The 72089-nt window shown below is 33.4% G+C and overlaps 3 protein-coding genes across 3 annotated transcripts; 2 read left to right on the top strand and 1 right to left on the bottom strand.

The window, feature by feature from the left end:
• Positions 1 to 33693: 33693 nt before the first annotated feature.
• LOC139842865 (probable LRR receptor-like serine/threonine-protein kinase At1g53440) lies at positions 33694 to 47279 on the bottom strand. The gene is made up of 25 exons (XM_071832966.1): positions 47192 to 47279; positions 47003 to 47059; positions 41904 to 41935; positions 39530 to 39708; positions 39283 to 39354; positions 38959 to 39027; positions 38792 to 38863; positions 38642 to 38713; positions 38488 to 38559; positions 37843 to 37914; positions 37678 to 37749; positions 37509 to 37580; positions 37349 to 37420; positions 37181 to 37249; positions 37008 to 37073; positions 36866 to 36925; positions 36747 to 36788; positions 36619 to 36668; positions 36172 to 36527; positions 35282 to 35480; positions 35063 to 35197; positions 34837 to 34958; positions 34537 to 34747; positions 34212 to 34449; positions 33694 to 33772 (listed from the first exon to the last, which is right to left on the bottom strand). The coding sequence occupies exons 1-25, from the start codon at positions 47277 to 47279 to the stop codon at positions 33694 to 33696; spliced, it is 2628 nt and encodes an 875-aa protein (XP_071689067.1).
• Positions 47280 to 52766: 5487 nt separating this feature from the next.
• Positions 52767 to 55766, top strand: LOC139845536 (probable sodium/metabolite cotransporter BASS1, chloroplastic). Its single transcript, XM_071835789.1, has 7 exons — positions 52767 to 53417; positions 53847 to 53940; positions 54056 to 54089; positions 54173 to 54227; positions 54401 to 54484; positions 54650 to 54937; positions 55381 to 55766. The coding sequence occupies exons 1-7, from the start codon at positions 52893 to 52895 to the stop codon at positions 55543 to 55545; spliced, it is 1245 nt and encodes a 414-aa protein (XP_071691890.1). The 5' UTR covers positions 52767 to 52892; the 3' UTR covers positions 55546 to 55766.
• Positions 55767 to 57793: 2027 nt separating this feature from the next.
• LOC139845535 (SH2 domain-containing protein A-like) lies at positions 57794 to 63813 on the top strand. The gene is made up of 12 exons (XM_071835788.1): positions 57794 to 58123; positions 58590 to 58754; positions 58868 to 59050; positions 59140 to 59229; positions 59791 to 59868; positions 59954 to 60118; positions 60690 to 61028; positions 61574 to 61836; positions 61977 to 62139; positions 62700 to 63043; positions 63301 to 63378; positions 63478 to 63813. Exons 1-12 carry the CDS (start codon positions 57962 to 57964, stop codon positions 63506 to 63508), a joined length of 2061 nt encoding a protein of 686 aa, XP_071691889.1. The 5' UTR covers positions 57794 to 57961; the 3' UTR covers positions 63509 to 63813.
• The last annotated feature ends 8276 nt before the right edge of the window (positions 63814 to 72089 follow it).

The following is a 72089-nucleotide window of genomic DNA, read 5'->3' as shown; positions in this document are numbered from 1 at the left end:
CATTTACACTTTTGTAGGGGGAGCTGTTTCATGGCAGTCAAGACTACAGAGGTGTGTTGCATTATCCACAACTGAAGCAGAGTATATTGCTGCCGCAGAAGCTGGAAAAGAAATGTTGTGGTTAAAGCGTTATCTCCAAGAATTTGGAATCAAGCAAAAGGAGTACAAGGTACATTGTGACAGTCAGAGTGCTCTAGATTTGAGCAAGAACTCCATGTACCATTCCCGTACAAAACATATTGATATTCGCTATCATTGGATACGCGAGGTAATTAATCGACAACTGTTGAGACTAGTGAAGATCCATACAAAGGAGAATCCTGCGGATATGTTAACAAAGGTGGTGACTCGAGAGAAGTTGGAGTTATGCAGAGACATAACTGGAATGTTCGTGGATTCAGCTGGAGGGGGAGAATTGAAAGTTTCCAGCCTACAATCTAGAAGCTCACCTTCTAGATGTTCAAAGTAGCCTTCTTTGAACACCATGTAGAAGAAGCAAAGATGAACACGATGACGGCCGCCCACCATCTCCGTTCACACCCTTCCACCGCCATAGAATTTTTACTATAAATAGAGGTGCAAACCTCAATTGTAAATCATCCTAAATCACTCAGAGAAGTGTAATCACAACCTAGAGAGTGTGTGTGAGTTTTGAGAGTTTTTTTGTAAGAGTTTTGTAATACTCTGTAAATCTATTCTTGTGAGTAATAGAGTTGTTTTTCTCTCAAATTTATATCTCCCAACGTCCAGGCGATCCCCTCTTCCTAACAGAAACCTGCTTGTCAATCGTGTTTTTCCATGTAGTCACTTTGTCACATCTAGTTTAGAAGTGGAGATGATTATTGTAAAAATACATATCAGATACGTACTCATCCTCCTGAAACTCTTAACAAGTTATATGTATTTACAACAACTAATAAAAAAGAAAGTAGCACGTTACATGCTAAAAGAAATGTTACAACAAACATGTTGTGATATAAAATAGACTCGATTCTCAAATCATTTAAGTATTCATAGTAGTTGGAAAGTTCATCGTTCACCATATTCTTCATAATTTCGCCGAATTTGATCATTTCTTCTTTGTACTTCAACTTTCTCCCCTCGACAAGTTGGCCATTGATTTTAGCTTTTTTGAGAGTAAAAGTTTGACCAACTACGTGATGTATTCCACTAGTGGTATCAAACATATCGAAAATATTTGGCACCTCATCTACCCAATGGTTTGTATTGGCCTTAGAATACTTCTTGTGTGACGATCGCTCCAAATCCATATGGACGAACACGTCATTCATCGATTTCATTGTGAGGTATTTGATCTCTATATGATACGTTTTATAAACATTGCATTCTTTTGAAAAGACACACCATAAATGAATACTTAAATCAGAGGTTTTCGACATCTGATGATTTCTACATATAGACAATCACCGTAAATAATAGTTTATAATAGTACTTCCGTTGACAATGCAGTCAAAATAAGATACATGGTGATGATTTGGTGAATGCAACGTTTCCTTGAAAATATGTCATGTAAGACTCCATGCACATAGCTTGTCTAATATATAAGCAAACAGCGGAAGGCTTCTAGGGAACCTGAGAATAAAACATGCTAAAAAGTGTCAACACAAAGGTTGCCGAGTTCATAGTTTTAATGTTTCGTATAGTCTGTATATAAAAGTGGATCACAAGATTTCAGTTGTTTCATCCAGAAACGTTTATCAATAGATTCTACATAACAGAGCACCCTGGTAACTAAGCTTTAACGTTATAATGATAAATACCCCATTCGTTTTAATACACGCAAACCAACGTGTCCTAAACTCAAATAACACACGTCCGTTAAAAGGCTAGCGTTCTAGCTCGGACGGGGATGTCAAGCCCTATGGATCCATATACTATTATTCGTGCCCACCAGTTCATATCCTATGTACTGGCAGTTACTAGTTACCAAAGCTAAGGGTTTTTCAGTTCAAACTCAGTGTAGAATTAAGTATGTACTTGTATCCATTACGTTTAAAATAAAGTGCATGTATTCTCAGCCCAAAAATATATATTGCAAAAGCAATTAAAAAGGGAGCAAATGAAACTCACGCATATAAATATTGTAAAACAGTTAATAAAGCATTTGCATGTATTCTCAGCCCAAAAACGTAAAGAGTAAAAAGTCGTTCACCAAAATGTGACTGAAACTCGGATTACCAAATAATCGTAGATCTCAACCTAGAGAACATATGTTGGTCAATAAATGTCTATCAAGCTAGGTCTGGTCATAGTGTATCACAATCCTAATGCTCGAGATTGACATACAAAAGTTATCCAAAGTCGTTTCAAAAAGTCAATTTTGACAATAGTTCAACAAAACGAGACATACCTTATATAAGGAGTTATTTACTCGGTTGGTAATATTCAAAAATCCATTTTATCAATCTCGTAAACAAGTTGTTTAAATCTTAATTGTAGATTCAAAAGCAATTTCAATTAACGTTAATCATAATTCAATTGATCATATCTTTTAATCCGTTCATCGAAAGTATTCGATATCTAAATGAAAAGTCATTGATTTTTCGCCAGCTTTCCAAAAACATGCATATCATATACCTTTTACCAGTAATATATGTATTTAATTCGTGATTCATCATAAACTGTTTAATGACGAAATTTAGCATACAAGCATGTATAAATATATATACTCAAGCACTAGACATTGATACACAATTAATATATAAAAGATAAAATATGAGTGCTTACGTATCAATATTGAGATTCAATATTGTAGGAAAGTACGTAGACGCAACGGAGATGATAAACACTAGGTTTGATTTACAAATATACCCCCGAACATTACCCATAACCTCCTTGGCAATAACCCATAATTTTCTTAGCTCTATCCCGCTTGAAAACCATTTTGAAAGTGACACACTCATAACCTCATCGTAGTATTTTATGTATAATACTACTAATAAAAATAATAAGATTAATAATAATAATATTAATCTTAATAATTATAATTATAATAATAATAATAATAATAATAATAATAATAATAATAATAATAATAATAATAATAATAATAATAATATAAATAATAATTATAAACGAAGTATAGATAAATATATGTGTGTAATTGAACTGAAATCGTGTAATTTATAGAACCTTTTCTGAAAAAACACCCCATGCGATCGCATGGGATTTGTGCTTCAAGGTCATGCGATCGCATGGCCCTCTGATCCAGCTCACAAACTTTTGTTTTCTTGTTTGTCGACATATTTATTTATTGATATATAATATATATAATTTATATTAATTAATTATATATTGTATTATATTCTCGTGCATAGTTGACTTGTAATTTTCGTTCCGATGACTCGTACGTTGTCACCCGACTTATGTCCCAGTTCCGGTTTCTCGAACGCATTTTTGTACGTTTAGAAAACTCGCAATTTACGTTTTGTGACTCGTACCTTTGTCAAAATATAGTCTTAAATTATCAATAAACTATATCATTCAAAGTGTATCTTAAACTTTCGAGTGTTTTGGTCATTTACTTCTATAAATCATTGTCTTGCTATTTGTTAATATATATATATATATATATATATATATATATATATATATATATATATATATATATATATATATATATATATATATATATAATAACAAATCGTTTTATGACCAAGTTAATATATATTCAACATTCATAAACACGTTTTAAATATACGTCGCAAGTTATTCATATAATTGATATTCCAACTTATCATATATATTCAAATAAATATTTAAACCAATAAGTTTAATGTACGGTATCAAACAATTAATACATTGTTACGTTTTCAAGTTATAGTATATATATATGTATCTATATACATATAATTGTTCGCGAATCGTCAAGAACAACCGAAAGGTATTTGAATATATGAAAGTAGTTCAAAAATTTTGAGATTTAGTTTTACAGACTTTGCTTATCGTATCGGAAATGTTAATCATACAAAGATTAAGTTTAAATTTGGTCAGAAATTTTCGGGTCATCACAGTACCTACCCGTTAAAGAAATTTCGTCCCGAAATTTGAGTGAGGTCGTCATGACTAACAATAAAAATGTTTTCATGATGTATATGTGTTGATAAATAGAGTTTTATCACCGTTGAATAATATGGATAAAACAATCCGATTATTCGAAGCGTATGAGAGAAGTTATCGTAAAAGAGTGAAATGAAAGAATAGAGATTCGTCTTAACTTTTGACGTAGTTACGATTGATTTTCGGATTTTAAGGAATAGAAAATCTTCATAATCTAAATAAGATTTGATTCTTCGAAATTTAAGGAAATTAAGATTTCCTTTAAATGCGTAATCTTCCTCGATTGCTATGCCTGATATTTTGCTATAAATTAACCACTTCCGTTTCATTATTTTCACCACTCCTATAATCTTCTTCCTCATTTCATACTTCCAAAAGATTGTAAAATGCTTCATCCAGTTCTGATTCTTGATATACTCATAACTTTTATATCTGTCATTCTTCTTTTTCATCTACCACCAGAGGAAGTTATTTTCTTCTACTATTACCTTGGGGTTATATTGTTTTTCATTCTCCCGTGTCTTTATATTGCTATACGCATTGATATACACGGTTTGTAATTTCGGGGTTGTTTTCGGGCTTTATATTTTCCATTATATTTCGGAGCTTCATGCTTTCGTTTTCTCTTCCCGACTTTAAGTCAAGCGAATAATGGTCCAGAATTCGTGGGTATGAATTTCGGAATGAACATAATTAATATTCTAAGAAAGAAACGGTAATGGCACAATCTGACTTGTCAAATTACCAGAATACCTCGAAAAAGACCGAATCATCAAGAAAAATATTTTCTTGATATGTTTAGAGTTTAAATAGAATGAAAGAGTTATGTAACATGGTTCATGATGAGGGTGGGATCTGTGAACCTTTATCACGTTCCATTAGAAACTCAGCATGACTTACTGTAATATAATCACGTTGATCAAGTGTCATTATATTATACTAACTCATGCTTCAATTCCCAACACTACTTCAAAAACATCCATTTTTCGAAATTTTCAGAAATTAGAAACTAAAATAGTTTCTTTTATGATGTAACACAGATAGCGTGAAGAGATAAATAATTTCGGATGATAATAGTTATGAAGATATCTTCAAAAATATCGAAGATATTTATAATGAAAGATATGATAATATCTTAGAATTTCTAATATCGAAGGATGATGAAGAAGATTTGTTCGTAACATATTTTGAGTCAGGAGCAAGGTATTCGTTAATGACTTCAGCAGATACTGAATCATTTGTATTCTTTGAAGGCAGGTTTAGTGATAAGGCTAAAAAGGAACATATATTTCATAGCATTATTCCCCAAGAAAGACAAGATTTTAGTTGCAATTGTTCCATTTTCAAGTAATATTCGTTTATATTTAATAAGTGCGAAGACAAAAGGCGAAAACGACGAATTGAAGACGCAAAGGTCCAAAAAGCTAAAAAGTACAAGATACAATCAAAAAGGTTCAAATTATTGATGAGGAACGTCTCAAAATAACAAGAGTACAAGTTACAAGACGTAAAGTACACGATATAAAATAGTACGCGAGGACGTCCGAAAATCCGGAACCGGGACCCGAGCCAAGAAGAAACGCCCGACGCAACGGACCAAAAATATCTAGTCTACTATGCACAAGAATAAAATATAATATATAAATAATTATATTAATTATTTATATATTTATATTTATTTTAAATTATGTCGACGAACAAGAAAACAAAAATGATTGAGCTGGATTCTGGTGGCCATGCGAGTCGCATGGCCAGAAGGCTATTTCCCATGCGAGTCGCATGAGGATCAGAATCAGGCCTGGTCTATAAATTTGCCATTTTTCGTCCGAGTTTAAAAAACACACCACACACATATACATAATAATACTCCGTAAGAATAATGTAATAATAATAATAAATTTATAATATATAAATAAATATAGTATAGATTAGTGTTATATTAGATTAGTTTGGGTTATGTAAAAGTTATTTTTACGGGTTTTGAAGTCGAAATTCTGTCCGTGTACCACTACGCGATAAATAATCAATGTAAGCTATGTTCTCCTTTTTAAATTAATGTCTCGTACTTAAGTTATTATTATGCTTATTTAATCCGAAGTAATCATGATGTTGGGCTAATTACTAAAATGGGTAATTGGGCTTTGTACCATAATTGGGGTTTGGACAAAAGAACGACACTTGTGGAAATTAGACTATGAGCTATTAATGGGCTTTATATTTGTTTAACTAAATGATAGTTTGTTAATGTTAATATAAAGATTTACAATTGGGCGTCCCTATAAATTACCATATACACTCGATCGGACACGATGGGCGGGGTATTTATATGTACGAATAATCGTTCATTTAACCGGACACGGGAATGGATTAATAGCCACTAGAATAATTAAAACAGGGGTGAAATTACATTCAAGGGTAATTGGTGTAATTGTTAACAAAGTAGTAAAACCTTGGTTTACACGCAGTCGATAACCTGGTGTATTCATTAAACAAAGTATTAAAACCTTGTTACAATTCGAATCCCCAATTAGTTGGAATATTTAACTTCGGGTATAATAATAATTTGACGAGGGCACTCGCATTTTATATTTATGACTGATGGACTGTTATGGACAAAAACCAGACGGACATATTAAATAATCCAGGACAAAGGACAATTAACCCATGGGCATAAAATTAAAATCAAAACGTCGAACATCATGGTTACGGAAGTTTAAATAAGCATAATATATTTTATTTCATTTTTTCTCGTACTTTTATTTATTGTCATTTCAATTATTGTTATTTATTTTATATTGTTATTTAAATATCGTCATTTACTATACGCTTCGCTTAAAATATAAATCGACAAACCGGTCATTAAACGGTAAAACCCCCACTTTTATATATTATTATATATATATTTATATATTTTTGTACAAATATAATTATATAAAAATAAGTGTTTCATAAGCCTGTCTCCCTGTGGAACGAACCGGACTTACTAAAAACTATACTACTCCGCGACTAGGTACACTGCCTATTGTGTTGTAGCAAGGTTTTGGTATATCCATTTTGTAAATATTTAATTAAAACTTGTTAAATTTTGTAGCATTCCGTATTAAAAATATAGTATATTTCGTAACCCCACGCTACGACATCAAGTTTTTGGCGCCGCTGCCGGGGAGTCGGCGAAACTATCTATTTTTTATTTTTGTATATATATATTTATTATTTTTAGAAAAACAATATAAAATCCTAAAAATTAAAAAATTTAAAAAATCTAAAAATTTAAAAAATTAAAACCGAAAAGAAAAAAAAAATATATATTTTTATTTATAAAATTATCAAATATTTCTATTTTTAGTTTTATAAAAATATTAAGTTTTTATTTAAATTATATATATATTTTATTTAATATTTAAAACAGAAAATATAATATAAATAATACGGTTGAGCCTGTCATTTGACCCCCCTCATTTGAACCGGCTCTGGAGGTCATGCGACTCGCATGACCCTTAGCCTGAACCCCATGCGAGTCGCATGAGGGGTCTGACAGGGCCACATACAACCCTACTTTCGCATTAAATACGGTAATTTATTTATTATTATTAATATAAACCCTAATTAGTTTATTAATTTAATATTAATTAGTTTTAATTCTTAATTAATTTGTATTTTACTTTTAATTAGTTTTATTAATATATAAATTAATATCTTTAATAAATAATAATATAAAAATAATATTTTTTTTTTTATAAAAATTATTCTTTTTCTCAACTTTTTATATATTTTTATATTTTGTATCTTTTAGTCGTTTAGCGTAATATTTGTATTTTGTCGTTCGTACTTAGTTTTAAATATAGATTTTGCCGTAGTTTATTTTTATATTTCTAGATTTTTAGGTTTGCCGTAAAATCCCTTAAGTACTTATTCCTTAGACTAAGATTTAGGTGCTTTAGAATTTTGCGACGCCATTTTTCGTACGACTTTCTTACTTTTATTTTTCGACGTCTATTTTTCTATATTTTTATTTTTCGACACTTTTCGACGCGCAATCTATTTCTTTCTATTTTCTCGACACTCTAGTTTTTAGGACCTAGAATTTTCTCTATTTCTTATCTAATATCTCAAACAGAAAGAAAAATTATTTAAGTGGTTAAATTAATGGACGTTGACAATTTTCTGCTTCGTAGTAATAGTTGGATTTGTTAGTGGCTGAGTTGTGAGCTTCCGATTTAAAGGGTTCTGGCTCCCTGCTGCATCTTTTGGCTATTCGAAACGTGGGCAAAAGCAGAAAAGTCTATTAATTGGACAACTTATATAAGTTTTTCTATTTTTATAGCTAATAGGATAATTAGTAAATGCACCACATTGTAGCTAAAATTTGGCCATCGCAATAAAATGGAAAATTTTGAAAACAAGGCTATGGAAACCCTTTTTGATATCCAAAATCAATTAAATCAATACTCTCAAACGAGTGTTGATGACAATTCGTTCGGTCAATCTTGGATCACGAATGATGAAACAATAGCTGGTTGTGAAATCTGTGGAGATTATCACTCAACATGGGAATGTTACTATTACGTTCCTATGGAAAAATACGCACCCACAGAACCTGCATGGAACGATTATGAAGAACGCAATTCAAACTGGGATTATTCCCAAGAATATATCCAAACTCAACAACCAGAAGACGAGGAAAATTACGTGTCCGAAAATTCTTTAGATCATATGAAAATCAAACTCGAAGAACTCGATGATCAAAATGAACAAATGAGCGAGTTTGTAAACTGGCAAGCTGAAACTCTATCAGACTACACACCTGTTGATCTGAGGAGTATTGTTCAAGAAAATCTCAAATCATCGAATTTTGATGAATTCGAGAGCTCCGAAATCACCAACTATCCCGATGATACTTTTTATTCAGTTTTACCAATTTCACAACATATCGACACATTAGCCTCTACCGACGAAATCATCGATCCACCAATGGATGAAGAAGAAGTAAGGGTGACAAATTGGTACTCTTGGGAAAACGATAACGTTGAAAATTTTACCCCCGAGACCAAAGTGGTGGGACCGATAAGTACCATTAATGAAGAAGAATCTACTTCGATCCCGAAATTCACCATTCCACAACCTTCCAACCCAATATTCTCAATAGACAAATCATCTACCGAAGATGAACTAAGAACTGTAATAGATAATGACACCTCAAATTTTACCCAAATGGGTAATAGAGGTGAAAACTTTGATCCCGAGAATGAACGGAAGGAAATGTTAGGAATTGACCACCCTATAGGAATATGTATGTCAGTGTATAACGATCCATTTGACCAAGAACCAGAAAAGAGACATATCCATTTACTAAAAGCTACACTTAAAAAAGAATTAAGTAGTGACGATCAAAGGGTGAGTCTAAACTTTAAACCCATTGATATATTATACACCACCCGAGATATAAATAACTGGCTCACTATTTTAATTCGAGGAACTTATTCCACCGACTTCACATATCGTCAGCTAAAGTGTAGGGAAGTCTAACCCCACTTAACGTTAAATTAGGGGTTCGGGTTAGTGCATAACTCGTTAATAAACATGCATGATAAGTTAGGGTAAAAGACGCATTTTCAAAGATTAGCAAACTGTTCAAAAAAAGCAACCATTTTTGAAGAAAAACATGTGTGATAAAATAAGAAGGAATGAACAATGAGGCGCGCCATCTATCATTCGACGAGCTTTGTAAGTACAAACTAGGTATTCTTAATCACTTTTCTACACTAATCACCCTCATGAATTTATAATTATAGTCTGATTTCATGCAAATGAGGGCATTGCATGATCTCAAGTGTGGGGAAGGGTTATAAATTCTCTCGGATTTACACTTAGTTTATTTGCCAAATTTTGTGAAAATTTAAAAAATTTTCAATTAAATGAAGTCAAAATCATGTTTATATATATTTATGAACGATGAAAACTAGGTGTTAATACCGAAATTATCGTTACCTCGAAAAGGACATAAATTGAGAAACAACCCAAAATGCTTGAATTCATTTAAGAATGGAATAAAGGAGAATAAAAAGGCAAAGAAAGAAACTAAGTGTGGGGAGAATATACCAAGTCATTCAATTAAGAACTATCTATCACATGTTTCTGTAAATTATTGCAGGTGTTTTGTTTTGGACTAAATTAACTGTTTTACCCGATTTACTGTAATGAGAGATGGATCTACACGATGAATCAATTCCATCATTAAAAGGAAGTAAAGTCTTCCGAAAAAGACACGCGCTTCTTGATTTAGGTCATGAAGTTGTCGTCCAGACCAGCTGTAGGTTGACGAAAAATCTAGAAAAGTCATCTCTAAAATCAGCAGGAAATCCACGGACCTCAGCATCAAACAGGGTCGCCAAGTGGTCAGATTTATCCTAACCATGAGAAGGATTTATCTCGTACAATGGGGAGGCACCGTGCAAATTAGCTTGATAAGACTAATGAATCAGATCCCCAGAAAGGATAATCTCCTTAAAAGATTAAAAATCAGCTTTTAAGCCTGATATTACTCAATCCTTGAGATTGACCTTAAAGATTGAGAATTACAAACTCATGGAATTCGATGATATCTAAACTCGAGCTTGAACGAGAAAATATTTTGATCAAAAATACAAACCGATTTGTTTTCTGAAAAACCATTTTCAATGCGTTCATTACCATTGAACGTAAAATCCTAGGAATTCACTAAGAATTCATTAGGTCACCTGAACCAAATCGGGTGTCAACCGTAAGAACGGTGGTTGCATAGCATGGTCAGAGACAGGACCTTGTGCCAGACCGAAAAATCATAGGATGATCTTTACTATTGCTCCTACCAAGGATAGTTCTAGCATCCGACACGTTTTTAGACCATGAACAAATGCATGTCATTAGACATTGCCTTAACAGTTTCTTGTTCATCGCTTTCCTTTACAACCGGACGGTAGTTTACCGAAAGGTAATATACGGAACAAGTAAACTGGATGTGTGCTTTCCGATACCAGGATAGCAGTGGATTACACGAACCTAAAAGTTTTAAGCCAAAATATTGATCCACAAATATATTTTGCAACACCAAAGAATGGATTAAATCAGAAAACTTGTCTAGGGTAAAATCTAGCTTGAATTTTCAAAAGATCAAATGTTTTCATAAAGATCCAATTTCCTTAAGGATCTACATTTTTATAGTCATGTGGGACTGTAAACCGCCTTTCAAATGTGCACTTTGCTTTGGAAACCGAAAGTAAATCGGCTATTTGATTGCAAGTGTCGTTGACCTAAACCCAAGGCAACTGTGGATGACACACCCACCTTTAACCATGGTTCTATCGTTACTATCATTGTTTATAACACCGTATCAAAATCACTGATGTATAAAGTGTGAAGAATAAAGAAGTGATTCTAGTATGTTTTTATTTCAAGACTGTATTGCTTGAGGACAAGCAACGCTCAAGTGTGGGGATATTGATAAGGCTAAAAAGGAACATATATTTCATAGCATTATTCCCCAAGAAAGACAAGATTTTAGTTGCAATTGTTCCATTTTCAAGTAATATTCGTTTATATTTAATAAGTGCGAAGACAAAAGGCGAAAACGACGAATTGAAGACGCAAAGGTCCAAAAAGCTAAAAAGTACAAGATACAATCAAAAAGGTTCAAATTATTGATGAGGAACGTCTCAAAATAACAAGAGTACAAGTTACAAGACGCAAAGTACACGATATAAAATAGTACGCGAGGACGTCCGAAAATCCGGAACCGGGACCCGAGCCAAGAAGAAACGCCCGACGCAACGGACCAAAAATATCTAGTCTACTATGCACAAGAATAAAATATAATATATAAATAATTATATTAATTATTTATATATTTATATTTATTTTAAATTATGTCGACGAACAAGAAAACAAAAATGATTGAGCTGGATTCTGGTGGCCATGCGAGTCGCATGGCCAGAAGGCTATTTCCCATGCGAGTCGCATGAGGATCAGAATCAGGCCTGGTCTATAAATTTGCCATTTTTCGTCCGAGTTTAAAAAACACACCACACACATATACATAATAATACTCCGTAAGAATAATGTAATAATAATAATAAATTTATAATATATAAATAAATATAGTATAGATTAGTGTTATATTAGATTAGTTTGGGTTATGTAAAAGTTATTTTTACGGGTTTTGAAGTCGAAATTCTGTCCGTGTACCACTACGCGATAAATAATCAATGTAAGCTATGTTCTCCTTTTTAAATTAATGTCTCGTACTTAAGTTATTATTATGCTTATTTAATCCGAAGTAATCATGATGTTGGGCTAATTACTAAAATGGGTAATTGGGCTTTGTACCATAATTGGGGTTTGGACAAAAGAACGACACTTGTGGAAATTAGACTATGAGCTATTAATGGGCTTTATATTTGTTTAACTAAATGATAGTTTGTTAATGTTAATATAAAGATTTACAATTGGGCGTCCCTATAAATTACCATATACACTCGATCGGACACGATGGGCGGGGTATTTATATGTACGAATAATCGTTCATTTAACCGGACACGGGAATGGATTAATAGCCACTAGAATAATTAAAACAGGGGTGAAATTACATTCAAGGGTAATTGGTGTAATTGTTAACAAAGTAGTAAAACCTTGGTTTACACGCAGTCGATAACCTGGTGTATTCATTAAACAAAGTATTAAAACCTTGTTACAATTCGAATCCCCAATTAGTTGGAATATTTAACTTCGGGTATAATAATAATTTGACGAGGGCACTCGCATTTTATATTTATGACTGATGGACTGTTATGGACAAAAACCAGACGGACATATTAAATAATCCAGGACAAAGGACAATTAACCCATGGGCATAAAATTAAAATCAAAACGTCAAACATCATGGTTACGGAAGTTTAAATAAGCATAATATATTTTATTTCATTTTTTCTCGTACTTTTATTTATTGTCATTTCAATTATTGTTATTTATTTTATATTGTTATTTAAATATCGTCATTTACTATACGCTTCGCTTAAAATATAAATCGACAAACCGGTCATTAAACGGTAAAACCCCCACTTTTATATATTATTATATATATATTTATATATTTTTGTACAAATATAATTATATAAAAATAAGTGTTTCATAAGCCCGTCTCCCTGTGGAACGAACCGGACTTACTAAAAACTATACTACTCCGCGACTAGGTACACTGCCTATTGTGTTGTAGCAAGGTTTTGGTATATCCATTTTGTAAATATTTAATTAAAACTTGTTAAATTTTGTAGCATTCCGTATTAAAAATATAGTATATTTCGTAACCCCACGCTACGACATCATTTAGTCTTTGTGATTTGTCCACAGCCTCCTTCATGGTCTGCTCAATCCGTTTTCCAGTTCCAAACCTTCTCTTTTTCTCAGCTTTACCACCATACTATTCTTTATCATCAAACTTTTGACTGTTAAGGTCGTTTACAGTTTTTGCTGCTTCATCAGCATTTTTCCAAAATTCGGAGAACTAGTTTCGCAGTTTGGGTATTTTTCAGAAACTTCACCTTCGAAGTAAATAAGTCTAGGAGATAGACATTATATATATATATATATAACTGTTGGCATAGAATTGCTGCGAAATTCGAAATACTGATTGCTAATTTCCGGTAGTTGGTATGGCAATTACCGTTACAAGATGTGGATGAGTACATGATAGGGTTTCAATGAACAATTATAATGGTTTTTCGGAGAGACTTTAAGTCACAGATTAATGAATTTGCTGGTACATTTACTGTTAATGTGGTGGAACATGAAAGGTTCTCCAGTAACAAAAAAAAACGTATATGCCAAATTACAAGTCTGAAAGGTCGTCGTTGACTGGTTGAACGGTTGATAATAATGGATACTTGAAAAAGAAATTGCAAGGTTATTTTCGATAAAAACAATGCTAATGGATCTTGCACAGATTTGAAGTCAAAGTATAGCTTTGAAAGATGTAGAGATCTAAGAATGATGTCACTGGTTCAGAGTTATGACTTGGATTCTGATCCGTCAATATCAGAATATGTAATTGAATTTGTATAAAAATGATTGTATATCGTTGTGAGTATTGTTAATAATTTTTGAATCAAAGTTGAAGAATGTACAGTGTAACATATTAATTGCAAACTTAAATATTTTCCGGGTATTACCTACCCGTTAAAAAAAATTTCACAATTAATACTTTGTACAAAGAATTTGCGTTACAGTCTTTATGAAAATATCTGTATGTATATTTTCTTCAGATGTAATACAGATTTAATGAGTTAATATCATATTAAGCTCATTTGATTTTTGGCTTGAATTAGAAATAAATAATCTCCAAAACATTAGAGATTACCTAATCTTCGCGGAGTATTTCACTAATGAAATCAATTCTTCATTATTTATTCTTATTGATATTCCTCGGTGAAGGTTGTTGATGCTCGTGGAATTTTTGTGAACCTTACAAGGCACAGATGATGTTTTCTAGAAAGTTTCGAGTACATCGAAAATGAAAAATGTAAAATCAATTATGTAATTGAATAATACACTTGGTTTATTAGGAAATGGAATTCATTGAGTTGAAACAGAGATTGTAGTTAACGATTGTTAAGTCATTAACGAAGGATGTATAGCATATTAGTAACATGAACTAACCGAGTAGTACCTACCAGTTATGATTCACATGTAATAGCTTAGTACGAAAAGATTTATTGTGTTTTCAAATTTCACACACACACACACACACAGATATATATATATATATATATATATATATATATATATATATATATATATATATATAATATACATATTATTTCTTCAAGGAAAATGAGTTAATACTTCATAACTCGTTGATATAATATACGCGTTGTTGATTTGTGATGATGTTGGTGATTATGAAATTGGCGGAACTTGTAGTGCAACAGGTTTTGCCGGTGTTGGTGATACTGACGATACTGTTGATGCTGCTGGTAAAACAAGTCTAGCTTGTAAATCGTGCACCATTCCGGTCAGGGTTTCTACTCTTCCTTCTATCATTTCGGTCCACTCATCTGATTTACGGTTACGGTTGGAATAGATTATCTCTAAGACTTTAGAGATTACATAATCGCCGCAGAATATTTCTCCAATGAAGTTATGAATCAATACTTCATCGGTTATTGTTGTTGGTACTCCTTGGTATCTATGGTGCGTAGACATTGATGTTCGAGGTACATGTTGTGATGTTGAGGCTTGCGGTGAAATGTCCCGTTCTTATTGATTAAAAACGTTCCATATTAATTGATTTCGTTGCGAGGTTTTGACCTCTATATGAGACGTTTTTCAAAGACTGCATTCATTTTTAAAATAAACCATAACCTTTATTTCATAAATAAAGGTTTAAAAAGCTTTACGTAGATTATCAAATAATGATAATCTAAAATATCCTGTTTACACACGACCATTACATAATGGTTTACAATACAAATATGTTACATCGAAATCAGTTTCTTGAATGCAGTTTTTACACAATATCATACAAACATGGACTCCAAATCTTGTCCTTATTTTAGTATGCAACAGCGGAAGCTCTTAATATTCACCTGAGAATAAACATGCTTTAAACGTCAACAAAAATGTTGGTGAGTTATAGGTTTAACCTATATATATCAAATCGTAACAATAGACCACAAGATTTCATATTTCAATACACATCCCATACATAGAGATAAAAATCATTCATATGGTGAACACCTGGTAATCGACATTAACAAGATGCATATATAAGAATATCCCCATCATTCCGGGACACCCTTCGGATATGATATAAATTTCGAAGTACTAAAGCATCCGGTACTTTGGATGGGGTTTGTTAGGCCCAATAGATCTATCTTTAGGATTCGCGTCAATTAGGGTGTCTGTTCCCTAATTCTTAGATTACCAGACTTAATAAAAAGGGGCATATTCGATTTCGATAATTCAACCATAGAATGTAGTTTCACGTACTTGTGTCTATTTTGTAAATCATTTATAAAACCTGCATGTATTCTCATCCCAAAAATATTAGATTTTAAAAGTGGGACTATAACTCACTTTCACAGATTTTTACTTCGTCGAGAAGTAAGACTTGGCCACTGTTGATTCACGAACCTATAACAATATACACATATATATTAAAGTATGTTCAAAATATATTTACAACACTTTTAATATATTTTGATGTTTTAAGTTTATTAAGTCAGCTGTCCTCGTTAGTAACCTACAACTAGTGATGTACAGAAATAAATCGATAAATATTATCTTGAATCAATCCACGACCCAGTGTATACGTATCTCAGTATTGATCACAACTCAAACTATATATATTTTGGAATCAACCTCAACCCTGTATAGCTAACTCCAACATTCACATATAGAGTGTCTATGGTTGTTCCGAAATATATATAGATGTGTCGACATGATAGGTCGAAACATTGTATACGTGTCTATGGTATCTCAAGATTACATAATATACAATACAAGTTGATTAAGTTATGGTTGGAATAGATTTGTTACCAATTTTCACGTAGCTAAAATGAGAAAAATTATCCAATCTTGTTTTACCCATAACTTCTTCATTTTAAATCCGTTTTAAGTGAATCAAATTGCTATGGTTTCATATTGAACTCTAATTTATGAATCTAAACAGAAAAAGTATAGGTTTATAGTCGGAAGAATAAGTTACAAGTCGTTTTTGTAAAGGTAGTCATTTCAGTCGAAAGAACGACGTCTAGATGACCATTTTAGAAAACATACTTCCACTTTGAGTTTAACCATAATTTTTGGATATAGTTTCATGTTCATAATAAAAATCATTTTCTCAGAATAACAACTTTTAAATCAAAGTTTTATCATAGTTTTTAATTAACTAACCCAAAACAGCCCGCGGTGTTACTACGACGGCGTAAATCCGGTTTTACGGTGTTTTTCGTGTTTCCAGGTTTTAAATCATTAAGTTAGCATATCATATAGATATAGAACATGTGTTTAGTTAATTTTAAAAGTCAAGTTAGAAGGATTAACTTTTGTTTGCGAACAAGTTTAGAATTAACTAAACTATGTTCTAGTGATTACGAGTTTAAACCTTCGAATAAGATAGTTTTATATATATGAATCGAATGATGTTATGAACATCATTACTACCTAAAGTTTAGTAGGTAAACCTACTGGAAGTGACAAGAAATGATCTAGCTTCAAAGGATCTTGGATGGCTTGAAAGTTCTTGAAGTAGGATCATGACACAAAAACAAGTTCAAGTAAGATTTTTACTCGAATTAAGATAGTTTATAGTTATAGAAATTGAATCAAAGTTTGAATATGAATATTACCTTGAATAAGAAAGATAACCTACTGTATATAACAAAGGTTTCTTGATCTTAGATGATTACTTGAAATGGATTAGAAAGCTTGGAAGTAAATTAGTAAACTTGAAGGGATTTTTGAAGTGTTCTTGAAGTGTTCTTCCTATGATGATTATAGCTTGATTCTTGAAGTGATTTTTGATGAAGATGATGATTAACTACTGGAAAAATACGTTCATAATAGTGTGGGTGTGTTGAGAGAGAATTAGAAAGAGAATTGGAAGTGAAATGGAGTGAATGATGAGTGGTAATTGGTGAGTGGTGAGTGGGGTTAAAAGGAGTTCTAGTTAGTTGACTAGCTCATGGTAGAAGTTAAAATTGATTAGTCATACATGACATAATCAAGAGTGGAATCCCATGCTAGTTCCTATTGGTATATACCCATAGTAAGTACGTTTTGAAGCTGTGTATAATACGGGTAAAAATACGACTAGAATTCTTGATGAAAGAAAAGAATGGGAAAGTAACTGTAACCATTTTCGTTAAGCATGAGTGTTTTGATATATGTCTTGAAGTCTTCCAAAAGTATTTTAATACATCTAAATACACTACATGTATATACATTTTAACTGAGTCGTTAAGTCATCGTTAGTCGTTACATGTAAGTGTTGTTTTGAAACCTTTAAGTTAACGATCTCAATTAATGTTGTTAACCCATTGTTTATTATATCTAATGAGATGTTAAATTATTATATTATCATGATATTATGATATATTAATATATCTTAATATGATATATATACATTTAAATGTCGTTACAACGATAATCGTTACATATATGTCTCGTTTCGAAATCCTTAACTTAGTAGTCTTGTTTATATGTATATAACTCATTGTTAATATACTTATGGAGATACTTACTTATCATAATCTCATGTTAACCATATGTATATCCATATATATATCGTCATGTCGTTTTTACAAGTTTTAACGTTCGTGAATCGCCGGTCAACTTGGGTGGTCAATTGTCTATATGAAACATATTTCAATTAATCAAGTCTTAACAAGTTTGATTGCTTAACATGTTGGAAACATTTAATCATGTAAATATCAATCTCAATTAATATATTTAAACATGAAAAAGTTCGGGTCACTACATGCGGTGCGGATGTTGTTGGTGGTGGTAATGGTACTGTTGGTGTTATTGTCGGTGGTACTGTTGATGCCGGTGATTCTGTTGGTGCTTGTAACCTTTGCACCATATTCTCCAAAGCCACTACCCGAGCGCGAAGCTCGTTGACTTCTTCTACTACACCGGGATGATTGGCGGTTCGGACGAGCGGATGAATAAGATCCAGAATTTGAGAGAGTATATGATCATGACGAGATATTCTGGAGATGAGAGAGAAAATGGTATTACGAACAGGTTCGCCGGTAAGTGCTTCAGGTTCTTCGCCAAGAGGGCAATGTGGTGGATGGAAGGGATCGCCTTCTTCTTGTCTCCAATAATTAAGTAGGCTACAAACCCATCCCCAATTCATCCAGAATAGATGATGGCTAATTGGTTGATCCATTCCGGTTACACTGTCTTCGGAATTCAGGTGAATATCCATATCGGAATAGCTGTCAGAGTTTAAGAAATTTGAACTAGATACGGGATCCATCTTGTATAATTAGGGAGATGATTTTTGATATGAATTAGATTATAGAATTTAGTTTGGTATTATTCAATACATAATTTACATATGTATATATAATACCAAATTCCATAAATCACGGAGAAATTTTCGAAAGATATGAATACTTAAATCATAGGTTTTCGACATCTGATGATTTCTACATATAGACAATCACCGTAAATAATAGTTTACAATAGTACTTCCGTTGACAATGCAGTCAAAATAAGATACATGGTGATGATTTGGTGAATGCAACGTTTCCTTGAAAATATGTCATGTAAGACTCCATGCACATAGCTTGTCTAATATATAAGCAAACAGCGGAAGGCTTCTAGGGAACCTAAGAATAAAACATGCTAAAAAGTGTCAACACAAAGGTTGGTGAGTTCATAGTTTTAATGTTTCGTATAGTTTGTATATAAAAGTGGATCACAAGATTTCAGTTGTTTCATCCAGAAACGTTTATCAATAGATTCTACATAACAGAGCACCCTGGTAACTAAGCTTTAACGTTATAATGATAAATACCCCATTCGTTTTAATACACGCAAACCAACGTGTCCTAAACTCAAATAACACACGTCCGTTAAAAGGCTAGCGTTCTAGCTCGGACGGGGATGTCAAGCCCTATGGACCCATATACTATTATTCGCGCCCACCAGTTCATATTCTATGTACTGGCAGTTACTAGTTACCAAAGCTAAGGGTTTTTCAGTTCAAACTCAGTGTTGAATTAAGTATGTACTTGTATCCATTGCGTTTAAAATAAAGTGCATGTATTCTCAGCCCAAAAATATATATTGCAAAAGCAATTAAAAAGGGAGCAAATGAAACTCACGCATATAAATATTGTAAAACAGTTAATAAAGCATTTGCATGTATTCTCAGCCCAAAAACGTAAAGAGTAAAAAGGGAATCAAATGAAACTCACCTTAGCAGCATATAAAGTCGTTCACCAAAATGTGACTGAAACTCGGATTACCAAATAATCGTAGATCTCAACCTAGAGAACATATGTTGGTCAATAAATGTCTATCAAGCTAGGTCTGGTCATAGTGTATCACAATCCTAATGCTCGAAATTGAAATACAAAAGTTATCCAAAGTCGTTTCAAAAAGTCAATTTTGACAATAGTTCAACAAAGCGAGACATACCTTATATAAGGAGTTATTTACTCGGTTGGTAATATTCAAAAATCCATTTTATCAATCTCGTAAACAAGTTGTTTAAATCTTAATTGCAGATTCAAAAGCAATTTCAATTAACGTTAATCATAATTCAGTTGATCATATCTTTTAATCCGTTCATCGAAAGTATTCGATATCTAAATGAAAAGTCATTGATTTTTCGCCAGCTTTCCAAAAACATGCATATCATATACCTTTTACCAGTAATATATGTATTTAATTCGTGATTCATCATAAACTGTTTAATGACGAAATTTAGCATACAAGCATGTATAAATATATATACTCGAGCACTAGACATGGATACACAATTAATATATAAAAGATAAAATATGAGTGCTTACGTATCAATATTGAGATTCAATATTGTAGGAAAGTACGTAGACGCAACGGAGATGATAAATACTAGGTTTGATTTACAAATATACCCCCGAACATTACCCATAACCTCCTTGGCAATAACCTATAATTTCCTTAGCTCTATCCCGCTTGAAAACCATTTTGAAAGTGACACACTCATAACCTCATCGTAGTATTTTATGTATAATACTACTAATAAAAATAATAAGATTAATAATAATAATATCAATCTTAATAATTATAATTATAATAATAATAATAATAATAATAATAATAATAATAATAATAATAATATAAATAATAATTATAAACGAAGTATAGATAAATATATGTGTGTAATTGAACTGAAATCGTGCAATTTATAGAACCTTTTCTGAAAAAGCACCACATGCGATCGCATGGGATTTGTGCTTCAAGGCCATGCGATCGCATGGCCCTCTGATCCAGCTCACAAACTTTTGTTTTCTTGTTTGTCGACATATTTATTTATTGATATATAATATATATAATTTATATTAACTAATTATATATTGTATTATATTCTCGTGCATAGTTGACTTGTAATTTTCGTTCCGATGACTCGTACGTTGTCACCCGAATTATGTCCCGGTTCCGGTTTCTCGAACGCATTTTCTTACGTTTAGAAAACTCGCAATTTACGTTTTGTGACTCGTACCTTTGTCAAAATATAGTCTTAAATTATCAATAAACTATATCATTCAAAGTGTATCTTAAACTTTCGAGTGTTTTGGTCATTTACTTCTATAAATCATTGTCTTGCTATTTGTTAATATATATATATATATATATATATATATATATATATATATATATATATATATATATATATATATATATATATATATATATATATATATATATATATATATATATATATATATATATATATATAATAACAAATCGTTTTATGACCAAGTTAATATATATTCAACATTCAAAAACACGTTTTAAATATACGTCTCAAGTTATTCATATAATTAATATTCCAACTTATCATATATATTCAAATAAATATTTAAACCAATAAGTTTAATGTACGGTATCAAACAATTAATACATTGTTACGTTTTTAAGTTATAGTATATATATATGTATCTATATACATATAATTGTTCGCGAATCGTCAAGAACAACCGAAAGGTATTTGAATATATGAAAGTAGTTCAAAAATTTTGAGATTTAGTTTTACAGACTTTGCTTATCGTGTCGGAAATGTTAATCATACAAAGATTAAGTTTAAATTTGGTCAGAAATTTCCGGGTCATCACATCTTGCCTCCTATGATTTTTGTTTGAGGCAAAGGTTCTTTGTTATTATCTTGTGGTACACAACGGGACCGGATTTGTTCACGAGATGAACGATATTAATCTTCGAAACATTGAACACGAGGGGATTTGACCAAGGTACTCAAAGCAGCAACTTTTGAAGCAAAAGAAGTGTAGTTATTAGTAAACGAAATCTTTCTGATGGGAGAAATTTTCGAGGCTTGCTTGGATAGATTAACCCGTGAATTTTTTGATTCCTCAGCCGACTTTAAGATCTCCACAACTTTATCTTTTTGAGATTTAACTGCGTTTGTGACTCTCTCCAATGAAAAGTGAACCTCATTTTGCACACTAACCTTAACAGGAGTTTGAAAATTCGACTCGCCATCGTTTATAATTATTTCTCCATTTTCCGGTAGATTATCCGCTGACTGTTGATGGATTTCCGGCATCGCCTTTTCTTTTTGGTTCAAATCTTCCCGTTCTTGTACCGCATTGAAAGTACATCGTAATAGCTGATTGTACTCTTCAATAATATCATTATTCACAAGCTCGATCGAATCGGTGTGAACATGCTCTTCGACCCAAAATTTGCAAATTGAAACGTTCGCTATATTTGTCGTGACATAATTATTAATAGAACCCGGATCTTTAACCTCAACCAAGGCAAACAAGATATCAGCTTGTTTAAGGTTGTGAGAATTACTACCAACATGTAAGACTCTCGTTTTTAGCCGCTTCAATCGACTCGAAAGGGGATACCCTTTATTATCAACCGTGTGATTCTTGAAAATTGATTCTTTCTTAGTTCCATCGGAATAACCCAACAAACTCAAATTCGTTCAACGTAGGACCCATAACCATTCTTTGAAAGCTTGCTTCATCACAACACTAGACGATGTAACCGTATAACCCCCAAGTAGAGACAGATTTAACGGCAATAATACGGATTTGTAAGCATTTGAACAGTTCAACCACTTTGATCGGGATTTTATCGATGATGAAAGCAGAAAACTTAAGCCCATCGTTGGTTTTGTGATTAACTGACAAGTTAATGGGATGATGATCGTAACCTGAGAACTGGGGAGGTTTATCGATCCGCACAGTTTTTACATTCAATTCGTTTTTAGCGAACTCAACGATAAGAACTCTACCGTTAATAAACATTCCATTCATATTTGAAACAGCTCTGGAAGCCTGGAATACGTTCTCGAATTTCACAAATGTGAATGAACGATCTTGATTCCATGATATGCCTTGGATTATACCAAAACTTTGAAGCTCGTTATTGATAATATATGGATTTGAAGGCCTTGATAAGCCTCCCAGGAAAACAGTGGGCTTTTTTTAGGAAGGAAGATCCATATTACCTCCATAATAACACATTAACACCTTTTCTCCATCTTCATCTAAAATTAACCTTTATTTATTTTTATTTATAAAACTTATAAGAAAGCATTTAACCCTACCCACAATTATAACGCAACTCGCTTATTGTAAAAGATACTATAATAAATTTAACGTCAGCAATAAATCTAGTCATGAAATTAATTGCGTTTCATCTGTTTTTTCTATTGGGAGTAAGTTGGACCAAGTTGGGGCTGATTTTGGAGATGTTTCACAGATTTTTCCTGCACAAGCATTTACCTTATGTGTTTTGAACAAGTTTTGGCTTGGAAAAGATATGGTCTCATGGTGAGGCCGACTGTGTAGTTCGGGTATAATGAAATTTGGTGCAATGGATCCGTTCTCAAATTGCATAATGATATCTTATGCCATATTACTACAACCTATGCAAATCACAACTTTTTTACATGTTTCTGCACCACAGGTGAATACTTATTTTTTGAGATTTACTGGTTTAATTCATCTTGTTTTGTGACCAGGTTGCGACCAAAGTTGCGAGTGAAGGAAAAACTTGTGCATTCCCTGAACGAAGAACCGAGGAGTATCATTGGCGGTTATTCTTTAGCGTCACAACCTTCTGCATTGAATTGCGTCATTATCGGTATGGTTTCAGTTCTTACCTGTTCTCCTCTCTTTCTCTCTTCTCAAATAGAAGTGGTAATTATGGGTCAATTCGAGTTTCCACTTCATCTTAAATGAGGTCATTTGGGTTTGTGTTTGGTTATCAGAATGTCACATAAAAAATACTACGTAGTTAGTGAAAGGGTGCATGGGACAAACGTTCGACTAGTTAAGTTAATACTGTAACAATAATGATTTTTGTAATTAAAACTAATGCATTAGTTGTATATGTAAAATTTAACCGTGGAGAAAGAGGAATTTGCAGGTCAACCAAAACTGACCTCTTTCGCTTTACCCGTACTAAATAGGTCACGTTTCAGACCGCTCCCATCTCGACCCTTTATCAAAACTATCTGACCCCTTCATCCCGTTACCTTTATGTCGAGGAAGATCATAGTTTGTCTTCTAATTATTTGTATCTTGTTGGTATCATCTTAGTTACTTCTTCACAGTTCACACTCGTTGGCATACACCTATCTACAATAGTGCATACATATGCATACACATTGAATTTGTCAAACTTTTTTGTGTAACTTTTAACATCCATGTATTTGTGTGTTACTGCATACATTTACGTACACAATGAATTTTTCAAAGTTCATTTCTTTAACTTCTAAGAACCATATATTAATGTTCTCCACATTTTATAAATTACAATCTAATATGCATGCATACAACCAAAGGGCTTCTGACCTAGCGGTATTAAGGGAACTCATCAACACCTTGAGGTTTACATGAGCTAAGTGGGGTCCTTTGACCCCACAAAAAAATTTATATACTCATAAAATACTAATAAAATTGTATAGGACATCATTAATTTTATTGATAGAACTCCATATATTTTAAAATTAGTGATTTTTTTGGATATAAATAGTTATTCAAATTGTACAGGGCCCCATTGAATTTTGATCCCAGAAACGCCACTGTGAGTTCAAGTCCCGTAGTGAATAAAAAGGGTGTGTGTGTTTGGTGTTTAAAAAAAAGCATGCATACATCAAAAGATACATAATTTTTTTTATTTTTTTTTTTGTAATTCAAGACAATAAGTAGGAAGTGTGGTTTTCTGTAGACGGTGAATCAACACACGGGCCATCAATATACAAGCTCTTTGTTTGTTGACTATCTACCGAGTTATACGAGGTTAGAGTTTGACTGTTTTGTGATAGCGTCTCAAATGCTCTAAATCTCATCTCAACGTCAGCTGGACCTCGTTTCACCATCTGTGTCTGAACTGGAATCTTTCCGTCCAGCATACTCACCACTGCTGACATGGCAGGCCTTAGTGTCGGTGATGGATTAGTGCATAGTAGAGCTACGTTCATCATTCTCATTGCCTCTTCTTTTGAGTAGTTTGAACCAAGTCCAGGGTCCACCAGATCAAGTAGACTCTCTTGTTCTTGTAACACATATGCCTTCCAGTTCAACAAACACATAGCAACAGTCAAATATTATTATTTTTTTATTTTTTACAATTCATGAAACTTTTAAAAAGTTTACCCGATCAAGAAGGTAGACAAACTCGTCCTTTGGTCGATAATTTGTATTGCTTTTCCCGCTCACAATCTCTAATGCAACGACTCCAAAGTGTTGGAAAATCGTGTGTACTTTTACCAAATCAGATTAACGCAGCGGATAGTTAAAATAATAATCTTTAATTATTTTATGAACAAAATTTATACAAGATTAAATTTTCACTTATTTAATGAAACATGCACACAATTAATCTTTCCCAGTGATCCAGTTACACCATAATAATTGTCATGAATAAAAAAAAAAAAAAAAAAAAAAAAAAAAAAAAAAAAAGGAGTTAACGATATACCTTTCTTGGAGAAATTGATGAGACGGAGAGAAACTTACGATCAAAAATATGACCGTCTCTTAGGATAGTCCACACTACACTTCAAACAACGTCAATGGATGCTAGTCCAAACCCAAGTAATAATTAATCAACCTTTGATTAATATTATGAACTCAAAATGATATTCTTACTTACTCTCTTTTTAATTCTCTCGTATCTTCTTATGAAGGCAAAAGAAAGGAATATATATTACACTTTAGAAACACCCGTGAACCTTATATCAATCCGTGAATATTTTACTTTTTGAAAGAATCTTTACTTTTTGAAAGAATCCAATTTAGGATATTGAATTTGATTTACGTAATATCATAAAGTCGTATTTCTCAAATACTTCAGGGGTAGTTTATGAAACTTATAATTAATAATTTCTATCATGTCACTTTCATGTGAATAGTAAATTAATTAATTTCGTTTCATTTACTATTCATATGAATAGTAAATGAATTAATTTCGATTTACTATTTTGTTACTTGAGTAATATATATACATCATATATATATTTATTTGACGTCTCGGTGTATATGTGTGTGACCCCGAAGGCTCAAATGAATTTGGCCATATAGTTATATGTTGTACCTTGCACATTAATCCTTCAGACTCCCACTTGTGCATGGCACAACACCAAGTAACTATACAAACAATGGTAAGCGTCTAGCAACACGTCATTGTCCCCAAATTCATGTGAGGGTAGTTTCTCGAAACTGTTTATGGTAAGTGTTAAATGTCATTCGTCCTTTTGTTTCAGATACTTTAGTTAAACTTGAGATATGGATCATCGGTCATTCTCATTTGTTTAACGATTTTATTTCTCGATCTTAGAACTGAATTAGATCACCAAATTAATTAAGTATCATCTTAATTACATCTGGGTGCGGCCACACAAATATCTTATTCATTCATCGAGGAGCTCAAAAAGTATCTAACTCCAAACATTTTAGAGGAACAAATCCTATATTGCATACACGTGTCTATCACGAGCTTTACATTATACTCAATGATGGCCTTTATAACAGCCTTATTCAGGACAGCGTTTAACCATATCAAAGTACAATGCTACACTCATCAAGACGGGCGTGCATCTCAAGTCTAAGGACACAAAGACATAATCACTAAAAGATTCACTACTGACTACGATCCATATAGTGACATCTCATGGTTGGGTCATTCCAGTATTCATCATCAATGAATACATATGAATTTTGGTCTCAACAAGGTAACTATTCATCATCAATGAATATAACCAAAATTTCACATTAATCTTAATTCATGTTATTCCCATAACATGATCGATTATGGAGATTTTGAATAATCAACAATTATTCATGGATTAAACATGCTAATATAGAACACAGTGATATAAATGAAACTGATCATACCAACTATATATCAATTCATTAAGATAAAACTGCTTAATGTTCCAAAAATATCCAAATATTAAATTACAAATTAAAAAGATCAGCAGCATAACGAAGTCCAATACTACTAGCATGATCATCATGCTTGTTGTGTGTCATGGGCTTCGTGAACGGGTCAGCCACATTATCATCTGTATGAACCTTAAGAATACTAATATCATTCCTCTCAACGACTTCTTGAATGTAGTCAAATTTTCGAAGAATGTGTCTGCTACCTTTACGTACACGTGATTCTTTCGCTAGTATAATAGCACTTGAATTATCACAATACATTTCCATAGGGGATTCAATGCTGGGAACTACTCCAAGTTCAGCAATAAATTTCCTAATCCAGACAGCTTCTTGAGCAGCTTCTGATGCAGCAATGTATTCTGCTTCTGTTGTAGACTGTGCAACTGTGCTCTGCTTTGAGCTTCTCCAATCAACTGCCCCGCCATTCATGACAAAGACATACCCTGACTGGGATCGAGAATCATCTCGATCAGTTTGGAAACTAGCATCTGTATAACATCTAATACTCAACTCTTCTTCCAAACCACCGTAAACCAAAAACATATCTTTAGTCCTTCGCAGATACTTAAGAATGCTCTTAACAGCAATCCAATGTTCTTCACCTGGATTCTGTTGATAACGACTCGTCAAACTTAAGGCTAACGAGACATCAGGTCTAGTACATAACATGGCATACATAATGGATCCTATAGCCGAAGCATACGGAACACATTTCATTCGTCTTATCTCATCAGGTGAGATAGGACTTTGAGACTTGCTCAAGGTTATGCCTTTTTGCATGGGCAATGCTCCGCGCTTGGAGTTTTGCATGTTAAATCTTCGTAAGATTTTGTCAATGTATGTACTTTGACTCAAACCAATAAGCCTTTTATATCTATTTCTATAGATCCTGATTCCAAGAATATACTTAGCTTCTCCAAGATCTTTCATGGCAAAACATTTTCCAAGCCAAGATTTGACATCTTGCAAAGTTGGAATGTCATTTCCAATAAGTAGTATGTCATCAACATACAAGATCAAGAAGACAACTTTGCTCCCACTAGCTCTAATGTAAACACATGGCTCATCTTGGTTTTGAGAAAAACCATATTCTTTGATTTTCTGATCAAACTTAAGATTCCAGCTCCTGGATGCTTGCTTTAACCCATAAATGGATTTTAGAAGCTTGCATACTTTAGTAGGATACTTAGGATTCACAAACCCTTCCGGCTGAACCATATATACGTCCTCGCTTAGGTCGCCATTTAGGAAAGCGGTTTTGACATCCATTTGCCATATTTCATAATCATGAAAAGCAGCTATGGCAATAAGTATCCTAATTGATTTAATGCTTGCAACTGGTGAATAAGTTTCCTCATAATCAATTCCTTGAGTTTGAGTATAACCTTTTGCCACCAATCGAGCCTTAAAAGTGTTTACATTACCGTCCATGTCTGTCTTCTTCTTAAAGACCCATTTACACCCCACTGGTTTACAGTTGGGTGGAAGATCAATCAAGTCCCATACTTGATTATCTTTCATGGACTGCATCTCTGCATTCATAGCATCTCGCCATTTGTCAGATTCTGGATCTGATATGGCCTCACGGTAGCTAGAGGGTTCATCATAATCCCCTAGATGAGGTTCATCTGAATTAATCAGAAGATTCAACTTCTCCGGTCGATGAGGAGTTCTACTAGATCTACGAATTACAGGTGCAACACGTTCTGGCTCATCAACAATGTGTTCAGTTTCAACGCGCGGTTGACTAGTGCCTTCAGAAGGTATGTTACTTTGTGATTCTTGAATTTCTTCAAGATTTATTTTACTCCCACTGACTTCTTGTAAGAGAAGATCTCTTTCAAAGAATTCAGCAAAACGAGCAGTAAACACTTTGTTTTCAGCTCGGTAGTAAAAGTAGTAACCCATTGTTTCTTTTGGGTATCCCACAAAGTGACATTTGATACCTCTGGGTTCTAACTTGTTTGAAGTGTCACGTTTCACATACGCTTCACAACCCCAGACTTTCAAATAAGACAGCTTAGGACTCTTTCCATGCCATAACTCAAATGGTGTCTTTTCTACCTTCTTGGTTGGAACCATATTGAGTATGCGTGCAGCAGACTCTAATGCATAACCCCAAAAAGACATTGGTAGAGTAGTTAGACTCATCATAGATCGAACCATATCAAGTAAAGTTCGATTCCTCCGTTCAGACACACCATTGTGTTGTGGTGTGTAAGATGGAGTGAACTGTGAGACAATCCCACGATTCTTCAGGTGGTCCAAAAACTCTTGACTCATATATTCCCCTCCCCGATCAGAGCGAAGGGCTTTAATGGTCTTTCCAAGTTGATTCTCTACCTCATTTTGGAAGATTTTGAATGTATCAAAAACTTCATGTTTATGTTTCAGCAAGTAAACATAACCATATCTACTATAATCATCAGTAAATGTAACGAAGTATGATTCACCATTTCTAGACATAGTTCTAAAAGGGCCACACACATCAGTATGTATTAGTCCTAAAAGATCTTCAGCTCTCTCACCTAAACCGGAGAAAGGAGCCTTTGTCATCTTTCCACATAAACATGACTTGCATACATCAAATGACTCAGAGTCAGTTGATTCCAAAAGCCCATCCGATTGGAGTTTTGAAATGCGTTGTTTATTTATATGACCAAGACGACAATGCCATAGATAGGTCTTGTTCAAGTCTTGCTTGAATCGTTTGGCAGTACAGGTATATACAGAATTATTATTTGAAATCACACCATGCATATCAATTTCAAAAATACCATCACGTGGAATAGCATTAAAATAAAATACATTATTCTTAGAAACTGAAATACCAAAGTGCGTAAATGTAAGTTCAAAACCAACATTTTTCAAAAGAGAAACTGAAATTACATTGCTCGTAATACTTGGAGCATAATGACATTGCTCCAACAAAACAATAAGACCACTAGGTAGAGTAAGCTCATAGGTTCCAATAGCTTCAACAGCAGCTCGAGCCCCATTGCCCACTCTTAAGTCTAGTGTGTCTTTCTTCAGTCTCTTACTTCTTCTCATTCCCTGCATATTGTTACAGATGTGAGTACCACAACCAGTATCAAAAATCCAGGAATCACTAGAAAAAGTATATAACTGTATATGAAATATACCTGACTTGCTGGTCTGACCAGCTTTGCCTTTTCTCAACTCAGATAGGTATGAAGGACAGTTCCTCCTCCAGTGGCCAACCTTTCCACAGTGGAAACAGTCGGCGTCTTTAGCTGGGTTTTCTTTCTTGGGGGGTGGTGGAATTTTCTTCTTAGCAATTGACTTGCCTTTTCCTTTTCCCCAAGTTTTCGGCTTATTCTTCTTCACCTTACCATCCCTAATCATTAGGATACCTGGATTGGAAACCTTAGATGGAATATTCTGTTCAGCAGTTTTAAGCATCGAATGCACCTCTGCCAGAGATTTCTCCCAACCTTGCATATTGTAATTCATCACAAATTGGTCATACGATTTTGGTAGTGAATTCAAAACCGTGTTCACAGCCAAGTTAGGCGGCAAGGTAGTTCCAAGTTTTTCCAATCGGTCAATGTAGCTTTTCATTTTCAAGACATGAGAGCTCACTGACTGACCTTCCTCCATTTTGCATGTTTGAAGAAGCTTATAAGTTTCATACAACTCTTGACTAGCTTGTTTCTGAAACATATTTTTCAGCTCAGTCATCATATCATATGCTGTACGATCTTCCATTTCCTTTTGGAGGTCAGGAGTCATACTAGCAAGCATGATTAAAGCTATCTTCTCTTGCTCATCGAACAACTTCCGATAAGCAGTTTGTTGAGCAGCAGTAGCTGTCTCAGGAGGAGCATCGGGTAAGGGTTCTTCAATTTTGTTCAACTTCCCTTCATATTTGAGAACGATTCTCAAGTTGCGCTGCCAGTCTAGGAAGTTTGAACCATTGAGTTTCTCCTTCTCCAACAAAGAACGGAGATTGTTTTGGTTTACGTTTTGATTGTTTGACATCTATATAAGAACAAGATTCAATTTAGTATTTTCGATATAAAACTTTAATAAATTAACTACCCAAGTTTTATATATTTTAAAAACAATTAATTTACGAAAGCCTAAGATCCACATAGAGGTTCCATAACTACATCTGTTGATCAGCTAGTAGTTATAGAGTATATTGGTAGGTAGCGGTTACCAATTGCATTACAAGTGCAACTCTTAGATCTTTATGGGACTCAGAAATATGTGTAGTTCAACAAACCACTATTATCTACTAGCATGTTTGTCCCATCCTTGCCTCGAACTCAGGTCTCACCGTGAATACGATTAAGTCGTCCAATTTGAAAACAGTGGAAATTCAGCCTAGTCTCACTCGTAACTGAAAATCCACCTCGTGGCTATAATTCGATTAGGTCTCACCGTAATCAAAAAATAACGAGGAGTGTTTGCAAGCTCATTGGATGGCATGACTTAAATTTGACGGGTATTTTGAAAAAGTTTGTGTTAACGAATAATGCATGCACACAAGATTCGCTACACTATTTGTTAAAAATCATTTTAACCAATTTTATATATGTCGATCGTGTTTATGCGTCTAGTTTGTTATTTTATTTTATATATAAAAGTTACAAATACACATTGTGTATCGTTTTAAAACAATTTTAAAAGATGTCGCCCATATATATTATTTGAGTTTCAAAAAAAAAAAAAAAAAAAAAAAAACATTTAACTTTAAACTCGTTAGAGTTTAACTTTTTAAAATCATCAATTTTAATCTTGAAACTCGTTACCGGTTTTATTTGATGTTTTTATCAAAAACATTTAGCATATATATTCTAATCAACAATTATATATAAATGCAAAAATAAAACACAACCATGCATCACACACACATAGCCTAGCCCAAAAATCCTATGCTTGATCCCATGAGCCGACATGGGATCAAGAGGTCAAACTAAGGGTAATATCGTAGCTCCCACTTAATTCAAGAATTAAGTGAAAACTTAACAAAACGCCATCGTTGTCAATTTGACCTGTTCGCCATCTTCTAAGCCAAAAGCATGTTGTATTGTATCTTCAATCTTCATCTTGTTACATTTATTTAAATTTGAAATTACAACTAAACTAATACTTTTACAAATTGAAATAAACTTAAATACAATACTATGAAAAAGAAAAATAAATATAATACAACTTTGGCTTCAAAATGGCCTTTCTAATAATACAAATAATCAACATGACATAATATTGCCGTAATCAACAATCACAACAAACATACATAGGTCGGGGCAATATGGCTATGTGTGCAATCACAATTCTAATAACTACATTATTAAAACCTACATATGGCTTGTCCATGGTTACAATGCATGTGTACAACCATGGAATATAACAATCAACAATTATAATAAATATTCAAGCTATAACAATTAAATCTACAATTTAAAATAGTGATATTCTTTCAATCATATTTGTGCGTCATGAGGTTAAGTCTAAATCAACCGTGTTGACTTTAAAAACCAAAAAGGTTTCGACTTTTACCAATTCACCACAAAGCTAAATTTAAAGAAAATCACGCGACAATTAAGATGGTGTAAAAGCGGCTCGGATACCAATGTTGGAAAATCGTGTGTACTTTTACCAAATCAGATTAACGCAGCGGATAGTTAAAATAATAATCTTTAATTATTTTATGAACAAAATTTATACAAGATTAAATTTTCACTTATTTAATGAAACATGCACACAATTAATCTTTCCCAGTGATCCAGTTACACCATAATAATTGTCATGAATATAAAATAAAAGAGGAGTTAACGATATACCTTTCTTGGAGAAATTGATGAGACGGAGAGAAACTTACGATCAAAAATATGACCGTCTCTTAGGATAGTCCACACTACACTTCAAACAACGTCAATGGATGCTAGTCCAAACCCAAGTAATAATTAATCAACCTTTGATTAATATTATGAACTCAAAATGATATTCTTACTTACTCTCTTTTTAATTCTCTCGTATCTTCTTATGAAGGCAAAAGAAAGGAATATATATTACACTTTAGAAACACCCGTGAACCTTATATCAATCCGTGAATATTTTACTTTTTGAAAGAATCTTTACTTTTTGAAAGAATCCAATTTAGGATATTGAATTTGATTTACGTAATATCATAAAGTCGTATTTCTCAAATACTTCAGGGGTAGTTTATGAAACTTATAATTAATAATTTCTATCATGTCACTTTCATGTGAATAGTAAATTAATTAATTTCGTTTCATTTACTATTCATATGAATAGTAAATGAATTAATTTCGATTTACTATTTTGTTACTTGAGTAATATATATACATCATATATATATTTATTTGACGTCTCGGTGTATATGTGTGTGACCCCGAAGGCTCAAATGAATTTGGCCATATAGTTATATGTTGTACCTTGCACATTAATCCTTCACAAAGCTGTAAACATCTGCTTTATCTGTCAAGTATCCTCTCATTGCGTACTCTGGAGCCATATACCCACTGAAATATGAAACATCACATGACAAAATTATTAAAACGTCATATCTAATTATGTTTAGCATCTAGTTTTCTATTCAAATAGTATTAGCTTAGGTGTCGTTTCTTATTCAGTCTGCAGATCTTATTGTGTCTTATGTCTGCGTGCCCACATACATTTTTACTGCAGACTGTTTGTTTTTTTTGAAGACATAAGTTTTAAATAATGTCTTATTCTGTCTGCAACCTCGCAGAGTTAGAAATGTGCTTCTAACCGCTGCAGACATGATAAAGTTATTTTGCAGACATAAAAACTAAGCGTCTTCAATATTCATCATACAGACCTTCAGGCCACATCTTCTTTATAGACGAGGTCCGCAGATCTTCATACAAAAACATCTTAAAAAACAAACATCACCTTAGCCTCCAAGCTATGTGAGCTATAGTATACGTTAAGACTCACATTGTCCCAGCAACTCGTGTGCTGATATGGGTGTTTTCTTCTTCATCAAGTTTCGCTAGACCAAAATCTGATATTTTCGCGTTAAGTTCCTTATCAAGAAGCACATTTGTGGCCTTTATGTCTCTGTGAACAATTTTCAATCTTGATTCCTCGTGGAGATAAGCTAAGCCCCGGGCTACTTGTATGCATATCTTTTGTCTTGTGGCCCAGTCTAAATTAAGGCGTTGGTTGTCTTTACCTAAAGACGGTGCAACCATAATTAATAGATATCATTGACTTGAATATAGGATGTATATGAATAGTGGATATAATATAAAGTATATACCAAAAAGAGCGCGTGCAAGACTATTGTTTGCAAGGTACTCGTAGATCAGTAACAGCTGGTTTCCTTCTATACAACATCCGTAAAGCTTAACGAGGTTCGGATGTTGTAGAGCAGATATCATGCCTATCTCGGTCACAAATTCTCGATTTCCTTGCTTTGATGTTGACGAGAGTTGCTTAACAGCGATTTCAGAACCATCTGAGAGTATACCCTACAGATAATATGAACGGTAAAATCATGTGCATAATTTTGGTTATACAGTATTTTGCAATATACGTCAACAGAATATGCAATATGTACCTTGAAAACGGGTCCAAATCCGCCTTCACCAATCTTGTTTACAGCGTCGAAGTTATTTGTAGCAGCTTTGATTTGTCTCAGACTAAAATAGCCCGTCTGTAATTCAAGAGCCCCTCGAAGTTCTGTGATGAGAATGAGTATCAACAATCAACAATCAACAATAGTTATTAAAACAACGGAATTAATTAATAGTTCTTATAACACAATTATATTATAACATTCCAACCTTTGTCTTCATCTTTCGCCCCCAGGTAACCTTTCTTCCAAAGAACAGCTAAAATCAAGACGACAAATGCACATGAACCAATCACGATTCCAGCTATCGCTCCAGCAGAGAGCCCGTCTGTCGGGATATCAAAGTCTACGAGGAATAATAAATACGTTTAGCCTCGTTTTAAATGTTGGAAATCATAAAATTACTCAAAATTTAAAAATATTTACTAACTTGGTGTTATAGTAATAGCTGATATAAGCGGACCGTATACACCTCGATCGGGAATTGCAGTAGTCCCTTTCCCCGCCCAGTATAAATGGATCTCTATCGTGCTACCATTAACATTAATATTATCAAAATCTCTATAGATACCCTTGTTGGTACCGTTAGCTTCTTCCCTTATGTTGAAGTCCTTCAATAGTAATTGTCCCTATAAAAAACACAACCGTATTCGTAACTAACTCTATGCTCAAAACTATACACGGAAAACGGGTGAGGTCGGGTCGGTTTGGGTAACGTGTGAAAATGGTTTTGGGTTGAAATGGGTCATGCTTCAATCGGGTCATATCTTTAAACGGGTCTAAATGGGTAAGGTTAGGTCGGGTTGGGTAACGGGTCAAAAGAGGTCATGTGTCAATAGGTGAAGAAAATTATTTTAGTTATTAGAGTATTATTTATTATTTATATTTATATTTATATTTATATTTATATTTATATTTATATTTATATTTATATTTATATACGGAGTATATAACAAAATAATTAATATACATAAGAAACGATACAACCATGAATGCTTTCGTAAATGTTTGACGGATGAAACTTATTATGATCTTTATGCTCGACCTGTTTGACTCATTCACAAGACATATTAGACCTATCTCTATTTATTGAGTTTTAGGAATTAATACACATAAGGCCATTTCTTTATATATTGTATATGACATAATAGGTTGGAGGGAAACTCGTTGGACTTGGTTTGGGGTTTACATTGCTAGGCTTTTTTTCATAATCCAATTGTCCCAAAAGCAATTGACCCAAATTTGGGAGTATAGGTCTCAATTGCTAGGTATAATCAAAACACACAACTGAATGAAAATTGTCATGTTGGATTCACTCACTTGGATTGATACATCAAAAAAACGCCTTCCCAGGCTACTAAACGTAGTATCATCCGTGTACATAATTTCAGCGAAGTGTAGGCGTACTTTATAGCTACCTTTTCTCAAACACAATCCATAGTATCTGAGAGAAGTAGGAGAAAGACGGGCAGTTTTGTACAAATCGCCACCTGTCACGTTTGCTGTAGTTGTTACAAATGGGGCTTTAGCGTTGTTCAAGAAAACACCGTTGCTGCTATAAGCCCATCTCTCATCAGAAGGGTAAAAGTAAGACTGTTCATCAGTTGAGTCTTGTTCGTATTCGTTTCCTTCAAAGTTTAAAGTGGCTCCACCACAATTAATAAATAAAGAATATCCTACATTGTAATTAGAACGGTAATATTAGATATAAAATTTTAGTTATAGACTTATAGTAATATATATAGTCACATAAAGAGAATGACATACGGTTGGGGTTTCTGCTGCAAGTAAGTCCGTCTGTCATACACCAACCATTTCTACAAGATATATGCAATTTTAGCCCAACCATATTTAATAACCTTAAAACATAAGTATAGTACTAAAAACGTATATACCCGTTGTTTGTCACTGAAGATGAAAGTGCAGAGACTAAATTCCTGTGAACGTGTTAAAAATGACAAATAAGTCAAGGTAGCGGAGAATATTTTCATGTAGTGAAGTAAGGAGAACGTACAAGCTCGATGGATTGCAATTTTCTTGTTGTATTTGTGTGAAGTTGTTATAGGATAAGTCACTGCAATGAAGGTAATTAATTAATAAAATCATAAAAAAAATAAAAATAATTATAATAATACTGCTTAAGGCGAATTGCTAACATCTTTCTAGTGCCGATGAATGCCCATCCAGGGACGTTTCCAGATAAGGAGTTGTTATTGAAAAACCTGAATTTATGGAAAATATTGAATTTAAAATTTGATTAGTAAACCTCAAATAGGTTCGCAATGCAGTACGGATCATGAACAAAATATCTTGTAATTAGTTTGCATACACGGTGTCAAAGTCCATCATCCCCATTGAATCAGGTATTTGACCTTCCAACATGTTGAAACTCAGGTCTCTGTAAAAAAAAAAATAGTCAAGAAAAAAATAAAATAAATAAGAATAGAAAAAAGACAGAACAATTCAGCTTTAACAGTGACATTACAAACAGACTCACAAGTTTTTCATCTGAGTCATCTGTCCTATGTATTCCGGTATTGAACCGGTAAGTAAACAATTTCTCAGGTACCTGAGACAAATTTAATTAGGAAAAAAAAATGTTACGTTTTTTTTTGTAGCAGGTTACTTTTTCCATTTAGGCCATGAAATCAACTTACAGTCTAATCATGCGTCTCATATTTTGCAGATTAGGAAAAGTTGCACTTGGTCCGGTCAAATCAGTTATTCTCCTGAGAGGCATAATGAAGATATGAAGTAAGTTTCTAACCTTAAATCTACATTACTATTACTACTAAATATAATACAGTTGGCACAAAGCGAGCTCACAGTTCAGTTAAATTGGTTAAAAGAGATATTGTTGAAGGAATAGGTCCCTCCATTGACGTTCCTTGCATATCACTGCACCTCATATGGTATATCAATAATTATGAAAACATATATATCTGGAATGAGTTTGTTAAAACAAAACAAGAAAAACATGATTATACTGACAGTCGCGTGATTCTTGTCCAGTTTCCGATGAAGCTAGGTATTCTCCCTGATAATGTACTCCCATCTATCCCACTGCAAGTGTTTCAATCATCAGGATAATATATTTGATTTGATAGATGTTAGTGCATATTTGTAATCCCTAGTTCGTAGAATGTTTATGTTTAAATTCAGTCATGTTATAACGATCTACATTGTAATTGTGACTATTGAACTTGTGTGTATGCACGTTAACGTTTTATTTCAATAGTTAAACTGTCCACACAGTCGACCAACTCAGTCTACTCAGTTGACCGACTGAATACACACAATTGACCGACTGTCTCACATAGTCGACCGACTGTGTCTGGTGACGGTATACATACGGGTTTAGGTCTCCTTTGTGAGGTTACTCATTATTTTGACCATAAACCGTGTCCTTTTTGTTCCAGTCGTTCCCTATACCCAATACCCACCGAATAACACTGTAGGAGTCGTTCTAATCTAGTTCTACACCCTAAGTTTGATTCATCCGACCCCGATACGACCCGTTATTCGATTGATCCTCGTTTTAGTGTTTTCCGTCATTAGATTGAGTCACAAACAATTCTAAGATCCTTATTAATTCGTCTACAATAGATGAAACTAATAAACGTCTGTACTACTTACAAATCTTCTAGATTAGTCAGATTGCCGAAAGATTCTGGAATGGCCCCTGAAAAATTATTTGCAGAAAGAAGGCTGCAAGTAAAATATAATTTCATTGTGAATAAACTATACGTTTTATCTAACTAACGAAATTACAACTGTGAGGTAATCTTACATTCTTCTCAATCGAGGTGGACGTGCGAGGTTTGAAGGAAGTGGTCCCTCGAGCAAATTGTCTTCCAAGACTCTGTTACAAGGTCTCGGATGTGAGAATAGCAAGTAAATGTGATAAACGTTGGTGTATTGACTAAATATCGTTACTTACAGTTCCTCTAGTGTTAGGATATCACCTATTTCACTAGGTATGGGACCACTGATGCGATTTCCCAAAAGACTCCTGTTAAGAAAGAAATATCAGGAAAACGTTTCAACAAGCTTATACAAGATACTGTATAACATAAGTAACGATAAAAGCAAAAAGGTAACTCTTACAATATGGTAAGGGGAAGCTGAGCAAAACGTGCTGGAATACTTCCACTGATATAGTTTTGAGTGAGATCTCTGTATAGAATTATAAAGTCACCAAATCGATTTATTGTCATAGTTCGACCTTCGAATAAATACTTTTTTGGATGCGCGCACTTGCACATCATGCGGGAGAAACTATTTCTTTTACACGAAATTTATATTAAAAACTAGCTGAAGCTAGAGAGGTTGGATGTGCGAGAGCCTATATGGGGTGATATTGATATTGGTATTGATATTTGATATATATATATATATATAGTTAATAGTAAGATGGAAGTGTATACTTACAGTTCTTGTAGAAAAGTGAGGTTTGCGAATTCTTCAGGCAGCGCTCCAGTCAAGTTAAGCCCCTTCAACTGGCTGAAATCTTACGGAGTTAAAAAAGATATACTAATGTCCCAATAAGCATATCACAAAATGTGAGTCAAATAACTTCATTGTATCTAGCTTTTCTCATAATTTCAGTCCTGTTACTTACATATCTATTCCTGATATGTAAGTAATAATGTAATATAAAAAAAAGACATATCCATACATGTGCGTAATGTGGCATTCGGTGGTATTACATTTGCAGGTTACATTGCTGCCAAATACTCTAAGCCCTTGGTTGTTTAGAGAAATTGTGTTATTAAGACGTCCACCTCCGCTGCATGAATTACTAGCAACCACCCAATCCCTAATTTGTAGCTGAGGATATTGTCCGAAGAGCTTCAACTGTTTTAGATCATGATAAAAACCGCAAAATTTAAACCAATTGCATTGCATAGGTTATCTACAATTACCATTCACATCCAAGCATTTCCTAATTAATCATGCAACTTCAAAATGTCAGCATATCTATGGCAATTTCTTTCCGTTTATAGATATCCATAGTTTAGTTAATAACCTTCCAGAGAGCCCTAACGTCCCACCGACAAAGCATTTTTTTTGTGTGTGTTGAAAATAATGATAAAAGCTACAAGTCCATAACTAGAAATTGATAACGGTATGATTTTAGATTCACAAACAAGTTGTTCATAGAACTTGTTCAAATCCAACTACTCTACAGTATATTTTTCACTAATACTGTTTTATATGGGCATATTTGACCAAAACACACCATTATTTCATGACTACATATATAATTGCAGGTTTGACTAGTTGGCCATGAACAATCAACCACGGGTCAATGTACATTTATTACCCATCAACCAAGAGTTTCCAAGTCAGCAACTGCTACTCACCTAAATAGACAATTATTGACATTTTCAACTGACCAATTCTAGTGATCATTCTGTAACTAGAAAGTTATCTTGCTTTGTGCAATAATTACTAATCCTCAGTCTTAGGGACTCTTCTGTAGGATAATTCTAATTCTAATTCTCATTCTAATAATTTTAGTTAACAAAAAAGTTATACACATTTTAAATTCTGCAAGTCCAGAATTTTTGTTCAAACGAGACTTGAACCACGCAAGACACCTATGATATGTTTCGTTAGCAGGGTTAGCTCAAAAGTCCTTTCGTTTGAATATTTTATTTATACCAGTGACTCTTACCCAAGGTTGCAAAATTCGCTATTCGGGGATTAATCGGTCGGGACTTTGGAAGGATTAATCGGAAATTCGGGGATTAATCGGAAATTAATCGGATTGTACTGTATACATTTAAATTTTAAATTTTAAAAATTATATGTGTAACTATAGAAGAAAAAAAAACCATAAATATAAAGATAATTTTTAACATAATTGTTTAAAATTGTTCATTTGCTTCAAAATTATAGAGTTCCAGTTTAAATTCATGTTAAAATGTTAATCATTTTTTATTTTGACTGACTTTGATTACCAAATTCGATTTTGATCCATCAATTGACATTGACCGTTTAATTAAACGGATTTTTGAAAATCGGAACGGATTGCTCTCAAAAATGATTAATCGGGAATTAGTCGGCGAGTAATCGGGTTTTTTACAACACTGCTCTTACCCTTCTCCATGTAGGTGATATGCCTGGCGTAACTGGTACAATAATTGAATAATAATATGACATAAAACATGGAGTAATATATAACTAGATCTGTCTCTATTGAATGATGAATTCCAAATATTATTATGAATTAATTAATAATAACATTATTGTTATATTGGGAGAAAGAGTCCAACTACTATGGAATCCGGCAACAATAAATATTTTAGGATGAAAAAGGGTGTCCATATATATTTTATTGGCGATTTTTTGAAAAAGGGTGTCCATATATATGAAATCACAACAAAAAATAGGTTTTGTTTTTTTTCTGAAGTTATTTTAAGGTTTAATTAATAATTAATAATTTAATCAAATCAATGATAGAAGCAAAATCAAAGAAAAGCAACACCTAGGAAAAACAAAATAATGCACAACACGTAATCGCTTTTGTATCCTTTTACACTATTCTCTTACTATACGTCTGTACTGAAATAAGACCAGATGATAGATACATACATATATACATCCTACCTACCTCTAATTCTAAATTATTACTCCGTATTATTATACTGTAATACACCTCTAATTCTAAATTATTACTCCGTATTATTATACTGTAATACATATAATAATAATAATAATAATAATAATAATAATAATAATAATAATAATAATAATAATAATAATAATAATAATAATAATAATAATAATAATAATTATTATTATTATTATAATAATTCTGTAGCAGATAATCTTGTACAACAATAAAATATAATCGACCAGTAAATAATCATAAAACAACTTTCCTGAATTTTAGGCAATTTGTTAATTCTGTTAGCAGTTCAATTCCTGCTCTAAGAAATTTCACTTAACTTACAATAGCTATAGCTATAGCTATTAAAGTTAACAGACAAATTTTAATGTATAGAAACGGACAAGTAAAGAAGTAAAAGAGAATGATGTTAAACCTTCTTCAGCTGGCAAAAGTTGAGCAGCAGATCTGGAATCAATGAATTGTTGGTTAATAGGATTTGAATGCCGGATAAACCTTTGAATCGTGTAGTCACTTTCGCGATAAAGTATTTCGACCCTATACATGATTGCCTTAGGGTTACACGAAATCTTTATTCGGGATAAGACAAAGGCACAACTCCAATATAGGCAATTAAAATTGAAGTCAAGAACATAGATAATTTGTATATTGTGGATGATCAATTTTCCATCATCTTAAAATGGGAGACAAATACTCTTATTTATAGATTATGAAAGGTTATACATTTTGGCTCAAAAGTACCATGAATGGTCACACCTTTTGGCTAAAAGGTGTCCATGAATGGTTATAACTTTTAATGAAAAGGTGCCATGAATGGTTACACCATTCCATGAAATCTTACACCATTTCATTAAGGTTTACACCATTTCATGAATAGTTGTGTCTTTTGGCCAAAAAGACACCAACTAACAAACACAACCTTTCAATTATATGACTCTAGTTAGCTTAAACAAGCGTGTACTCCACACTCTCCTAACTTGTTATAGAGCTTAACTAGAAATCCATTTGTCTCAAGTAAATCACCTTATCACACAAAATGTCTGATGACACTAAAATCACCAACAATCCCCCCCATTTTAGTGTAATCTTTAGATTTACTTAATAACTTGAACAAACACACAAACTAATGCGTAAATGGAAATGTTCGTGAAGAATTGAATTTCCACTTAGTATATTATTTACGAGAATTCGAAAATCAGGGTGTTCGTGAAGAATTGAACCCTTCAATTCATTTGAAAACTATAAAATAATATACACATCAGTTTCTTACATTTCTCTAATGTTCGTCTTGACGCTTTTATAAGCCATGCGTCCATATCCTTTCATGAGTATATAGGAAGCCAAGTCCAAGCTTCTTTGAAGCGGCAAAACTTCATACTCACATAGGTAACTCTTTTCCGTCTTGCACCCGCATATGCAATTTTTCAAAAGAGGCATTAAGAAGTTTAACTTCAACCTACTCCACTTACGGGTCTAAACACATATTTTGGGATCAGAATATTTATGTGTTTCAATCTTCAAAAAGTAAGCTTACCTCATTGAATTCAGCTCCTAGCGTTGTACTAGAAGGGAATTGGGCGTCTCACTTTGGAAGATTTAATGGACTTCAATCCCACAACATTAGCCAACTTTTGCGCGCTTCCGGCTAATGCTTTTGTCAAGTGACTTTACCAAACTTTGTTGTGGCCCCAACAAAATCTACATGCGTCACTTCATTCGTGATTAACCCACGAAAAGCAGTTATGTCTAAGGCACAAGTGTCTAGACTTCACTTGTTAAATACATGCCTTAGTCATGTTACATCCCATAGCTAGGGATCACCATGAACTTTAATCTCATTTATTATGACTTCAATAAGTTTTTCTTTTCACAATCCTCTTATCCAAGGATTTATCAAATTCTTATTTTACTATAAGAAACTCGCGAGTACTTCAAGTTAACTAATTGATTAGTCATTGCACATGTCCACTTTCCACGAGTTACCAATGTAAACTTATAATTTATACACCCTTGATAATGTATCCACATTATCATTATGTATACAACTATTATCATTGCATTAGATGAAAGGATTATTATTATAAATATACCTTAGTCAATCCACTTCTAGAACCAAGAAGTAATGACAATAAGTTTATAATATCAATAATCATAACATCATTCTTTAGATCCAAGATACATCATCTATACCAAGTGTAAAGTCTTACAACTTGTAGATGCATAATCTTCTTGATCAATAGTAAACTCAATATAATTTAATATGCCTTAGGATCACCTTTGTGAATGAAACCATAATTCATGGTTGACTTTTACAAGTATTAATATACTTAAGTCACATCACAATAGACTTTTGCTTAATCTTTCAACACATATGCCATATTGGTCCCTTGATATAATCACATACATCATACCACCAATTTCAAAGCAAACCGGTATTTGAAACAATTAAGCAACATCTAATCCTCATTCCATATTAAACATATTTGATTCAATAACTTGTACCATCTTGATAATCCATCAAATGGTTTGTGGACATACCTCACCAAGAATAAAGACTTTATCATTTATTAAGTAACAAAACACTCACTTCATAATCATACAAAATTGTTTTGTGACTTTTTCCAATGAATCAACTCCACCCGTCAAATAGCCTAATGATAGTTACATAATTAAAGACTTACCGACAAACACAAATCGTTCAACGCAATTTGAATTTGTGTTCAAAGATTTGAGGACAGTAGATATGTACACTCATATCCATAATTCTATCATATTAAAAGGAAGTCACAAAAGTTCAACCAGTTTCATGTTTCATTCATAAACATTGACTATTGTGCCAACAGTCACGAGTACCCTCGGAGTACCCCTTAGATCACAACTGTTGACTTTTACTAATCCATGAAACAAATAAAAGTAACTACCATTTTCAATAACCAGTAACTACCATTTTAAATAGTAGCAAAATGTGACGATTCCCAAAACAATCATGGAAACAAAAATATACTTTCGGTAGAATAAAGAATTCATGATTGTTAAATTATAATTTACAAAGAAGTCATGAATATATTATTTGTACATCATATTTGCCTTTCGTTTTGTTTCAGCATGATATTGGCATGGGAAATCACATATCATGTCATCAATGAATATTTTGAAACATATTCATAATATATGCAGTCCCATGATCACAATTTATCCCAAATTGTATCATACACGAACCAAGGCACCGAAAGTTTGATATTTTCTTTGATTAAATTGTTATAGCATGTGTTTGTTATAAACAATAAAAGAGTGCCGTAAACTTCCATTTGAAGTTTACTAATTGGTTTCTATTGATTAAAATGAACCACATAAAATATATCAAACTTCATCTAGTACAAATCCATTATATATTCATAATTTATTATTATCTGTTGCAATAGTCATGCAAAAATAAATAATAAATAATAAACATATAAAAGATGAATGGAATACGTATCTGGAATATATCTCATCTTGTTCCCATCATTAATATAGTTATCAACATGAGCACTCCATATCAAATCCCATCCAGTCACATGGAAGTCATATTTGATTTGTGCACGGTTGACCAAACATTTCGATGTCCTTGTCCACCGCCAAAATAATCAGTGGTGTGTAACTCTTTACCAATTGGGATTTTATAAATCATAAATACCATCCATTAAAACACGTGTAGGATCCATAGTCTGATGATTGTTCCACGATGTAAATCTTCGTCAAGCCTTAAAGTCTTTTATGATCAAATTATCTCATCCCTCAGCGATATCATCAAAAGTTTATCACAAGAAAATACTTTATCGCTTTGTTGGTTAATAGGATTTGAATGCCGGATAAACCTTTGAATCGTGTAGTCACTTTCGCGATAAAGTATTTCGACCCTATACATGATTGCCTTAGGGTTACACGAAATCTTTATTCGGGATAAGACAAAGGCACAACTCCAATATAGGCAATTAAAATTGAAGTCAAGAACATAGATAATTTGTATATTGTGGATGATCAATTTTCCATCATCTTAAAATGGGAGACAAATACTCTTATTTATAGATTATGAAAGGTTATACATTTTGGCTCAAAAGTATCATGAATGGTCACACCTTTTGGCTAAAAGGTGTCCATGAATGGTTATAACTTTTAATGAAAAGGTGCCATGAATGGTTACACCATTCCATGAAATCTTACACCATTTCATTAAGGTTTACACCATTTCATGAATAGTTGTGTCTTTTGGCCAAAAAGACACCAACTAACAAACACAACCTTTCAATTATATGACTCTAGTTAGCTTAAACAAGCGTGTACTCCACACTCTCCTAACTTGTTATAGAGCTTAACTAGAAATCCATTTGTCTCAAGTAAATCACCTTATCACACAAAATGTCTGATGACACTAAAATCACCAACATGAATCATACATAATTGATAGTAATAAATATAAAATAACGGTGAGGAATTTTATTCCGGCCCTCGCCGTTGCTGGTCGCAGGTTGGATGACGCCATTGTCGAACTTCCTGAATCAAAATTGCGCCGATGATGATAATGATGATTATTGGAGCTTGATGGTTAATGGTTTTAGAGAGTGAGAGAGAAGTTTAAAATTCAAACTGGATGTATTACTTAGTTTGTGAACATTTTGTTATATACAGTAGTAGATGTATAAATTAACAAACTGCAACTGTATGTATATGTTTGTCGTTGATTTTGACCATTTGTCTACTAAATATCGCGGGTGTTTTGACTTTTGACTCTTTATACTTCAGCAACAGAAAAATATAATCGAATCTTGTAAATATGTGAGTTCAATGTTAAGTAAGGTTATACCTTTTATACTTTGTTTCATTTTCATAAGATAAAGTGTATACGTGGTTGGTATAGAAATCAAAAACATTATTTCATATGTAAGTTAAATATATCATTGGTTCATATAACTTGTAAAAAAAAATTAACAACATTGAAAAATGAATTTTTAGTTTATTTCTAGCAAATGTACCTAGTATTAGTTAATAGCCACGTATTCTCCATCCGTAAGATATAATTATGCGGATACTCAATACAATTTTTTCATATTATGAGTTGAGTCTAATTACTTTTTTCTTACATGGACCGTGCGCGTAGTTTGTAATTATTGAACGTATAGTCTTCGAGACTCAATTTCATTGAAAATTCGTTAAGTGACATCACATGTAATAGCACGTGACAAGTGAAGGTATATACGTCCTTTTGTGTTTCATTCCTCATTTATACTTTAACTAGTAGAGTGGACCGCGCGTTGCGGCGGTATTTTGTGAACAATTGGAGGTTAATAGTTACAGTATCGGTTTTTGTTTGTTACATATTACATAGTGTTGGAAGTAATTTGTTACTTTATGTTCTTACATATATATATAAAAGAGCTGATGCATGTTGCTGCAAAAGGAATACATACACATTGTTTGGGCTTGCATTGCTTCATAAGCCTTCAACTGGTATGATCTTGTCTTAAGCTATTGAACTGCAGTCTAATTCCTTCATAAACCATCCATTTGTTTTTATCTCAGCCACTGTGATTCCTGAATTATTTTATACAATATGTTATTAAAAACAGAGGACAAATAATTATACTAAAAAGTTGAAGATTAATAAGTAACTGTGTCTTTTGAAGTGCCTTATAACAAAGTAAAGCTAGAAGGAAAAATGAGTACCTGAAAACAAAAAAGAGAGAGTAACTTGAAGATCACCTTTTTCTGTAACTAAACCTTCAACATCACTGACCTCCTGACCATCTAACATAAGATACTCTAGTTACCAGTGTGCAGATATAAACGTGGGATTATGATAACAAAGGAAGAAAAAGTGTACCAAGCTACTACTTCCTTAGACTGATCTCCAAGGACCAGGGAATGTATGTAACTGATTTGTGACTACATTTTCCATCGTCAACTCATTCTATCCAATATAAGCAACTATCACCAAATGTTCAATACAATCGGCAAACGAAACATGATTTAAAATAAATAAAAAAATAAATAAAAAACAATGGTGGTATTCAAATTACTTACAGTGAAGGTGGAAGTTATAAGTAGAACCAACTAATACAATCAGTAAACGAAACACGATTTAAAATTAATAAAAACTAAAGCAAATAATGGTGGTATTCAAATTACTTACAGTGAAGATGGAAGTTAACAGCAGAACCAACCTAAATTGTGAGTCCAAAAAAAAAACCTGGGGGAAAAAATATAAATAAAATTAGTTAATAAAGTTAATCCAAAAAACAAAAAAACAAAAAACAAATATAAATAAAATTATGTCACATAATAGTCAGAATACAAAACAAATGGAAAAAACACCATAATATAGCCTTCAGGGGAAACGAAAAAGCAAGGATAGTAACAACCTGAAATATTAGCAAAAAAAATTCGTTAGTAGGCAATACGCTAAGGGAAAAAACAAAAACAAAACAAAACAAAACAAAAACTCAAGTAGACTAAGAAATATTTTCAAAACTATTATTGTTTGATTAAATTAATATCATTTCTTCAGAGAATAAGTGTAGCATCATCTGCAAGTAAACATGATAAGGGAAAAAATTTATAAGCACCATTTAACGGTGAATATTGTGAAAATCACATATTAAACAAACCATTTAGTATGAGAAGGTGTCCGTTTGGAAGGTATAAAAGGTCAGCCATGACTGTTGGTGATGGTATATTTTGTTCATTCTTCTATTTTGCACTATCTTCTGAACCTAGCAGGCCAAATCATCAAATTGTTGCCGCCGCTACTGATGTTTGTTTCTTTTAAACTTTACATCCTCAATCGTTAAGTAACTGAAAGAGATGAGATACTAATGTTAAATGTGCAACTGTTTCATATGTTAAATTGTCAATTGAAGTAGTGAAGAAGTAACAACAATATAAAATAAATTCATAGATGATATATTTACATACAAACAACAAATAAACATGACAACTTTAATAATAACAGAAGCACACTTGACGTATTAAAATAACTAACACATCATCACTTAATTAAATCAGTTCTTGTTCAGAGTATTTCTCCATTAAAAGTCAAGCTTCAAACTTAAATTAATTCTTCAATTTATAAAACCCTTATCACAATTTCCCGTAATAATTTTCCAATAAAACACATAAACAACCATATTATCATTGTCGTCGTAAACTAAAACGAAAAACAAATTCAACAAATACATGGGAATACTAATAAAATAAATATACACCCTAAATCTCAACATTATACCTAATATCTTTGAAATACTTTTAAAAATCATATTCGGAACCTTCAAAAGAAGGTAGTAAATGTAATACTAATACCTTTAATCGGTTGATGAACCGGAATAACAGCCTCACCGGACGTTCTCCTTCATCTTGAATATAACCGACATGGATGATTTCCAAATCACAAATCACATTCAGGGTACCTTCTTGTTCAAATCTGAAAGTTCATAAACCCATTAGTTTCTAGTAAATCCAAATTGAAGCAAATCCATTAATTTGAACAATGATTTTGTGGGGATTTTAGTTAGATGATTGACTTTCATGGATGGGTATATTTATTCAACAACTACACTATTTAATCTATTTATACCCCAAAACAATATGTGAGCAAATTGTGTACATGGGCATCTTTAACAACACGTTCAACAACTGAATTCTGCTGTACATGAATATATTTTCCACTAAGGAAATGAGTAATCAAATCAACTACAGCTAACAAAGTCATGACATACATAATTACATCACATATGCAAACAATCAGAGAATTGAAGCTAATACATACCTTTACAATGAAGAGTTACTGGAATCTCAGACGACGACCCAAACCGCATGGTCATCAACGTCAACACATTCTGCATACAGAAAATAATTTGAAGGACGATTGAATACAAATGAAGCAACATTAAAAACTATAAAGACTATTAAACTATACCAGTAGACTCATGCTAAACCACTGATGTTGATTCCATTTGAGAAAACACAATAGACAAAGCTTCCAGAGCAGCAATACATCTTCGCAGGTTGACTAACAATATTATTTTTTTTTTGCCTTTCTCCTCATCGAAATCCCCTTATTCTCTTTGGTTACCTGACGTCCTTAACCATTCGTTAATTGAAATCGAAGCTTTATGAAAGTCTATCCAATATTTTTGCTTTCATCTTCTCTTCAAGTACTTTTGTCTGGTGTAAAAGAGTAAAAAGAATTTGAAACTGGAATAATAAAACTGGCAAGAAAAGATTTACAATTAATATCCAAATATATTTTTGTATGAACTTGAATTTAGAAGTTCAATATCTTCTTCTTCGTCACATGGAGTAGGCATTACCAAAAAAAAAAAAAAAAAAAAAAAAAAAAAAAAAAATCCAACCTAAAAATTAAACAAAACACATATAAATACGTATCTGATCAAGTCATGAAACAACATCAGAAATATGCATCAAATTGACAACGAAGTCATGGGTAAGAAGATTCAACTACATGGATTTGAAATTAAATGCGAATATGAAGCAGAATAATTTTTTAATCCAATAAAATTGAAAGGGTTTTACAAATACTGAAATTTAGACATGGTAATCGTACCTGTAGAAACTTTCAAAAAGACCAAAATTGAAAGGGTTTTGATAAGGTTAGGGTTTTAGGAGTGTTGAAGATTCTGTTTAATAGAGAGTCCTTGGTTGCTCCCTTTCTTTCTCTGTGATCGATATACAAAATCCTTAAAAAGAAGAAGATAAATAAATCATGATTCTCTATAGTAATCTACATATATCATCATCATCATCATCATCATCGTCGTCATCATCATCATCATCATCATCATCATCATCATCATCATCATCATCATCAACACAAACAGAAACAACTCAAGATATAAGTAGCGAAACCCTAACCTTTGAGAGTCATCGATTGCTTCAGCTGCCCAAGATGTCTGGATTCATGTCTTTTATAATTATTGTTAGTTTCACTTATCTGAATTAGATGTATAATTAGTATTTAATTCATGTCTTTGTGATATTTGATAATTTGGTTTCCTGGATAACATGTACTGCGAGGTAGATATTAGTTCATTTTGAGACATATTTATCTTATAATGAGTTCCAACGAACAATGAACCATCAGTAGGATCAACACAATCTAACATTCATCTCAAACAGTAACAACAACATCACTAACTAAAGAGAGAATAACTACTAATTTTTTCCTTTTAAGACAATTCATATCGATTGTTAGGAGGCATTATCAATCCCTTTTCATACCAAAACAGCAAATAAATACTGGAAAAGAAGGTAGCAGCTAAAATGACACATAAAAAAAAACATGCAGTCACAACAAAGAGCAACATTAAACATAGATAAATACATTAACCGTTAACAAATTGTAAAAATTACTTGATAATTATACCTATTGTCAACAGGGACCATGCGAAATCCGAAAATATCTAGCATCAATTGGATGAAAACTAACGGTATCCCAGAAAAAACACATGCGCCAATCGATTAATGTCGGGAACAAATCTATGACGGATGTTTCAAATGATTCGAGAAATTCCCTTCCAAATCCCAAGTGGTTGCGACGAAATTGAAAACCCTAGGGTTACAACACAATTGCTAGCAGCACAAAAAGCCACAAAATTCAAAACCGTAAGGTTAGATGAAAATCGTACAGACAAAAAGCCAGAGAATCCACAACCCTAGGGTTAAATCGTTATATGATTTTTCACAGGTTTAATTGACGATGCCTGAGAAGGATTTAAGAACCCTGGATTTGCTGAACAATCGCAGGAGAGCAGAGAGGAAGAACGTCGGCATCAATGAACCATGAGAGAGGGAAAAGTGGTTGATGATTTGGGGATGAAGAAGAAAGAAGGAAGAAGAAAATTCCAGAGTATTGTGGGAGGAGATGTAAAGGAGGAGGAAGGAGTAAAACGAATTTGGGTCGGGGCAGAGAAGGTTACTGTTAATGGTAGCCGTTGGCCAATCAAATATTGACACCATTTACCACAATTTATATATATATAAATTCCCTTCACATGACCTCATTTCAAACCACAAGGACTTTCGATTCAAGTGTGTGTCTCTGCATTCCAACCCTAATTCTTCAATTAAACCCTTATATTTGCGTAAAAAACATGCGATTGTGAAGCAACAAAAATTAAGTTATATATTCGGACCGACGAACGTGGTTATGATTGGAATGATTTGAAGTAATTATTCCGGTCTTTTAATGTTCTCTACGGTAGCAATTCTAAATAGTGAACATTATAAATTTTAAAACTATTTTTATTTGTTACAGCAACTATCTATCAAACTTGTTTTTCCGATAATATTGTACAATGGTGGAGAGTTTATAGATACTCTAGAAAAGAATTATGTTAATGGTAAGATAACTGTCATATTGACGCTGCCACTTTTTATGTTAATAGGATTAATGATTAATGATATAATTGAGGATTTAAATTATGATGGAAAGAGGGTCATGTAATGCCACTTCTCTTAGACTTAACAGTAATCTGGATTATCGTTTAGAAGCTTTGGCTAGTGATTTGAATATAAAACACTCTATTCAATAGGTGAAGGATCATACATATAGAGATATGAGTGTACACTAAACATGAAAATTTTGAACATATAATTGAGTCTTTTGCGGCATAACACTACTAAGGATAGACATGTCGATTTAGGAAAGGTCTTTGCCCATTAGTACGTAAAAGTGAATATCAAAATATTTATGTTGACAACATACTCGGCTTCATCGAGGAGCTTAGCAAACCCAACTTATGCAACCGTTCAATACATAAATATTAAAATATTGAAACACGTTTGAATCGTGAAACGGTACTGCTTTACCTATTACCCATTAGTTACCCATTACCCACTAGTTTACCCACTAACAATATTTTAAAAAGTGAATATCTTTTTGGTTATTAAAAATTGATATAGCCACCGTTGCAACATAGTTCAACAGTTACCCGTTACCTTTGAAATTGCGGGCTTCATTTGGAGTGGGGAAGTATTTGAGAAGAATGGTGCAGGTTCGATCATTTGGTACGTCGGAATTTTACTTTGACATTCAGGTCGCAAAATAGTAATTAACTTGCTTAAGTGAAGATCTGATCACCGGGTACGTGAAGTATTCTTCTTTGACTTTCGGGTACTCTTCTCAAAAAATATTATATAAAGTCAAAATTAAAAAATAAATACTTTTATATAAAAGAACTATTAAATTAATTTAGGGCAATCTAATTTTTTGAGAAAAAATTGATATAATTCCAAAAACTCACGTGCAAAGCAGCACCCTTATTTTGCCATCTTCTCCGATCTAATTCAACTCTTTATCCACCATCTCCGATCACTTCCGACACTCTACCCAGTGACAACTCGTTACAAAATGCAAGCTTCCTCACTTTCATCCGATCCCATTACTTTTATGCACAAAACAAAACTACTTTCAGGCTCACAAAACCGCCATTTCAAACCCAATTCACAGCTCACATACTCTCACACTCTCACCCAATCCACCTCACTATCATCAAAAAGCACTGCACCTCACAAACCACTAACCTGGAGCTACAGAGGCAAATCTGCCAATTTTCCATCTCCGATTCTCTGCAGCAATTCGTCGAACACCTTGAGTGCAAGTGGTGAAAGTGGTAATAACAGTAGTGGGACGTTTAGAGGTTTGGTGGAGGTGGTTGGGGAGTGGATATCGACTGCGTTTCCAATATGGGTGGCGTTGGGTTGCTTTTTGGGACTTGTTAGACCCAGTTCTTATAATTGGGTTCAACCGCAGTGGACTATGATGGGTATCACTTCAACTATGCTTGGTATGGGTATGACACTTACTTTTGATGATCTTAAAGGGGCTTTATCTATGCCGAAAGAGTTGTTGACCGGGTTCCTTCTTCAGTACTCGGTTAGTTTTAGGTGAATCTTATGCTTGTGTGATTCAATATGCATCTTGATTATGAACCTTGATCTTGTTAAATTCGTTGTTAACTGAAAACTAAGACAATTGGTGGTCAGCGTCTTTAGAAACGAACACTGCACACTTTGTAAATGAGTGCTTATTTTGCTTTACTGGTCGAATGATAAAGCTTTCATCTTTATATTGAAATGTGATATAGAATACAACAATGAGAACAACACACAGAATTACTACTAATATTCTATTAAACATGAAAACACTAATTTAAGGTAGGCATGTTACATGTGTGAGTAGAAACTTGAATCTGAATTAGATAAAAGTCGAAACCAGTAAAGTCTGATAGATTCGATGCTTGCAGCAAACTTTGTCGGTTTGAAATTCGGGATCATACTTAACAGAGTGTGTTTATTATTACAGGTAATGCCGTTATCAGCATTTTTTATCAGTAAACTCTTAAATTTACCCTCGTATTATGCCGCGGGTCTGATATTGGTTGGCTGCTGCCCTGGGGGTGACTATTCTCTTCTATCTTCCTTTCCTTTTTATAACGTATTTTTTTCCTGATATATACTGTTGTACTCTCATCTCGATTCAGTCATTGAGTTTTTTGAAGTTTTTTATGCCAGGGACCGCAAGTAACATTGTAACTTACATCGCAAGGTATGTATATTATACATCTGATATGGCTATATGTTCCTTATTTTTTCTTTACATCACTAACTCAAGTTTTGGCTTTTTTTTAGGGGAAATGTTGCCCTATCAGTATTAATGACTGCTGCAAGCACCGTGTCTGCTGTGGTTGGTACTTAACCTTTTCTCAATAATTATGTATCATGTATATATAATATATATTGCTCATTCACCTAAAATGGAAAATCCACTTGTAGCGAGATGATTTTCATTGTTTCTCACTTGTACCTAAGTGTGTGTGCATTGCTATAGAGTCTAATCGATTAGGTTGCTATTATCAGGTTATGACTCCAATTCTCACCCACAAGTTAGCTGGGCAATTTGTTGCAGTAGATGCAATTGGACTCCTTTCTTCCACACTGCAGGTTATACTCCTTTTTGGTTGCTTATTGTTTAATGTGGATGATAAATGGATGGATAAAGAAGTAATTATATATGAAACTTGAACTTATGGGACTGAGGGATTAATCATTTTTGTTCTCTTCTAGTTGATTGAGTTTTACTAATTAACATGTTACATTGTTAAAAAGGTTGTGCTGCTTCCTGTGTTGGTGGGTGCATTTATGAACCAATACTTTAAACGGGTTGTGCGGATTGTATCTCCAGTGATGCCACCACTTGCTGTAGCAACAGTAGCTGTACTTTGTGGGAATGCAATTGCTCAAAGTGCTTCTGCAATACTTATGTCTGGTCAACAAGTTGTTCTTGCTGCCCTGCTCCTTCATACATCTGGATTCTTTTTCGGTTATCTCCTTTCAAGAATTCTCGGGGTTGATGTTTCTTCTTCAAGAACAATATCTATTGAGGTTGGCATGCAGGTAAGCAACTTTCTATCACTCTATTAAGGTGCAAAAAAGACTTGTACTTTTTAATAACCGCCTTAGTAAAGTCAACATTAACCACTTTGTACAACACATTAGTGCAACTTAACAACAGCTTTAAAGGTTGTCGTTAGGAAATTCCTTATTTTTTAGTGAATTTGATTTTGTAATAATAAGTGTTCGAGTATGAACCCACAACCTCTTGACTTTTAAGCTACATTAATACGACTAGGCTAAAGGCTTGTTGGTGTGTTTGTGATCACAGTTACCACATGCTTTTATAAAAAAAATGTACAAATTAGTACTGCCAAGTCGCTTTAGCCGTTACCCAACACTCACTTGTTGCCACCTCTATATATATACTAAAGCCTACATTTATAAATTTGGCTTTCAATTGATTATAGGACGTCTTTTGATGCATTCGAACTGTGTTGTTTCAGAACTCGGTGCTTGGTGTAGTTCTTGCTACAAACCACTTTGCAAATCCTTTAACTGCCGTACCATGCGCTGTTTCTAGTGTTTGTCACTCGATCCTTGGGAGTGCACTAGCAGGAATATGGAGACGAATTCAACCTGAAACTCAAGAAGTGAAACATGACCCTTAAATCTCAACTTTTGTTGTATAAACTGGTCTTTTTTAGTTTAGTAGCACAAAATCTAGACCTTCTTGTACTACAAATTGTTATACCATTGTTAAAATTATTGTGGCGCCTGCACTAGTTATCATAAATCATAAGAACTGTATGCATGATTTTACCGGTATGTATGGTGTTTAGGCTGCCAAAGACTTGTATTATGTCACACCTATTTATGTTCATTGCCATAACTCATAGGACCCTTAAATATGATGCCAGCATTAGTTTGATCACAACCACCTTCGTATCTCTCAACAGAGCAGTTGGGGATTTATATAATTTTCACTTTGAATATATTCTCTTTGTATCGGCATTGGTTTGAGTTTATAATTAAGAGGATGTCAGCATTATTGGTGCTTCGAATTGAAATTGGCTTCCCTGTGGACTTTTTATTTGGTTTAATTGCTTATGTATGTTTGTGTTTCATGTGTACTGATTTGAATTTACACTTCTGGTATTGCATTGAATTCATGGATAACGATGGTTTGCTGGTGATGTGGCTTACGCATGGGTGGTTATACGATGGTTGTGGGGTGATACAGATGTTTCACGTATAAATAAAAATTATGTCAACATTCAATGGACGTTTGGGAGACTTTACAAGTGGTGGGGTTGGGTGCGGTTACAAATCTTAGCATCAACGAAGCCTTCTGAGGTAAATGTAATCGTGCTTTATCCCCATTGGGTTCGAGTTTATGGCAAGCTATGGAATGGATTTGTCATTTGTGCGTACCTAATATGGCGTAACCGTAATCAAAAAGTGTTCGTGAACTCAAGTTGGAACGGGCCGACGGCTTTGACGAAAATTCAACTTATATCCTTCGATTGGATTGCGACGCGTTTCAAACACCGGAAGATTGTATGCCAAGAATGGTTCAACAATCCCTAGATCTACTTTGTCTAAGAGTTTATGTTTAGTTACTTTTGATTAGTTGCTCACTCCGCAACCGAGTTAACTCAGTTTATTTGTATGTTTCGAGTTACTCTTATCGTGTAAGTTATAATGGGTTAGGCCCCCTTTGTTGGCCCTTGTGTTAATATATTCTTGCTTTTTGGAAGAAAAAAAATAAATAAATAAAGACGACACCACACAAAACGCCACATCGTTGTGAGATATCTAAACATTATCACACGTGTACACTTATCGTAAATCTCCTTGTTTTCGAAATCTAATGGTCCAAGTTACCTATATCTATATCAACATGTAAAAAACCAACGTACTAACAACATTGATATTGATATTTGATATGTACTTTAATTTAATAAAATGCCTTATTTACCTTGAAACAAAACAAAATACTTATCTAATTACACTTGTTTGTTAGATATCTATAGTGATGACACTGATGTAGGGTGATCGGGAAGGTTTTGAAAGTTCAAATGTGATGTGGTAAGGTTGTGAATAAATGTGTGTAATGAGAAATGTTCTAAAAGAGGCTTGTAAGAAGGTTAAGAATGTGTCAACATGATTGAAACTTGGGTGAAAAGAATATGAAAAAATAACAAGAAAATGTTAAAGCCCATGTTGTTTCCCTTTCAAATAGATAAATAAATAGTTGACTTGACAGTATAATAACAAATACAATCCGGTAATTAGAGTACGAGTTATCCGTGTCTATTTTTCAGTATCAATTTCCAAGTCGAAAATGAACTTTGAAATTGATTAAAGTGAAGTGTCGTTTGGTGTCCATTTCGCTGTCCATTTCAAGGTCGAATATGACGTTGACCAATAACAAAATAGAATAATTTAAAAAAAATAAAAAAATATATTAAACCCACCGTTCCTTGCTCGACTTTGAAAACCGACGGCGAGATCGACGCCGGCCTGGGGTCGACGCCGGCCTGGGGTCGACTAACGGTCGATCCTGGCGTCGGTGAGTGGCGGCGAAGAGTGATGACGGACACCGAGTTCTCTTAGCTTTTTTCGTGTTGCATCAAAGCTATTTTTTCACTGACTCAGATTATTAGATATAATTTTTAATTTAATTAAATTTGGCAAGAAGAATTTAAATCTCACTTGATATAAACCTTAAAAATGTTAATTGAATGATGTCATCCTTGATAACAGTAAGTTAAAGCATATAATGACTTTTATTCACTGGGGTACTAAACTGTTTTATGTAAAACTATAGGGACTTTTTCTGAAACTATCAGTCTAACTCCAAATATAAAATTGACTTCAACTTGACGGCAAAAGTATTTTAGGTGTTTTATACATTTCCACCCATTTTCAAGAACCACCACCGAACAACCTAACCAACCGTTATATAACTGTCGCCGGTTCGTGAAGAATCAAAAACCCAATTCCTTCACTTGTGTTCCTGTTCTTCAATTGCCCTAAATTCTAATTCTTGATCAGTTTCTTTCTTTAAAAGAATCGGTCAAAATGAGCACAATTGTGGATAAAGATGGCGGTTACTCATCACTAAACAACTTGAAATTGGAAATCGCTAAAAATAATGAGAGCAAGTGTGAAACTTTTTCACTCTGTTTTTGGCTTTATTTACCTGCAGATTCATCCCCTTTTCCTTCTACCCTTATTCGTCAGGTTTTTTTTTTTTTCTTTTTTCTTTTTCTTCTAATTGTTACTACCGATTTATGGGTTTACTATGGAACCCTAGAGTTGTTGAAAATTTTGCATCTTTTTATTTTTTTTCCCTTGAAGAATGATCACACGTAGATATAAATATTAGGTTTTGATGACTAAGGACACAAATTTTATATAGTTTACAGTTGATATATATATATATATAAATCGGTGTATGTGAATGAAGAAAATATAAATTTGAAGCTTACTTTGAGGTGTTTTTACATTATATCAATTATAACCTAAATATACATCATTATTCACATGCCATTGAAACTACTGACATGTAAAAATCCTTTTATGATATGGGTTTTGTTGCTAATGATGATTCTTTGTAATGGGTAATTTTTTTATCTGAATTATGCTAGTGGGTCAGTGGATGATTAGGTTTTTAATAACAAAAAGCTCTCCTTTTTTGGCTTTGCAGCATCATTCAGATTTAACTAGCAATGCCCCATTTCTTGCGTTGACTGAAAGTAAAGAAATGGTTCTTTACTGCATACGTAATGACGTAACCCCAGGTACCCAAACTCCAAGTGCAAGAAGCAAGAATGAAATACCTGTAAATAAATGGGTTCACATTGGTTGTGAGGTATACGATAAGCACATCTTTGTAATTCTTCTCAAATCATGATATATTATTGCTTGTTTGTATCTTTGATTAACATGATAATATTGAGTTTCATAATTGTTTGTTTTAATCAGGTATCTACTGATACTACCCGACTTTACTTTAATAGTGAGATTGTGGGAGAAGTTCGTGTAACTTGCCCGTTCGATAGTTTAAAAAAGATTTCTTTAATTGGTGCGAACGAAAATGAAACGGTTGATGTATATGGGGTGGAAATCTTGCCTAACTTGTCATCTATCAAAGATTACTTTGTTAAGGTGCATCTTTACCTTATTTGTATTTTAATATTTGTCGAGTTCATTCATGTCGTTAATTTATATACTCATAATTTGGTTTTTGTTGCTAGGACCCACCGGTGCAACTGTATTTTGATAGTACGAGTGCTACTGACATTGAAGAAGAGTGTGATGGTGTGTGGAGCGTTGTTGGCGGCAAGGTATGATTTAAATAGATGTTTCCCGTGAAGTATTAAAATATAACTACTTGCGTGTTTAACTATCTTATTATGTCACCGTACCATATTTTGGACTTTTTCTTCAGTATAGTTGTCTCTGTAGAAAAATAAGCACGTTCATATAATTTTTACTGTTCTTGGGCTGCTATGCTCAAGGTGACAAGGTAGCATGCAGAACGAAACATTTTTGGTTTGGATGATTAGATTTTGAGTCAGATAATTAGTCAATTAGTGTCCGGATACTAAATAATATTACGTTTATCTCAATAATTATTTTCTTATGCTAACTCCTTACCCGTACCTCCATATCTTGTTAATTTAACTAGTATTTAATAAGTCAGAATGATAATCTTTTTTCCCGAACACTTGAAACTTATCAATGGTGCTTCAGCTCATAACAACCACTTTAAACCCGCATCGAGAAACTCCTTTTGACTTTCATTTCATTGTAAATCTAACAAACGTTGGGATTCTTTACGTTTATAATGTTTCCATATTTTTGATCTTTGAAATTGTTTTTTTTTTTTTTTTGCTGCTATGCAGATATCTTGTCGTAAAAGCTTCTCAGTTGATGTTGTTTTAAAGGATGCATTCAGGCACCTGGTGAACAAAGAAATGGAGGTTATTAATGCAATCCGACACTTCCATTGTTAATAACGTTCTTTTAAAATGAGTTTACATAGTTTCTTTTTTATTTTATTTGCAGGTTTTTGCTACACTTACATATGCTGACAATGGTGAACATGTTGAGAATACAGACGATTCAGAAACCCCATTATTGACGACTAGTGATGGAATCGAGTTTGCTTCTTGTGATAGACCAAGTAAACTAATAAATGGGCGTGCTTCGTTTAGGCTTAAGATATCTCAGGTATTTTGTAGGAAAAAAATTTACTTTTAATATTGACACGATTCTAGTGACAAATTGTTAACCTTTGTTAAGTTAATAGATACTTATGTTTTTATCTTTCTTAGTTTATAATCAGAAAGAGTCACTTTAGTAAACTAACTACCATTCTTACGGGTAAGAAATAAAAAAGTTAAAAAGGAACACCAAAAGTTTCAATAATGCCCGATTGAAGTTATTTTGGATCAATGTGTCACTTTCGGTGTGCATTTTATAAGTGTGATTATTGCAACTAAAGAATCATAAAATTAGTTGCATATGCTATTGTCCTGATCTGATTATGTTGACAATAAAGTATTAGAATCGTAATTAGGTTACCTGAACAGTCAAAAACTATCATGAGATCAAATGTCAATAGTAAGTCTAAATGCACATAAAAGAAAAATGCTTATTCTTGTGCGTAGCATAGTGTTTATTTGTCTTTTTCTGCATATTCACTATAGAGGTTATTACTTTGCAAGTAAAATTAAAAACAATGGTTCGAATAGTCTGTAAATTGAATGTTACTATCATTATTTATTTTCTGTGATTTCAGCTTTCATCAAAGTGTGATAACAGGCTGTTTCGTGTTAAATTCAACATCCCAAAAATGGGAAATAAACATCCATTTCTTGAAGTATTCTCACCTGCTATTCGATGTATATCACGTAGCCGCAATACACGCCCGTCTACTTTGATATGGAAACGGTCAACCTCTGCCATCCATGTAGTTAGTGGGACCCCATGGCTCGATGGTTGCTCTGTTGAACCTATTAATAATGTTGTTCAAGAACCAAAACCTGCACCATCATCAAAGCGGGTCAAGTTGGGTCAAGGACCCACTTTAGTGAACTTACAATCTGATAATAATTCGTTAAAACAACAGGATCATCAGGTAAATATCTAATCTTTTTTTGTTACTAGTTCATTTAAATGTTCGATTATACTTAACAACTACAAGTGGGTATTTGAGTGAGTTTTCTCCAACTTGAAATCGCAATAATCAGTTATTAATGTTTCGAAAAACAATTTCTTTATGGGTCAAATAATCTCTTATAGGTCAAACAATTTCTAATTGTAAAATAGAATTTCCTGTTTACCCTTTCTTGTAACTTAATTTGGGAGATATCTATTCAACATTATAAAAAAGGTGTCTCCTTTCACAAAATTGTCCTTTTTGGTCCTTTATATCCATTACTAGTTATATTTTACATAACTGGAATTTACCAGTCGTCCGATATTCTGACTATAACGATTTAAACAGTTGAAGCACATTTGAACAATATCTTCTACAACCCGTTTTATTACAAATCGTTATCGATATGAAGTATTTACATAATCATTTTCAGAAATTATAAAAGCATGTTGGTGAGATTATATAATCTTTGAATTGGATTTTGTAAAAAAAACTGATCGGTTTGACTTATTGTTTTGCATCAGGATCATAGATTGACTTTGACTTCAGATATCAGAGAAGAAACGCATGAACGAAAAGACAACACGCCATGTGATTCGGAGAGTAGTGAAGCAACAAACACATCTAATGGAAGTCCGATTTCAGATCTAAATGTCTTCAAATATTGCCTTGGATCCTTAACTGAAAAATCTAATCTTTTAAAGGAACTTTCAACCTCAGCTTCTGAAAAAGATATTATGGACTTTGCGGTTCATGTTTCCCAGTACTCTGGCTGTTTTCATCATCGGTAATATGCTTTTAAATCTTGAAAAAGAGCGCACCTTTTGTTTTAGAATTAAAAATATATAATTTATGATTATTTTTCTCGTTTTGGAAATTGATCGTGATGAGGGATTTTTATTTATATTTGTTTTGGTGGGATTTCAGGAATCAAATTAGAATTTCAAAAAGAATGTTAGAGGATGGAACAAAGGTTTGGAATTTGTTATCACAAAGCAACCATGAAGTTATGTTGGATAGAATGTTTTATGTGCTCGGTGACCAGTTTATAAAAATTTCTGGCTGCCGCAACAGATTTTTGGCACCACATGTAAGCGTGTCATCTGTGTAAATATTTGCTTTGTTATTATATAGATACTTTTATAAATATAAGACCTGTTGAATATAATTAGAAAACTTTATTATTATCCAATTTTTTGGAAGAATGTGATTTACAGATGCCCTTCAACCGATTTGACATGTTTGTTTATATTAAAGAGACAAAATATCACGTATGGTCCCTGTGGTTTGTATCAGAAATCACCGGTGGTCCCTGTGGTTTGCATTTTGGATCACCGATGGTCCGTGTGTTGCATATCCACGGGACCATCCTTAACGAGAAAATGCAAACCACAAGGACTACCGGTGATTCAAATGCAAATCACAGGGACCATCCTTGATGGGAAAGAAGTACAGGGATCACCGGTGATTTCTAATACAAACCACAGGGACCATTCGTGATATTTTGCTATTTTAGAGTTGCACGATTTCCTTGTTAGAGATAAACCATGTATGGGTGGACCCATTTGTAGCTAAATGGGTCATAATTCTTCCTCTAAAATGATGGGTATCAAATAAAATGCTAATCTGAAATTGATTATAAATTTGCAGGATTTTGAGGTTTTACGAAGAATAAGTGGTTGCCAGGAGCCCGTGACCCGAGAAAACTTTGAGAAGTTGTGGTGTTGGCTATACCCTGTAGCTTTCGGTTTATCACAAAACGGACTTAACAATTTGTGGGATTCAAGATGGATCGAAGGACTTGTTACGAAAGAAGAAGCGGAAATTTCACTTCATGGCCCGGGAAACAGCCTTGTGGACCCCGGTACATTTATTCTTAGGTTTCCTACCTCGAGGAGCTGGCCCCACCCTGATGCCGGTAATCTTGTTGTGACTTATGTTGGTAGCGATTATGTCATCCATCATAGGACACTCTGTCTCGACTTCTTTCACAGGTACGCAATACATGACTTACAGCAGGGGGTATTTTGATGTGTGATATAAAATTGGTTATCTGATTATTTGAGAAATATTAAATTACTTATTAAACCAAATATCTCACTCTCATTATATTTGTTAATGAAACAGGGCTAAAACGATCCACAAACAATACATTGTCGTATTTTTAACTGAAATGTTTTTACAATATATAAGGTCTTTTTCTAGTATGTGTTAGTTTTCATCATCGTACAATCGGGTTCTGCATTTGTAGTTGTGGTGGGAATACAAGGAATGGGAAATCGCTGAAAGAGATGCTACTCGAGGAACGTGAACTATCTCGACTAGGAAGGCAAGATAATATATTTTTTTGCTTATTTATTTATTTATTTATTTATTTTGGCTCTTGGGTTTGTATGTGAACTAATAATGAGATTGCTTGAAACTGCAGGATTACAACAAGAAATTTTCGGCGTGTGTGAAGTATCTGTTGTTGTATACAATTTGGTGCGGTAATCAGAAATATGCAACATATATACAGTTAGTTTCTGGTGCCGTGCCTTTTTTAACAAATATTACATCTCTGTTACAATGCTAAATCATTTCTGACCTTATATGTCTTATTGTTTGGGAGATGTTTTATACATACTCATTTGGCACAAGTATCACCTTCCTATCAGGTATGCACACATATTTTAGGCGTGGTAACATTACTAAATTTGGATATTAAATAAAATGGAAGAAGCAGTAATTGGACTTTGCTAAAATAGTTGATATAGAATGGGCCAAGTAGTTCAATGGGTGGTTACAGGTTAGTCTTTTTAGCAGGAGAGTGAGTCGTATTGGCATGGCTCAGCCCACATTTTTAATTGTCGTTTCAACTTTCAAGGTTCGAAGTTACTATTTGTTATGGGTAGTTTGGTAGAAAACATTAAGGTTTTATCTTTTAAAGCCGTTGATCGCCCCTCATTTCTTTAACGAGTAGTGTAGTAAGAGGTGAGCTATTAAAAGAAATAAAATATAAGAGTGAAATTAACGATTTCTTATAGTTAATTTTTCCAAGTAAACGCCATTTTGAAGGAAATAAGGATGATTATCATTTGGTGTTGTAAATGAGCCGATGTGTTTGCGAGATACTTGTCCTCGACTCATTAAAAGTTTGATTCGAGTCGAGCTTAACGATCTCTAGCCGGAGTTTATAAATATTTTGAAGGTTCTTTAATAAACGAACTCGAACTCGAACAAACTTACAAGCCTTGTGATTTTTTTTCAACATTCCTTAGTGCTGTCATTCGTTCCTTAGTGTTGTCATTATGGTGCATAAATATATTTTACATCTGAATAACTAATATCAATAAGTCAATATTAACCACTATGTATAACACATGTACACATGTTGAAGACAATCATCAAGGTTGCCGTTAGAAAAATCATTTATTTATATATATTAACAATTAACAATTATATTTATAATAATAATATGCTATTTCCGGTTTAACGGTATCAAGTTATCAACCTTGAGGTTGTGAGTTTGAGTTTCGTCGTGGACAAAAAGTGTGTGCGTGCGTGTGTGTTTCTTGTTAGAGATGGGCAAAAAAACCGGATCCAGATCCGATCCGGTGACCCGATCCGGAACCGGACAGAACTAGAACCGGACACGCAGAAATCCGGATCCGGATCCGAGATCCGATCCGGTTCCAACCGGATCCAGATTTTCAAGACCACCGGATTTTTTCCGGATATAAATCGGATTTTATCCGATCCGGTTTGGATCCGGATCCGATCCGGTTTTTCAAAAAAATAGCCGTTTTTTTTTTTTTTTTTTTTTTGCATTTTCAGCCTTTTTTTGCAGTTTTTGAGTTTTTTTTTTTTTTTTTTTTTTTTTTTTTTTTTTTTTTTTACCATTTTAACCCCACAGTCCATTATAAATACATGGTAATGCCTTGATTGAAAATGCACCAACAAACATTCTCATATTTCTTTCTAAATCACTAAATATTCTCTAATCTCTACTTACTTATCCCATATGGATAATTCACAAGCTTCCGCTTCCGCTTCCGTTGAAACATCTTCACAAGGCTACACTTCGGCCGATGTTGATTACAAAAAAGAAACAAAGCGAAAAGGGGACGTTTGGTCCAAATTCGAGTTGTGTGTAATGAAGGATGGTGCGGAAAAAGCTCGTTGTACACAATGTATGAAGTTCATGGGTGTTTCGGGTAATACAACGTTAAGAAAACATCTTGACAAAAGTTGTAGTGCAAGGCAAGACCCGAGACAACAAACAATGCGGGCCGATGGTTCAATTTTTGAATACGATGCTGAAGCTCTTCGGCAAGATTTGTCAAGGTTTGTCATTCAACAAGCGCTTCCTTTCAACCACTTCGACAATCCAAGGCTTACGGAGCTAATTCAGAATCGACTACAACCGCGATATAGCAATGTAAGTCGTTCTACCTTAAGACGTGACGCCTTTAAATTATGGAAAAAAGCTAAAACTGAAATAATTGAAGGTTTTCGAACATATAAACATAGGGTTTCTATAACTTGTGATGTTTGGAGCGCACCACATGGAACGGCAAATTCTTATTTAGCCGTTACCGCTCATTGATTTAATCTCGATTCTTGGCTTTTAATGAAACGTGTTATCGATTTTAAAATATTTGGTTATCCACATAACGGTAATAATATAAAAAAAGCGTTACAAGACACTTTAGAAGAATATAATTTAATCGATAAAGTTTTTACAATTTCGTCGATAAAGTTTTTACAATTTCGTTAGATAATGCATCTAATAATGATACGGCCATGAGTGAGTTAAAAATTGCACTTAGACCGATTTTAAATGGTGCATTTATTCATACACGTTGTGTTGCTCATATTATAAACTTGGGAGTTCAAGATTGTTTAGTTTTTTGTTCTTCATTAAAAGAAAAATTTAGAAGATTATTAGTAACGATTTATCGTACGAGCAACGCACGACATCATAACTATAAGGCTTTTGTTAAAGATTGTCATGGCACTTGGTTAGGTCCTTATTTTGATAATAAATATATAAGATGGAATTCTACTTGTTTAATGTTCGAAAATATTTTACGTTAAAAAGAAACGTTAATCGCTTTTAATAGAAAACTACTTAGAAAGGGATTTTCCGAACCAATTAGTGACGACGAATGGGATGACTTGGAATCATTAACAAGATTTTTACAAGTTTTTAAAGAGGCATCAACAATGTTATCGGGTGTTTATTACCCAACTAGCGTACTAGTTTTGGAACAATTTTATATAATGACGGAAAAAATATGCGAATTTGCGAACTCAAATATGTTATTTTTAGACAAGCGATTTTTCATATAAGAAAAAAACTAAAAAAATATTTTGGAGAGATACCGAAGGTATTTTTATGTGCGGCCGCACTTGACCCACGATTAAATTTTAATGGGGTTGAACGATTAATGACAACAATATATACCAACTTTGATTGTGTGCATGGTATTTTCGATGACGAACCCAACTATCTTTTGAACCAAGTACACGCTTTTAATGATGTTTTTGAGAATATGTTTGGTATTTATGCAACAAAATATGGTCGACAATCAAACCCAATTGTTGACCAACCCGGATCATCTTCTCGAAGGAGCCGAGACCTCAAAATAAGTCTTTTTAACTTGGTACGTGAAGATGCTTCCAAACGTGCACGAACATCGGCACCCACAAGCGAGTTGGGAAATTATAAGATGGCAAACTTTGCACTAAACATGAGTGAAGAACGATTTAACAACCTTGACATTTTAAAATGGTGGGAAACAAAACAAGACACATATCCAATATTAAGCATTATGGCTCGTGACTTATTTACCGTTCAAGCTTCAACCGTAGCTTTCGAATCGGCATTTTCTTTGAGTGGTCAAATTATATCGGAAAGAAGGTCAAGACTTACCCCCCAAGCCGTGAAAGTATGTGTATGTTTGAAAGATTATTTGGATGGGGTAGATAGGATACAAGATCAAACTTCATTAGAAGGTCCGTTATATAACGACATTGAAGAATGTATAGAGTATGAAGAAAATTTAGCGGGATTATCACCTACAACAACCGAAGAGAATTCCGACAATGAACTAAACGAAGTGGATGAAGGTAAATATGAAGCGTTTGATATGGACCAAACCGAAATGAATGTATCGGGTTACCAACAAGCTTACCTTTCTCTAGTTGATGACCCCGCTTTTGAAGACTATGATCGAAGGCACCGTCCTCAACGCGCTCAACAAGATAACACATTTGGGTCATTTGACGACTAAAGTATAACGGGTGATGGCAATGCCGAAGCTCGATATACTTTAGTCTTAATACATTATTGGGTGATGGCCATGCCGAAGCTCGAAATGTATTAATTATAATTGTATTGTTCGAATAAAAGTGTTGTTATTTTTATTATTGTATCGTTCGAATAAAAGTGTTATTTTTATAATTGTATTGTTCGAATATTGTTATTTATATTATCTATTTTGTTGAGCATTATAACTTTTCTTTATACCGATTATATTATTGTTGTCAAACGTAAAAAAAAAAAAAATAGAACCGGTAAAAATATAATTCGCAAAATCGAATCCTAGTCCAAGAAAAATCCGAAAAAATCCGATCGAGATCCGAAAAAGAACCGATTCCGGAAAAAATCCGAAAAAAATCCGACGCCGAGAACCGGAACCGGTTCCGAAAAATCCGGACAAAAAAATCCGGTTTTTTTTTTTCCGAATCCGGTTTTTTATCCGGTTTGTGCATCTATATTTCCTGTCCAATAATATATATTTAATAATATAATGATAGTCGCAGAAGCTTTCGGTGGCCCGTGAGTCCGTGACGACGAATGATAGCTTTAATAGTTCATTGAAATTTATATTTTTGAATTTCACTTATTACTAATTTAGTATCGGTATAGTAGGCCTTTACGGTCACTCCACTAGTGGCTCGGCTTCGTCCTATACCTTGACCATCTTCAGAAGTTTTAAATAATCTACTGATCAAAGGGTGTAAGTGTGACGACCCGGAAATTTCTGACCAAATTTAAACTTTATCTTTAAATGATTTAACGTTTTCGACACGATAAGCAAAGTCTGTAAAACTAAATCTCAAAATTTTTGAACTATTCAAGTACTCTTCGGTTGTTCTCAACGATTTGCGAACCATTATATGTAAATAGATACATATATATACTATAACTTGAAAACGTAACAAAGTTTTAATTGCATGATACCGTACATTAAACTTATTGGTTTATATATCTATTTGAATATATATGATTTCAAGTTATTTAGTAAACGATAGTAACATTCAATTATTGATTCGATTAATATTTAGATAAGTTAACTAAAACGTTTAAGATGAACCAGTAAAACACTAATTTGCTACAGTATTTTTGAATTGCTACAGTACCCGAAAAGCTACAGTGTTTTCGAAAATTACTATTTGCTACAGTAAAAAAACTTTGCTACAGTAAAACACTATTTCAAAAATGAAAATGTATATATATATATATATATATTAACAAATAGCGAAACGATGATTTATAGAAGTAAATGACCAAAACACTCGAAAGTTTAAGATATACTTTGAGTGGTGTAGTTTATGGATAATTTAAGGCTATATTTTGACAAAGGTACGTGTCACGAAACGTAAAATGCAAGTTTTCTAAGTGTACGAAAGGACATTCGAAAAACCGGAACCGGGACATAAGTTGTAGCGACCCGACCAAATCATGTTTGACGGCGCCGTCTACTTAGGTCCCGTTACGTGGTCATAAGTCTTTAAAACAACGTTTGACCAAAAGTATGTCGCATTTATTTCAAAAGTAAGGATGTTTCAAGGTTTACAAAGTAGTTGGACAACTAGATACATAACAAAGTCTAAAGTACAATTGAAACATATGCGACACAAATTTAAAAGTAGCCAAAAGACGCTCCACGTATGCATGTATACTCGATATCCAAGCAAAGCATCAAAAGTAATGAGCGGAAGCATGTATCACAAAACGTTCAAGGACCTGTGAAAAACATAGAATCTGTCAACGAAAACGTTGGTGAAATCATAGGTTTAAGTAAGTAAGTACAAATGAACCACAAGATTTGTAACATTGATATAATAGTAATACATTCCAAAAGTTTGTTTCACGAGCACCCAATTATCAATGCTTAACTTTCCTTCCATAGAACCCCATCACAATAGTGTTAGAACATACACTGTTTCACGAAAATATATTTCATTCGTAAACGGTAGCGAACCGTTTGAATGAGGGTTTGTCAAACCCATATGGATCCATACAACATAAGTTCTCGCTTACACCCGGCAAGTGTAACTAATGATAATCGAATTGAGGATTTTGTTCTAAACTCGTATGTAGAATGTTTGTTTTCCTGTACTTGTGTTCACTTAGTAAAAGAAATGTTTATGTTTTCTCATCCCAAAAGTAAGTTCAAAAAGAGTAAAAGTGGGACTATGATCTCACCTTGAGTGCACGTATGAAAAGTACTTCACAAAGTAACGTGTGCGAAGGATAGTGCTAGTCTTGACCTAAACAAATAGGTCGTATCAATAACGGTAAACACGATAGGTCAAAGATGTTCAATTAGTCCTACGGCTCGTTACGACTCGATTATGTAGCATGTGAAATCAAATTGTCAAGTTTCATGCAAGATACAAGTATATAAACAAGCTAGGAAGGTTGCATAATCATTTGGTTAAGTTTGACAAAAAGTCAAACTTTGGTCGGTCAAAGTCAACGAAAAAGTCAACACGTTCGGGTCGGGTCCCGAACTATTTTTCTGAGGTTTTTAATCATGTATGAGCATGTTAGAACAAGTTACGTGTGAATCGGAGGTGCGTAGCATAGCAAACATTATTCGAAAATTGACAAAGTTGGACAGACCACTTTGGCGCGCCGCGCGGGTATATGGCGCGCCGCGCCATCACCTGTACAGAGAAATCTGGCAGTTTTTAAGTTTTATGCACGAACCTAACTTCAAACAATCACCATTTATGACCCGCAAACAACCAAAACATGTATCTTATATCATCGGAAAGGTATTTTGACAAGAAAAACAACTAAACACATTTCAACAATCACATTTACTTTTACAACAACTAAAATCACATTCAAGGCTCCTCATTAAATGCATTCAAGTTCATAAATGAAATTTGATGATTCGGCAACCAATTTACATGAATGATATGCCGTTTCGAAGGTGATCAAGCATACAATACAACCTAACACTTACAAATAACATTTCATGTCATTCAAAGCATTAAATGTTCACATTAAATTCTATCAAACCCTAACCAACAACATCAAAATCACTAATCATGTTTATGAAGTTTTCTAAGACAACCTACACATCAAATTGAAGCTAGTGATACTAGGAACACATTTAATACATGCATTTATCACTTTTAACAACATTCAAACAACCAAATCACCAAATCAAACACACCAAAGTTCATATTCAAACTAGTTACTTCAAATAACGAAATCGAACATATAAATCATATATTCATGTTAGACTTGAGCCATAGACACTAATTAACAACTTTATAAGTTAAAAACATCAAGAACACAAAATCTAGTGATTTTAGAAAGTTATCCAAACTCGATGAAATCGGTATGGAATCGAAGAGGAAAATGAGAGGATTCCGAATATGCAATTTGTTTAGATGGATGCTTGCTCGATTTGATTTGGATGATGAATCCTTGAAGTGGTGTTTGAGAGATTTGGTGAAAGTGTTAGAGAAAAAGGAAAAAGAAAAAGATTTAATGAATGGAGGAGGAAGAGTGTTGACTCTTTGACCTAGTCACCTCTTTGCTCCTTTGTCAAACTTAGTCCCTCAACTTTGAAAACGGGTGCGTGAATTACCTAAACGAGATAATTTAAAACGCGTATTAACGGGAGATGTTATAAACATATAACGGAGTTTAAAATAGTATAACGGAAAAGTAAACGGAAAAATGCGGGATGTTACATTACCTACTCCTTAAAAGAAATTTCGTCCCGAAATTTAAGTAGGCGTAGTAGTCGTTGTTTCTTCCTCGGGATCTTGCGTTTCCGGAGCCGGGAACAAATGAGGGTATTTATTTTGCATTTGATCTTGCCTTTCCCAAGTAAACTCGGGTCCCCTTTTGGCGTTCCAACGGACTTTAACAATCGGGATTCGGCTTTGTTTCAATGTCTTGACGGAGGTGTCCACAATTTCAACCGGTTCCTCCACAAAATGAAGTTTGTCATCAATAGTAAGTTCCTCGAGAGGGATGACGATATCGGGTTCGGCAAGACACTTTTTCAAGTTAGATACATGGAAGGTAGGATGAACGGAGTTCAATTGAGGCGGAAGATCTAGACGATAAGCAACGGTTCTAATACGCTCCAAGATTTCGAAAGGACCAATATACCGCGGATTTAGCTTCCCGCGTTTCCCAAAACGGATTACACCTTTCCAAGGTGCGACTTTTAACATTACTCGGTCACCGACTTGAAATTCGAGGTCGTTGCGTCGTTTGTCGGTATAACTATTTTGACGACTCCGGGCCGTCCGAAGCCTATCTCGGATTTGTACGATCTTCTCGGTGGTTTCGTGAATGAGTTCGGGTCCAGTGATTTGTGTAGTGACCCGAACTTTTCCATGTTTATATATATTAATTGAGATTGATATTTACATGATTAAATGTTTCCAACATGTTAAGCAATCAAACTTGTTAAGACTTGATTAATTAAAATATGTTTCATATAGACAATTGACCACCCAAGTTGACCGGTGATTCACGAACGTTAAAACTTGTAAAAACTATATGATGACATATATATGGATATATATATAGTTAACATGATACTATGATAAGTAAACATATCATTAAGTATATTAACAATGAACTACATATGTAAAAACAAGACTACTAACTTAATGATTTTTAAACGAAACATATATGTAACGATTATCGTTGTAAAGACATTTAATGTATATATATCATATTAAGAGATATTCATACATGATAATATCATGATAATATAATAATTTAAA

This window comes from Rutidosis leptorrhynchoides, chromosome 4, assembly GCF_046630445.1.
Source record: "Rutidosis leptorrhynchoides isolate AG116_Rl617_1_P2 chromosome 4, CSIRO_AGI_Rlap_v1, whole genome shotgun sequence".
Taxonomy (NCBI): Eukaryota; Viridiplantae; Streptophyta; class Magnoliopsida; order Asterales; family Asteraceae; genus Rutidosis; species Rutidosis leptorrhynchoides.
Note: the sequence above shows the minus strand (reverse complement) of the source record. Positions and strands in the feature narration are given on the sequence as shown.

What these genes read in the sequence shown, in the direction of transcription:
- LOC139845536 (XM_071835789.1), top strand. Translation starts at nt 52,893, where the DNA reads ATGCAAGCTTCCTCACTTTCATCCGATCCCATTACTTTTATGCACAAA. An exon ending in GGTTCCTTCTTCAGTACTCG is followed by an intron (nt 53,418 to 53,846) that starts GTTAGTTTTAGG and finishes TTATTATTACAG; the next exon opens with GTAATGCCGTTATCAGCATT. An exon ending in CTATTGAGGTTGGCATGCAG is followed by an intron (nt 54,938 to 55,380) that starts GTAAGCAACTTT and finishes GTGTTGTTTCAG; the next exon opens with AACTCGGTGCTTGGTGTAGT.
- LOC139842865 (XM_071832966.1), bottom strand. Translation starts at nt 47,279, where the DNA reads ATGTTAGATGGTCAGGAGGTCAGTGATGTTGAAGGTTTAGTTACAGAA. An exon ending in TCTCTCTTTTTTGTTTTCAG is followed by an intron (nt 47,060 to 47,191) that starts GTACTCATTTTT and finishes AAAATAATTCAG; the next exon opens with GAATCACAGTGGCTGAGATA. An exon ending in TTGCAGCAGAAACCCCAACC is followed by an intron (nt 36,528 to 36,618) that starts GTATGTCATTCT and finishes ATTACAATGTAG; the next exon opens with GATATTCTTTATTTATTAAT.
- LOC139845535 (XM_071835788.1), top strand. Translation starts at nt 57,962, where the DNA reads ATGAGCACAATTGTGGATAAAGATGGCGGTTACTCATCACTAAACAAC. An exon ending in TCAAAGATTACTTTGTTAAG is followed by an intron (nt 59,051 to 59,139) that starts GTGCATCTTTAC and finishes TTTTGTTGCTAG; the next exon opens with GACCCACCGGTGCAACTGTA. An exon ending in TGGTGAACAAAGAAATGGAG is followed by an intron (nt 59,869 to 59,953) that starts GTTATTAATGCA and finishes TTTTATTTGCAG; the next exon opens with GTTTTTGCTACACTTACATA.